This window comes from Tachysurus fulvidraco, chromosome 1 (assembly GCF_022655615.1).
Source record: "Tachysurus fulvidraco isolate hzauxx_2018 chromosome 1, HZAU_PFXX_2.0, whole genome shotgun sequence".
NCBI classification, from domain to species: domain Eukaryota; kingdom Metazoa; phylum Chordata; class Actinopteri; order Siluriformes; family Bagridae; genus Tachysurus; species Tachysurus fulvidraco.
In genome coordinates, this window is record NC_062518.1 from 12,997,136 (window position 1) to 13,069,224 (window position 72,089).

General features: G+C 39.2%; 1 protein-coding gene across 3 annotated transcripts; it reads right to left on the reverse strand.

Annotated features, from left to right (window-relative positions):
• Nucleotides 1–8,391: 8,391 nt before the first annotated feature.
• Nucleotides 8,392–57,521, reverse strand: hoga1 (4-hydroxy-2-oxoglutarate aldolase 1). Of its 3 annotated transcripts, none has more exons than XM_027168469.2 (7): nucleotides 57,250–57,511; nucleotides 56,925–57,053; nucleotides 53,731–53,858; nucleotides 19,352–19,486; nucleotides 14,209–14,305; nucleotides 13,959–14,092; nucleotides 8,392–9,245 (listed from the first exon to the last, which is right to left on the reverse strand). In XM_027168469.2, exons 1-7 carry the CDS (start codon nucleotides 57,449–57,451, stop codon nucleotides 9,096–9,098), a joined length of 975 nt encoding a protein of 324 aa, XP_027024270.1. In that variant the 5' UTR covers nucleotides 57,452–57,511; the 3' UTR covers nucleotides 8,392–9,095. The 3 variants fall into 3 exon arrangements, with proteins under 3 accessions (XP_027024270.1, XP_047674479.1, XP_047674485.1); XM_047818523.1 differs by lacking the exon at nucleotides 8,392–9,245 and adding an exon at nucleotides 9,434–10,319 and having other exon boundaries at nucleotides 14,209–14,254; nucleotides 57,250–57,520; XM_047818529.1 differs by lacking the exons at nucleotides 8,392–9,245; nucleotides 19,352–19,486 and adding an exon at nucleotides 9,434–10,319 and having other exon boundaries at nucleotides 57,250–57,521.
• Between the last annotated feature and the right edge of the window lie 14,568 nt (nucleotides 57,522–72,089).

Below are 72,089 nucleotides of genomic sequence, written 5' to 3' on the forward strand. Positions count from 1 at the left end.
GCAGCTTGAGTTACGAAAGGGAACGTCTCTAGGTTACGACCGTAACCCTAGTTCCCTGAGAAATGAGACGCTGCGTCTCCGTGCCACACTCCCTGCATCCCTGCAGCGCTTACCTTCTCTCGCAGGAGCTGGTGTCTTGTCCATCTCGCAGCCATTTGTAGCTTCCTGTTTACGTGACATCACCCGGCGATGACGTCACATCCCAACACCTATTGATAAGATTACACACATAGTTCAGAGCGCGGTCACACAGGGGCGTTCCCATAATGTTTCGACGCAGCGTCTCGTTCCTCGGGGAACTAGGGTTACGGTCGTAACCTAGAGGCGTTGTATATCCACTCAGCTGTGGTGGAGGTGGCATGGGAAACATCACCCTGAGCTCAGCAGATGGCGGCATATTTGCAGCGAGCATGTTGCTGTAGTAAGTTGAAAAGCTATCCCTTAGTCGGCTAGTGCTGGATCGGATGTTGCGAAGACGTCTTCCTGAGGGAGCAGAGAGAGCGTTCTGTGGGACGGGTGGCTGGAGTCATGATGATCCTCCAGGTTTTCCTTATACGCCGCCTGGTGAAGATGTCCTGGAGGGAGGGAAGCTAACATCCGACGATGTGGCTGGCAGTTCGCGCAACCCTTCCAGAGCTTTACGGTTGCCAGCGTGCTGTTTCAGAACCAGGCAGTGGTGCGGCCCGTCAGGATGCTCTTTATAGTGCAGGTGTAGAATGTTCTGGGGATGCTAGGGCTCGTTCCTATCTTCCTCGGCTGTCTTGGGAAGAAGAGGCATTGAGTGCCTTCTTCGGCGCTGCGTCAGTGTGTAGGTCCAGATGAGATCCTCGCTGACATTAACACAAGGATCTAAAGCTGCTCTCTCGCTCTGCAGGTGTCTTGTCAATGGTGGTAGGTTTGTGTTCTTTGCTCTGTCTCCTGAAGCTCCTTCTGCGATGTCAGCTTTGCCCAACCATGCCGTTTTTTTAATGAGCTGGGTAGCATATCAACCGAAGCATAAAACGAAAATTGGGGAGAGGAATGACATAACCTGGCATAACATAGCCTAACATGACGTAGCATAACATAGCCTAGCAAGGCGTAGCATGACCTAGCGTGACATAACATGGCCTAGCAAGGCATAGCAAAACCTGGCGTAACATGGCATATCGAGGCATAGCATTACCTAACAAAATGTAACATAGCATAGCAAGCATTGCATAGCATGGCATGAAATGCATGGCAAAACATAGCTTAACATGGCAAAGCATAACATGGTATGACGTAGCTTAACACCACAAGGCATACCATAGCCTAGCATGACATAGCGTAGCCTAGCCCGACATAGGCAAGGCAAGGCAAGTTTATTTGTATAGCACATTTCATACACAGAGGTCATTCAAAGTGCTTTACATAGAAATTAGAAAACAGTTTATAAAAGAGAAAAAGAAATATATATGAAAAATAAGAAACACGATAAAATCATAACAAAAACAAATAACAATTAAAGAAAATAAATGTGATTTTAATAAAAACAGTTTAAAATATGTTAAAAAGAATAAAACAGGAGTAAATGTGATTTGGATAAAAAGTGCAGTCAGTGTGAAGCAGCACAGCACTCATTCAGTAAATGCAGAGTTAAACAGATGTGTTTTTAATCTTGATTTAAAAGTGTCTACTGTTGAAGTACATCTGATCTCTTCTGGAAGCTGATTCCAGCTATAGGTGGCATAATAACTAAATGCTGATGCACCTTGTTTTGAGTGAACCCTTGGTATCTCTAACTGACCTGATCCTAATGATCTGAGTAGTCTGCTTGGTTTATATTCAATTAGCATATCTGTAATGTATTTCGGTCCTAAGCCATGAAGTGATTTATAAACCAGTAACAATACTTTAAAATCTATTCTAAATGTAACTGGAAGCCAGTGTAAGGACCTGAGGACTGGAGTGATGTGCTCAGATTTTTTGGTTCTGGTCAGAATTCTGGCAGCAGCGTTCTGTATGAGCTGCAGCTGTCTAATGGTCTTTTTGGGGATCCCAGTAAGGAGTCCATTGCAATAATCCACCCTGCTGGTGATGAAAGCATGAACAAGTCCTGTCTTGAGACAAAACATCTAATTCTGGCTATATTTCTGAGATGGTAGTAAGCTGATTTGCTTATCGCTTTCACATGACTACTGAAATTAAGGTCAGACTCTAAAATTACACCAAGATTTCTGACTTTATTTTGTGTCTTTAGACCCCTAGAGTCAAGGTGTGTGTTAACCTTGAGAGTTTCATCTTTATTTCCGAATACAATGACTTCGGTTTTGTCTTTGTTTAACTGGAGGAAGTTTTGACGCATCCAACTGTTAATTTCATCAATGCACTTACATAGAGAGTCAATGGGGCTGTAGTCATTAGGAGACAGGGCTAAGTATATCTGGGTGTCATCTGCATAGCTGTGGTAAGCAATTTGGTTCTTTTTCATTATTTGACCAATTGGGAGCATATACAAATTAAAGAGAAGCGGTGCAAGAATTGAGCCCTGTGGGACTCCACATGTCATTGATGTCCACTCAGATTTATGGTTACCTATGTTCACATAGTAACCTCTCCCTTTTAGGTATGATTTAAACCATTTGAGGACCATCCCAGAAAGCCCTACCCAGTTTTCCAGTCTATGTAAGAGTATGGTGTGATCTACCGTGTCAAAGGCAGCACTAAGATCTAGTAGCACCAGCACTGATATTTTACCCGAATCAGAGTTTAAGCGAATATCATTTATTATCTTTATGAGCACTGTCTCTGTGCTATGATGCTGGCGGAAACCAGATTGAAAATTGTCCAGGTAGCCATTTGAGTTTAAGAATTTGTTCAGCTGATTGAAAGCAACCTTTTCAATGATCTTGCCTATAAATACATAGCGTAACGTAACGTAGCGCAACATAAAATGACGTAGCCTAGCATGCATAACATAGCGTAACATAGCAAAGCGTAGCATGACCTGGCGTGGCATAACAGACTGGACAACACGCCAGCCTTAAGGTCACTTGCGGCTCAACAAATGCGCCATTAAACGTGAACAGGCACGCCGTATCGATTAACTATAAGTTTAAAGCATATTCAAACTTTCCTTTCGGCTCAGGTATCTGGTAGTAATCACGACCGTTTATAGTTCCATATCGCAAACACGAAGGGAGACAGCTTGTGGTTTAAACTCTGAATAGCCACCGAGTTTAGGTCGTGGCAGCAGCAAAGCACTAGAACGGCTCTATGAATGGGAATTTAAATGGTCGGGTGATATGGATGTCATAACCGGATTGGCCCGTGTTGTGGACAGCTGATTAACAGCTGATGCACGCTTGACGACTTGGCCTGCCAGAACTAATGCGATGCCTGATTTGGGTCAATCTATATTCTGAATCGGATCTCTTACAAAAGAATCTGATCTCTAATACTTTTCCGATATCTAACTTTTTGAAAAAATGCTGGTGGGGAAAGAGTTAATAGCATTACACTTTAATGTCTTTAAAGTAAGCACACTCAGCCTGACCCCTTTCAAACATGTCACAGGCTACACTAAACAAACATGTCACATTCTCTACAGCAAGCCGACTGATTCACCTTGTATTCCAGTTAAATGAACACAATGTGTTAATTCAAATTACAGTTTTTAATGTAATGATAAACTATGTAATGAATAAATGAATAAATTAAATTTGCCTAAATCATGTTTGTTTTTCTTCCTTCTGTTTAGATATGAAGAAAACCTCCACACCAAGGCCACATTTGAACCAGATCAGTGTCCAATTACCCAATTCATTGAATCAAGGATACCACACTACAGCAGCAACCATCCCCAGCAGAGAGCCATTACAAACTCAATACTGTCAGACCTAATTATAAACTGCAACATGCCTTTATCCATCATTGAGCATGAAAGTTTTCTTCACCTTTTATCAGTAATGGACAACAAATGTCCCCTGTTAGTCGAAGAACTATTACTTCAAAGCTAGATGATCTAGTGGCAGAAAGACAGTTGAAGTTGAAAAATGATCTAACAAAGGCAGATAATGTATCAGTAGATATACTGTATGGTCAGATTGTAGAATGAGAACCTTTCTAGGAGTCACAGCACACTGGCTCAGTACAGAAGATTATACTCTGTTAAAATCACAGTTGCTTGAATGTAACCGCTTCAAAGGTTCTCATACTGAGTACCAGATCAGGAGAAAGGTTGAACACATAATCTGTGATAATGCTGCAAACATGAAAAAGGCATTTGGCACGTGTTTCCCAGCACAGGGAGATATACTGTAAAATATGACCTTGAAGATTCTGACATTTGGAATGACCTCGCAGTTGAGGAGCAAGAGATGGGTGAAAAATCTTTTAGCACCAAATCCCAGACACGGCTATAGTGTTTTGCAGAATATTCACAGCTAGAGAGTGGAATCAGATGCAGGAACTTGAACAAGTTCTGCAACAGTTTGCAGAAGCCACAGATCTTATACAAGGTGAAAAACATGTGACCATAAGTGCTGTGGTTCCCTGTGTCCTTTCTTTTAATCACCACCTGGAAAATAAAAAGAAGAGCATGTGCTACTTGGGCAGTTTGATCTGTAGCCTGCAAACATCTCTCAAAAGAAGATTCAGAGGGATATTTGTTAATGTGAAGATGGCAGATGAAGAGAGTGATGGGCCATTATTGCCATTCTCTGGTTGGTCATTGTTTATGTGGAAATAATTGGTATAATTGGTCTTCATTGTTGGGCTTTGAGTGAAAAGCGTATGGATCATTTATGGGGATGCACATATATATAAAAAACCTCATGATGTTACAAACCTGTATACATTTTTGTTTGTTTTGATGAACACGGAGGAAGATATAATGTTTGTAACCAAACCATTTATGAGCCCCATTCACTTCCATAGTATTCTTTGTTCCCACTATGGAAGTGAATGGGGCTCATGAATGGTTTGGTTACAAACATTCCTCAAAATATCTACGCGTGTTCGTCAAAACAAAGAAATGTATACAGGTTTGTAACATCATGAGGGTGAGAAAATTATGAAAGAATTTTCATTATTGGGTAACCTATCGCTTTAAATTGAATGTGTGTGTGTGCATGCGAGACAAGAATATGGCTGTGCTTGCAACTCTGAGGTTTTTTATTTTTATATTTCTTTTTTTTATACATATATGTGCATTGTGTGATTCAATAATTTAAGTTTTTTTGACGTGATTGTTGTTGATATTCTGTTGTTAAAAAGGAAGGATCTAATTTAAAGATGTGTTCATGTCCCATTAAAAAGGAATGCCTGTTCAAAAAATGCAATTTGGTTCCATAAAAACCATTGTACTTTTTTATATATACTGTAATTTTCTATGGTCTTCTGCCATGTTTGAGGCATATTGAAACTTTTCATGCTTTTATGTTGGCCTTATTTCAGTTACATTTACATCTTAGGCTTTGTATTTTTGATTTTTATTCATTTTTCGATTTTTATTGTATTTACAACTTACCTGTGTGTGGACACCTTTTAAAAGTAAATGCATATAATCATTTTTGTTGCAAACAAATAGTCCATAAATACTGTAGATTTAACTTTGTTTAATATATACATTTAGTTAAATCATTAAACATCTGTATGACTTGCCAGGGACTTGCTTGACTCAAGCTATGACTTGACTTGAATTTCTTGACATAAAGCAGTGACTTGACTCTCTCAAAAATTGACTCGGACTTGCTTGAGACTTGAAGGTTAAGACTTGAGACTTACTTGTGACTTGCACATGTGTGACTTACTCCCACCGCTGATGATCAACAATATTATGCAGAAATACTGGAATGAACACAGTGTTATAGCAGCATTAGGTCTACGCAAGGCTTGCATTCAGTTTTGGGATGTTTTTTAAGTAATTTAAAAATAATTATGTTTAGTTTTTTAATTTTGTGTATTAACTGAATATGAATTTTCTGATTCATATTTTTGAAGATGGGGTGGCTTAGTGGTTAGCATGTTTGCTTCACACCTCCAGGGTTGGGAGTTCGATTCCCGCCTCCGCCTTGTGTGTGTGGAGTTTGCATGTTCTCCCCGTGCCACGGGGATTTCCTCCGGGTACTCCGGTTTTCTCCCCCGGTCCAAAGACATGCATGGTAGGTTGATTGGCATCTCTGGATAGGCACAGGCTCCCCATGACCCGAGAAGTTCGGATAAGCGGTAGAAAATGAATGAATGAATATTTCTGAAGATAATGTTTTATATATTTCTGGATAAGTGTTACCATTGTAAAGATAACTGTTCTGGGGGGCATTATACTACCCCCTAATTCTTTCTTTCTTTCTTAGCTACTATAAATATTTACATCAAATTAAATGCTTTAATTAATTGTTGCCATTCCTTAACATAAAAAGTTTTTTGTCTCTGATTAGATTTTCAACAGATTGAAAGTGTGTATTTGTTTGAAAATAACAATAACTACAGTACATGCTACCATTTGACTGTGTTGGTGAGAACAGAGAGTGCCCCCACAGGCCAAAATTTTTAAAATCTGCAAGCTGTTGACCTACATGTGAAGGTAAAATGTTTCTATTATATTCTAAAGAAAAAACATTTTTTAATTGCATTTGGTACTTTGGAATGAAGTTCCCCTAGGGGTCCCAACAGCTGAGTCACTGGCTATCTTCAAACGATGGTTGAAGACAGCTGCAGTTCGACTATAGCTTGATGGTATGACGATCAATCCGGTTAACTGCGTCCCTATACTGCATAGGCCCAGTCTAGTGTTTAAACCATGAGGAGGGATATGATAAATGCACATTTAGTGTTTTCATCCTGTTGTATGTGTATGGCTGATGGGAAAATAAAATAAAAGTCTCAACATAATTCATTGGCACCATCATACATTTCATTTATAACCATACAAATTGGCGTCATGAAGTGGGAGTGTGTGTTCTTGGAGGAACCAGACCAGGCACTCAAGGAGCTGTATGGGAATATAAGTGAGCAGGAAACCGAGTACCCAGATGCAGCGTTTATTGTTAAGAGGGACTTAACAAAGACAACTTCAGAACAATAGCTCCAATATATTTCCAACACATCACCATCAACACGCGTGGTGACCGTGTACTGGACCACTGCTACTCTCCCTTCCAGGATAAAAACAAAGTTGAAGAACAACTCAACACCAACAATGCAAGAAGCATGTGGCAGGGCATCAACAACATCATGGACTTTAAAGGGAACAAACCAGCTATTGTGAACAATGCCGCCTCTCTACCGGATGAGTTAAATAACTTTTATGCTCGTTTCGAGGCTCACAACCCCGATCACACAAAGAGCGCTCCCGCGGCGGCTACTGCAGAAGATTTGAGTGCACTCTCCGTCTCTGTCGCGGATGTAACCCGATCCTTCCTACGGGTAAAGAGGCTGTGGGTCCTGATGGCATCCTAGGCTGTGTGCTCCAAGCATGCGCATCCCAACTAGCCGGTGTCTTCACAGACATTTTCTCCCTTTGTCTGTCTGTGGTTCCATTGTGTTTAAAAAAAATCCACCATTGTGACCATACCAAAGAAAAATAAAATCACATGCCTAAATGACTGGAGGCCATTTGCTCTCACACTCATCTTCAACAAGTGCTTTGAGAGACTCATCAGAGATTACATCTGCTCTGTGCTGCCTGCCTCACTGGACCTGCTGCAATTTGCATATCATAGCAACCGTTCCACAGACGATGCTATCGCTTTCACTCTACACACTGCTCTCTCCCACCTGGAAAATAAAAACACCTATGTGAGAATGCTGTTTGTGGACTACAGCTCAGCATTTAACACTATAGTGCCTGCCACACTTGTTGCGAAGCTCCAGACTCTGGGACTATACAGATATCTGTGTAGCTGGATTCTGGACTTCCTGTCAGGCAGAAGTCAGGTGGTAAGAATGGGCAGCATCACTTCCTCCCTACAAACCCTCAACACTGGTGCTCCTTGGGGCTGTGTCCTCAGCCCACTCCTGTACTCCCTGTACACATACGACTGTGCAGCCACACACAGCTCCAACGTCATCGTCAAATTCACTGACGACAAAACAGTGATAGGCCTGATCACCGACAATGATGAGACGGCCTACAGAGAAGAGGTGAGCACACTGACTACAAAAGTAAAAAATAGTTCTAGGAATGGTTTGAGGAGCACAACAATGATCTGTTGATGTGTATATATATATCCATGTTGGTGTGTCTCAAGCATTTAATTTATAGCATTTCGTTTTTTTTTTTTTTTTTCATTTTTTTTTTCTTTTTTTTTTTCTTCATTTTTTTCATTTATTTGTGCACTTTAAAAAGTACTAGCTAAAACCATTAAGGTAGGCATGTATGGTAAAGGTGTATGTGAAGAGTACATGCACAGAAGAAACTAGCAACAATAAACATATTAAATTAGATTTAATGCAGTTACATTTCATTTCAGTTTATTTATTCATCGTCTGCATATTTTATCTTTAAGATTGTTGAAGACATTGGTACTTTTGGACTATTATGAAACAGTTTGATTAAGTCCTAATCTATCATGAGTCTACACTATCATGTGTCTTAGCAAGTATTTCAAATTATTGCAATCTTAAGTAAGTAATGCAAGTGTTATGCTTATACCTCATTTGTATTGTTGGATATCTTAGAATAATGTTGTTGATAAATGACAGCAGTTGTGACTTCAGCAGGATTCCGAGTAGTATTTTGCTGCTTTATTTACACAAGCATGCTCAGCCTACTAACAAGAGAAAAACTCATTAATATAACATTGTCGATATTTATCAGATGTACCTATTTAATCTGCTACTCCTGTGTGCCACTCTCCTTCTGTGAGCCTGAGCAACAGAAATTTGATTGTTCCAAACCTGCTTTCTACATTATTCCAATAGTGTCAGATATAATTTAAAACTATATTAATTAATTAAACTTTCAGCATTACAATTTATTGTCTGGGACCAGCAATGCAGTTGAGGGAGTGTGTTGCATTTGCAATTTCTTTTCTTTCTCTGTTTTGCTGAACATTACATGTTACAATAATCTGGATGATCTCACAATTAATACAAATTATGTATAATTGGTGTACACTAATCTAGTTCATCTACAGCCACCCATTTATGGCGAAGTCAGCTTGAAGATTTTCTAACTCCACCTTGGATAAAGGCTGCAGAGGGGAGCGGCATACACCACCCTGGTATCCAAACCACTCCATTGCTTGCTTTAGAGCAGGTATGCCAAACTTCCTTGTGACCTATCAAAATGCAGACAATAGTGTTTAAAAATGAAATGTTAACTATGAGGTAATTAATTTTGTCTTATTATAATGTTATATGACATAATAAGCATGGAAATCTGACAATGATGCAATTCATCTGTCTATTGTTTGAAAATTGTTTATAAATGGATACAATATAGTAAGGCTACTCATAGAGTGACAGCTAAAGGCTTAAAGAAATTTAATAATAAAAAAAAAATAAATAAAAAATAAAAAGGCGAAACTACTTAACATCTCTGTTCATGAATCTACCAAATGGAAAACATTAAACAGGCATGGTGTCCATGGTAGGTCAGATAACATGAAGCTAACATAACTCAGGTCTGTGAATGCAATGGCTGAGTCAGTATTGTGACCAGCTGGTTGTGGAGTTTCATCAACAATATGCCCAGAATGACTGGGTGCTTAGAAGAGGTGGTAGCCTGCAGCTGGAGCTATCGTCCCCCTTTTGATGGCCTAAATAGTCAACAGTTGAGGCAGTGTGTCAGTGGAGATGTTGAATTGGTGAATGCTTTCCCTGTTAAGGAGTGTAACTCTGGGATCAATTATGTATGTATCTATATAGAGTAGTGTATGCTATATATTTTTCCAATTTAAAGGATTTGCAACAATGGCCTTGCCATGCAGTAGCATTGCTGATATTCAACTTTGACTGCAGTCGTTCTCCATCTAGTCTCTCTCTCTCTCTCTCTCTCTCTCTCTCTCTCTCTCTCTCTCTCTCTCTCTCTCTCTCTCTCTCTCTCTCTTTCACTCAGCTGCATCAAGCTGAACCCGCCTGAGCTGGTCTGTTTCAAGGAAGTCACCTGTTGAAAAACAGGTGATTTAGGTGGATGGTTAGGTCAAACAGAGAAATTAAGTTGCTCATGGCAGCATGTGAGCATGGTGAGCATACTCAGGCTTCAACATCATATGTTCCAGCCAATCCCTGCTGTCTGAGCTTGAGTGCATAGTCAACCATTCTGCATTCTCCCTGGGACAGTGTGAGGAGCTGCTTGCCAGATTTTTTGGGGTAGAGGCATGGCCCACCTGAGCACCACTGGAGATTTCCCACTATATCAGATGCGAGACAAAACACTCTGGCACACCTTTGACCAAGTGAAATAATTCATGCTGAGCAAATACAACAATATGCACTCTCTTTAATATATTTTTTAAGAGTCATCATAAATAGTTTTTTTAAGACAGCTCATAATAACTTGATGACATAGCATTTAGCACAGGATTAAACATTGAAAAATTTTAATTAGTTTCAATTAGCTAGGCATTCACAGCGGAAAATGTCAGCTGGTGAATCCGCTGGTCACCTCAAAAACACCACTGCACTCATTACAGAAAGAGGTCTATCCACTTTATAAGAATTGGGATATACCTTGTTGGGCAATCAGAACAGGCTGCATAAGGGCATCACTTTGTTTAAGTTTTAGTGGCTAAGGCTAGACCGAGAAGCAATGCCTTTACACTACATCTTAGGGCTTGCATGGTGGAGGTACTTTTTTTTTTATCTCTGGTGTGTTATCTCTCACTTATTACTGGAGAATTTTCTACAGCTACAAGAACATCAATACTGGCTGTATAATGGGGTGCTTGGCTATGATAATTTACTTTGGAGATAAAGTACTCATTTTGCTACTGCTGTCAAGCTCTATATTACTCTAGTGGCAAGGCTCTTTTGAAGTCACATGGCCCCATTCCAGAGAGGTTCCCCATTGAAGAAGAAGTGTCTGGTCCTTACCCTCTGATACTATTTGCTGGGACAAAACTTCACTATCTATTCAGGCCATACACCATTCCAGAGGCAATGTTTACTTTTGTTTATTTATTTTGTCACGTGCCTTCTTGTTTCCTGTCCTGGCTTTGTCCATGTCATGTCATTTCGTTTATTCATAACATTACCTAGCCTAGTTTATCATATTTTTGAGGCCTGTGTTTTGCCCAACTTTGTTATGTCTGAAACTTTTGTTTGTATTAGACAAGCCATAGTCATGTACTTAGCCACATTTAGTATAATGAGCTTATTCTGTTTGTGACCTTTCACCATGTTTTGTACTTTCTTTGTCAATAAAGAAGAACCCCTGCATTTGCATACTTTTTGACATCCTGAAGCACTTCTGAATTAAATGAAATAAAATTGGTGCATAGAAGTCATTATAATCTTTATAATATAAAGAAGACTTTTCATTTTGAGAATGAAACTTATATTCATTTTCACAAAGTCTGCTGGCTCAGTTTTTATGATGGTAAATTGCATATTTTCCAGAACGTAATGAAGAGTAATCAGATGAATTGCAATTAATTGAAAAGTGCCTCTTTGCCATGAAAATGAACTTAATCCCCCCCCCCCCCCAAACAAAAACAAAACAAAAAAAAACATTTCAAATGCATTTAAGTCTTGGGGACCAGCTGATACTATGTCACAAAAGGACCAGCTGATACTATGTCAGTGATTCTCATTAACACAGGTGAGAGTGTTGACTAGGACAAGGCTGGAGATCACTGTGTCATGCTGATTAAGTTAAAATAACAAGATCAAAAGGAGGGTGGTGCTTGAACATTTTTACCTGCAAGGAAGCATGTGCAGTCATCAATGCTTTGCACAAAAAGGGATTCACAGACAAGGTTATTGCTGTTAGTATGGTTGCACCTACCATTTATTGTATTATAAAGAACTTCCAGTGCAGAGCTTGCTCAGGAATAGCAGCAGGCTAATGTGAGTGCATCTGCATGCATAGTGAGGTGAAGTCTTTTGAAGCAAAAAAGCCTCTTCTCTCCAGGAAAAATATCAGGGACAGACTGATATTTTGCAAAAGGTACCGGGATTGGACTGCTGAGAACTGGGGAAAAATTAAGATAGTTGAAAACCTGTGTCAGGGAGCTCCCTGATTCATCTCCTGTGCGTGCCCCGCCCGCAAGGAGCTGCTCGCCGGCTTACTAATGCCACACACCTGACTCTTGTTACACACTCATCACCCAACCATATATATACCTCTCTCTCACCCTCACTCATCGTCTGTTATTATCTATGGTTCTGCTGTGCATTCCTCGACACTCCCATGTGCATGTTCAGCTTCTCCCAAGCGCTCACCAGGATTTTACACAGACTGCTCTTCATTTCAACTCAGGATTTTGTGGGCCGCGCTTCCTCCTCGGACCACAGGATTACTCATTAGTTCCTGCGAGTTACGTGTTTTTTCTGAATAAACTCTGTTTACTTTCACTCTGGCTTCCACTTCTGTCTCTCGCATAACACTATGTATGTGTGTGTATATATATATATATATATATATATATATATATATATATATATATATATAATCTTTGAACAGTGTTTTAGATTCATGGTATCTTAAGTATGTAACCCAGTGAACTAAAGTTAATGTATCCAATGGTGGAGACTTTTGTAAGTCGCTCTGGATAAGGGCGTCTGCCAAATGATGTAAATGTCATTTTCTCTGATGAATCCCCTTTACGATTGTTTGAGGCATCTGGAAAAAAGCTTGTCTAGAGAAGAAAGGGTACCCTACTATCGGTATTGTGTCATGCCAACAGTAATGCATCCTGAGACTATTCATGTGTGGGGATTCTCATGCAAGGGAGTGGGCTCACTCACAATTTTGCCGTATGGTACGAAAATATCCTCCAAGAGCAATTTCTCCCAACCATCCAAGAACAGTTTGGTGATGATGCCTCTTCCAGTCTGATGGACACCTTGCCATAAAGCAAAAAATATAACTAAGTGGCTCAGGGAAGAAACTGTGTCTATGGCCAGGAAACCTTAAGACCTTAGACCTTAATCCCATTGAGAATTTGTGGTCAATTCTCAAAAGGTAGGTGAACAAACAAAAACCCCCAAATTTTAACAAACTATATGCATTGATTATGCAATAATGGGCTGCCATCAGTCAGGGTGTTGCCCAGAAGTGGATTAACAGCATGCCAGGGTTAATTGCAGAGGTCTTGAAAAAGAATGGTCAACACTGCAAATATTGTTTATTTTCACAAACGTAAAGTAATTGTCAATAAAAGCCTCTGACACTTGCATTGCAATTACAATGCTTGAAATTATACTTCAGTATACAATATTAACATCTGCAAAAAGACCTAAAAACACTGAAGCAGCAGCCTTTGTGAAAATTAATATTTGTGTCATTGTCAAAACTTTTGGTCATGGCTGTACATTACAGCACAGTGGACTTCTTTTCTTCACATATCCTAATTATATAAGTTAGGGTCAGATTGCAGAGGCAGCTGTGGTACAGTGCCCCTGGAGCAGGGAGGGTTAACCACTCGAGCCACCACTGACCCGGTAGGTTGCACTATATAAGAGAATCTGCTAAATGCTTTAAATGTATTGAAAAAATAAGCAATTTAAACATGACCATAAATTCTATACACCGTCTTTAAGGTGATCTTTCAAAATTTAAAGTCAAAATTTTGAAAGATCACTTTAAAGATGGTGTCTTTAAAAAGGTGTCAGGGAATATAATGAAATTTGATGAACCCTAGTTTGTGTAATGTATATGTACTCTTTGAATTAATAAGAGAACTACATTGACCTATTTTAACATTCTTGCCACATGTAACAATTTTAATTATAGTGGATACAAGCTGTCAGCCAAATAAGACCCAAGTTCCTTGCATAATTTTTAAAACTATTTGCACCATCAAGTAAAATGATTATTTGAACCTCACCGCTGTGTTTGGTTCAATGAGACGGTATTGGAGTTCCCTGGCTTTGTCCCATTGTCCTGATGTACACAACTGTGCTAGCTCACACACCTGCTGACCCAAAACATTTGCTAAGGCACACACACCCCCGACAGCACCTTCAAATTAAAGAAAGAATGAACAGTTACAGTAAGGTAAATATAAATGTGTGTGTGTGTTTGTGTGTGTATTAAGATAAGGGTACTATAATTTTTGTATATATATATAGCCTTACCTACTGAATATGCAGCCATGAGGAACCCAGCTGATCCTGCCAACACCTGGAAATCATGTGATCTGGTTTTGTATACAATCAGACTTATTCTTGTAATCTATCACAATGTGGAAAAAAGAAAGAAAATTTAATGGACTAAATTGTTTTACCCATATATACAGTATTTACCTGAATACATTTAATAAATTCACAAAATTTAAACTGATTAACAATAATATGAGGGCAGTGCAGGCTAGTTGCATCAGAGGCAAGCTATAGACAAATCACAGTGTTAGTCATGCTGAGCCCATGTGAGCATCAGAACAAGACCATGGAGCATTGGAGAAAGGTGGCCTGGTCTGATAAACTACCTTTTTTTAGATCATGTATATGCCCAGGTTTGCGTGTCACTTACTTGGGTAGAAATATAAAAAGGATTTGAAAAAGACAAGTTCGCGGAGGCAGTGAATTATGCAATGCTTTGCTTGGAAACCTTGGGTCCTGGCATTCGTGCGGATGATACATGTACCATCCACCTCAACATGGTTGCAGACCAAATACACCTCTTTATGGCAACCTGCAGTGGCCTCTTTTAGTCTGAAAAGTAGGAATAATGTTGCAGAAGGGATATGCCATGTTGCTACTATGTTTAGGTAATTAAGCGGAACCTCTTCCTCAGATAAGCAATGCACATGCATGGCTATGCACATAATGTACGGGAAAATGTGATTCATCAGACCAAATTCTTCCACTGTTCCTTCTGTCCACTTTTGGTGGTGGTGGAGCAGTCACAATAGGCACTCTGATAAGTTTGCGGCAATACATTCACATAATGAAACAATCAAGGCTAGGTAACATAGGTATGGAGCTGCATTGCTGCAGACTATGCCAGACCAATACCATTTTTATCAATGCTGGCATGATTTTGTTCAGTAATGTGTGGTACAGAACCGTTGGGTGGGATAGGACCAAACAGTCTAGCTTTCACTCTATGCACACATCATGATCTTGGTGTGGGTCCATCAGTGGCCTTTCCTTTGATATTTTTTTGTTCACTGCATACCAGGAACTTCCAACAGACCTGTCACTTTGGGGGTGGTCAGTCCTAGATTAGCCATCACAATTACTTTTTTCTTTTTTCATTAGATCATCTTTGAAAACTGAGACAATCAATTCCCCTTGAAAGGAGCCACTGAAATTCAATTTAGTTCAATTTAGTTGTATAGCAATTTTAACATTTGGCATTGTCTCAAAACAGCTTTACAGAAGCATAGAAATAGAATAAAAATTAAAAGTATAAATTAAGTTATAAAAATGATAATTAATGTATCTCATGTCACTAGTACAGTTATGGCTGATCAGTGTGTTTATAGTCACTTGCAAAAGTAATGGAGTAGAAAAAAAATATTTTCCATTTTGCTATTCATTAGGAGGCATTTGGGTTAATCAAAAGATGATTATGAGGTGACAAATTTCACTGTATTTCCTGACATCTACATGTGTTGAACAACATTAACATGGCCAAAGGTTATTTTAATGTTCATGTTTGTACGTTATGATTAGATCTTCTAGATTCTAATCTTGATACATAACATTTGTAGATCTGTATTATCTTTTAAATTCCAATATTGCCTTTTCTTCAGAAAATAATTTAATTTAATAATTGCAGTACATATGGTTTAGATTGTTAAAAGTACTGTTTGCTACTGCATTAATACTTTAAGGTTTCTTGTTCATTCATTTTTCTTCCAGTAATGGGCATTTTTGTATTTCTTTGTCAGACACAAATAAATCGTAATTACTAAGCGAGTTGTATACATTCTTTAGTTTTAAAGGTAGAAAAGAACGCAGATATCGGATCGGTATCGGCCGATACCGGCAAACGCTGGTATTGGATCGGAAGAGAAAAAGTGGTATCGGTACATTCCTAATTGTGATACCTTCAAACCTGCCCTGTGGATGTTAGTAATGTCACTAAAAAATTGTCCAACTACTGTGGATGTCCATTTAGCATGAACAACAAAACCTTACTCCACAAAAACTAATTGATCGTGCTATTTGATCCTGAACAATGTGTCAGCAGGCACTCCAGATGCTGTTGCAGCCCAGCACATCTGCAGTTATGTTCTCCTCTCACCAAGATGGCATCCAGCATGTGGTGGTGTTGGCATTGGCATTCCCATAGCTATGGCCATGATGCAGTGTCAAGTTCCCATCAAAGAGAACTACATTAGATTACATACGAAACCCAGTTCCCTGTGAAGGAAATGAGATGATGCATCACTTTCCATGCTCCAGGCATCCACTTCCACCCTTCAGACATGTACAAGCTAGAGTAATGGCATAGATGCCATTTTATTGTATAGCTCGCACACTCTGCTTCATCACATTACCTACCGAGCTGATAAATCAGTGTGATTTATACACAGAATTTCAGACAAAGAGGCGCTCCCATAGTGTCAGCCATGATGCAGCATCATAGGGAATCATCACCTAAATAGGGAACCATGTTACATACATTACCTGGTATAGTATTCCAGCATTAAAATGAGGCACAGCTTTAGACTGTTGATAGTCAACAGATAGATAGATAGATAGATAGATAGATAGATAGATAGATAGATAGATAGATAGATAGATAGATAGATAGATAGATAGATAGAACTTTGTCATTGCATTAAAGTGCAAAATGTAGCAGTTGTGCAAAAGTGCAGATAAATATCTAGCATATTTACAGCAAGTGGTATAATTGGGCAAAATGTACAGTAATGATATAAAGATACATATAGATAAAATAAATAGTGCATATATAATGAGGAGTAAAAAAGATAAACTATGTAATATGTACATGTATTGTACAGAGGTTATATACAGTGTTTTGTTTTGTGTTTGTTTTGTAGTGATCTAGCGGTGTAGTGTAGAGTTCAGTAGTGTGATGGTGGATGGAAAAAAGCTGTCCCTGAACCTGTATCTCCTTCCTGATGGAAGGAGGTTAAACAGTTTATGAGTGGGATGTGAAGAGTCCTTGATAATCTTGTGAGCTCTGCGCAGACATCCGCTGTGGTGAATGTGTTCAATGGCAGGTAGTTGGGTGCCAGTGATGCTTTGGGCGGTTTTGACCACCCTTTGCAGGGCTTTACATACACACAGTGGAGCCTCCATACCATATGGTGATGGAGTTGGTCAGAATGCTTTCGATGGTGCAGCGGTAGAAACTCGTTAAAATCCCCGGGGATTTCTTGAGACTTCTCAAGCAGTACAGGCGTTGTTGTGCTTTTTTAACCAGAACTGAAGTGTTCTGCTGACAGGACAGATCCTCAGAGATGTGAACTCTCAGGAACTTAAAGCTGGAGAATTGCTCTACCTCAGTTCCGTTGATGTTCACTGGTACTGTAGATGTCTCCTGCTGTTGGATTTCCGAAAGTCCACAATGAGCTCTTTGGTCTTGGTGGCGTTGAGGGTCAGGTTGTTGGCACACCATGCTGACAGATTTCGGACCTCTTCCCTGTAGGCCGATTTGTCGTTGTTGTCGATCGGGCCGACTATGGTGGTGTCATCTGCATACCTGATGAAGATGTTGGAGTTATACACAGGAGCACAATTGTGGGTGAACAGGGAGTAGAGTAATGAGCTCAGGACACAGCCCTGCGGGATGCCAGTGTTCAGAATGAGGGTTGAGGGGACCTGGTTTCCCAACCTAACAGATTGAGGTCTGTTGGTGAGAAAGTCCAGAATCCATCTGCAAGTAGAGGTGCAAATACCCAGGTCACTGAGCTTAGTGATCAGTACAGTGGGGAGGACTGTATTGAATGCAGAGCTACAGTCAATGAACAGCATTCTGATGTATCTAGCCCAATTTGTGCTAACCCAGCTCTACTATTAAATTCCCTGTGTCCCTGTGGACTGTTGCGAAAACCAGGTTACATATGTAACATGGTGTAGTTCCCTTTCGAAGGAACTCAATGCTGCATTAAGGCTGACTCTATGGGAAACTAAATACCCATGCCACCACACACTGTTCAATGACTGTGCCAGAGGCCGTGAGAGAGCAGGAGTGGACTGGTAACAGAACATCAATAGGACACTCTTGGCAATTTATGTGCCAAGAGAGATAAGGGCCCTCCCAGAGACCCTGTGAGAAAGTGAGACATTTGTTGAAAGACTCTCCGAAATGCAAGACAGATGTGCCTGCATCAAGGTGGAATCCCAGACTACCCCAGAAAGGTGGTTGTCTGAGAAGGAGAAAGCACACACTTCTCTGGGTTCAACCTGTGGCCTAGAAACCTCATATGGGCAAGCACAGCATCTCAATGACTGTCTGCGACAGCCTTTAATTGGGCCAGAATGAGCCAGTCATTGAGGTAATTCAGTACACAGATGCCCTGGAGACAAGCAGTGCCAAGGCAGTTTCCATGCACTTCATAAATGTGTGTGGTGATATTGCGAGACCAAACAGATTAACACAATTCTGTTAAGCTTTGCAGCCGAAAGCAAACCTGATGAACTTCCTGTGCTCTGGCAGAGTGCCTATATAAAAATAGGCGCTATTGTGCTCTATTGTCACAAACCAGTCCTAAGACCTGATCTATGATAAGTAATAAACTTGATCATGAGCATCATAAACTTGTAAGTCTTCAGAGTACAGTTCAGTGCCTGAAGGTCCAAAATTGGACACAATAAAATACCAGAGTTCCAATCTGTTAGGCAAACATGTTCTATGGCCAGAAGCTACAGTATATAGGACCCACTGAGACACAACGGGGAGAATTTCCCATACTGCCAAATTGTCTGAAAGAGGTGTCAACCCAAAGAAAGCATGCTGGCAAGTGCTGACCAAGATCTGTGCAAGTAAAGGTGTGTGGCGGTAGACCCCACTGACCCTCGAAATGACAGATGCGTAAGTAGGCAAACTGCCCTGGGAAGGATGGTCCTAGGAACTTCAGACAGGATTATTTCTTAGACCACCTGGCAGAGATGATAGACCCAAGGTCACACTGATCAGCCTCCCTAGTCTTTGACAGGGGCACTTGGGCCGCAACACTTACCCATTTCTCCACTCTGAGTGAGCCAATTAATACAATTTTAGATAATAACATTATTTCTCATGGATAATAAGCAGATTATTGGAGTGTTTCTATGAATGATTAATGACAGTCACTCTTACATCTCCACCACTATCTTTGATGCCAACTATATTTGGATGCTGAGATAACTTCACCACTGCATCCACAGGCAGGTCCAGAAAGGTGTTCGCTGGCACACTATACAGAACAATGGGTACCGGACTGGAATCTGCTACCTGTGTGATAAAGAGTAGAGTATTACCATCAATAAAAACTTACACATCACCACCACCCCCACCCTAAATTATGGAAATAAGGAAATATGCAAGTGAACTAACAATGGACATTCAACTATAGGAATTAATGCATTATGGTTGTAATCATATTTGTTGAAATCTATTTTTTGTCTCAGCAATTGAAATAATTTCATGTTATTGAAGTCATGTCTAATCTAAAACTCCTTTTGCAGAATTTCAGTGAAATTATCAATTTGAGTAAAATTTATGAGCAGCAGTAATTCATGACCATTGGACTGCACTACATTCTGCAACACATGGACTGCCCAGGGACATATGCCCGGAGTCTGTTTGTTGTGTTTAGTTCAGCTTTTAATACTATAATTCCGGAAATTCTCCACTCCAAACTCCTAAGGCTCACTGTACCCCCTTCCATCTGTCAGTGGATCACCAGCTTCCAGACAGACAGGAAACTACAGGTGAGACTGGAAGGTGTCACCTCCAGCATTCAGAGAATCAGCACTGGCGCTCCACAGGGATGTGTCCTATCCCCACTGCTATTCTCCCTATACACTAATGACTGCATTTGAAGTGACCAAACTGTTAAACTCCTGAAATTTGCAGATGATACTATGCTCATCAGTGTCATCCAAGATGGCGAGGAGTCTGCATACCGGCAGGAGGTGAAGCAGCTGGTGCTATGGTGCAGTCAGAACAGTCTGGAGCTAAACACCCTCAAAACTGTGGAGATGATTGTGGACTTTAGGAAGGACCCCTCAACACTACATTTACAGCATTTACATTTACAGCATTTGGCAGATGCCCTTATACATTTATGCATTAATAACTCCCCCTCACAATATCCAACGGCCCAGTGTTATCTGCGGAGGCCTTCAAGTTTCTGGGCACTACCATTTCCCAAGACCTGAAATGGGAGTGCAGCATAAATGCCATCATCAAAAAGGCCCAGCAGAGGATGTATTTTCTACACCAATTAAGGAAGTATGGTCTGCCACAGGAGCTGTTAATGCTGTTCTACACTGCAGTCATTGAATCAGTCCTGTGCTCATCCATCACTATCTGGTTTGGTGCAGCAACAAAACAGGACAGAAACAGACTGCAACGCACAGTAAAAACAGCAGAAAAAATAATTGGCGCCCCCCGGCCCACTTTCCATGACTTGTATGACTCAGGCAATCACCCTGATCAACAACTCACCATAATTATATTCACTGCTTCTTATCATAAGTACTGCATTATTAGAACTTTCAATCATCAAATCCTCTGTATATTACACACTACTGCTGCTGTATATTGTACAAAAGCATAATATTGCACAATATTGCTATTTGCACTCCCACACTATGTACATAACTGATCACTCATATTCTATATTCAAATTTTATATATTTTAATCATTCTATATTCATATCTTATACTCATCCTGTTTATATTGTATCTCATCGTCTGCATTGTTTTCTTGTTTAGTTTGTATAGTATAGTGTTATTTATGTCTGTACTTTTGAGAGTCACAAACTGCTGGAACCAAATTCCTTGTGTGTGTCAACACACTTGGCCAATAAATCTGATTCTGATTCGAACAATTATCGCACATGACTTAGGCAATAAGCTACTATCTAGTCATTTTTAGAGTCACCCTGTAATTGGCAGTTGAATGTCATCAACATTCACTCATACAGAATACAACAAATTTTGAGTGAATTTAGACATGCCTTTTCCACAGATGTGATTTCATGTACAAGACAAAGACAGTACAGGTTAAACAAGTTGCCAGATTTCAGCAAAATTTCATAATAGGCTAAAACTAGCCAGAAAATAGAAAAATACTTTTTTTCATTGTTTTTGCAAGGAAACCATGGTCACTGTATTGTACACATATCATATATATCATTTATGTATTATATATCTATCCAACTATCTATCTATCTATCTGTCTATTATATATATATATATATATATATATATATATATATATATATATATATATATATATATATATATAGAGAGAGAGAGAGAGAGAGAGATAGACAGATAGATATAATAAAATATCTTTTAGTATTATTAGCATTATTAGCTCACTTTTTCTTGCTTACTCATTGAGATCTTGTATCTCATCATTTGATTCTGTAAATCACACTGTTTATTCAAATCCAAATGTTTTATTAAAAAAAGTTTGTGGCTGCAAAATATTAAGTAACCACTGATATAGTTTGCGTAGTTCTAACTAGCAATCAACGTTCCAATTAATTCCAATGGTGTTCAGTGGAGCTCAGCTCAACGCAGACCACTGAGGGTATTTTTGTCAAACACATAAAACCTTATGTTTAAGATATAATATATTTCGTTTATTTTTTCCACAATGGGGGAATTTCTATGTTACAGCAGCAAAAAATATATAAAAAGAATAACGACAATGTAATATACAGTATATACAAAAACAAAAATGTATATGTAACCCCTTTTTCACCCGTGATCATCACCTGAAACATGGGCAACAACGGCCCATAGCTAATACCACCTGACTAGCTAGATATTTAGGGTTAAACTACAATATACATAACAATGGCCCAGCAGGAGGATTCTCAGCGGTGGAATGGTGAACTGGCTGATCTCCCTGTACTTACATAGAATTACAATAAAACCCGGAAATAGTACTTGAGGTGGCTAACGAAGAAATTCCATTAATATCCAGTAGCGCAGTGCCTTCACTGGTGATTACTACACTTACTGGTAGGGAGCAGTGCGTAATGTATATCACCAGAACATGAAAATACAGTAGCTGTACTATGTTCTAAACTTGGTGTGTGTGTGTGTGTGCGTGCGTGTGTGGGTATGCATGCGGGTGTGTATGTGTGTTCGTACGGGTGTATGTGTATGTGTGTGAATGAGTTGCCACTACACCCAGTTACAACAACATAGAAACAAATAAGAGTTTATTATTTATTTCCTGCAATAATCAGACTGCAGCTTCAAGGCCAATTTCCAGAAATATAACACCTGAACATCAAACTTATCCTTCATAAGGCCTTCAAATGAAATAAAAGACAACAAATGTAATAGTTCTCAAATCGCTTGTCTTTGGGCCCGTTGGTGCACGTTATACAACTCGCCAAGCTGAAGAGTTCAATAGCTATTATTTAGCTTCTCACTCACTACTTTCCGGTCCTCTGCTTCACAAAATGTCTGTCCTCATGGCCGAAGTGATGTTTCGTGGTATCCTTTTGCCCGCAAAACTCCAGCTCAACAAATGTGGCTCACAATCCATGTTTAGCGTGATGCTCAAGCTCGTGTAACTAGCTTGTGTAGCTAAGCGTTGTTAGCATAAGCTGCAAGGTACGTGAAACATCCGCTGTTCGCCGGTGAGACCGCAATGTTCGCGACCAGCTCCACTCAGTTTATAGAGTCCAGAAAAATGTTAGAACTTAAAATAGTTAGAACTCCTTTTCATTATCAAACAATTCCTTTTTCTTTATATTTCTCCAGCTCGCCCATCATGCGCACTTCTTCAAGACTCCCTCCGCTCGCGTGCTTCCTCGTACTCTCGGCCCCACCCCCCTGCATTCATTGGCACGGATGCTTCCAATTCACTCGTGAAACAAATAAACTTGATTGGATGATGTACACATACTGTAGTCCCACATCATATCAGATGCTCAAAAATGCAAAGCATTCATGTACATTAAAGCAAATGCAGCAAATAAACATACAGAGCAACAAAATTGACACAGTTCAATACTGTGCCTAATGAAATGTGTAGAGGGCCAAGAAATAAAGGTAAAGAAAAATAGACACCCGACAAAATAAAATTGTAGAGACATACAGTTTTTGACATATACCTGATATTGTTCTGCGTATTGGACTCATTAATATAATGTTGGGTGTACCTTTAATTGGTCATTATCCTTGCCTCCTGTAGAGGGCGTCTAGTGTTTCTGAGATACAGAGGTTGCAGAGCTCAGGTCAGAGTTTATTAAACATTGAAAGAGCTCACAGCACAAACGTGTCTCTGTTATTTCTCTGCAGGTGAGCAAAAATATGGTTTGTCAATCACTTAAAAATGACATTAAATGAGTTATGATGTTGTTATGCATGATAGTACCGAGAAATGCAATTACTTTGGTTTAAAAAAGTTATTTTGTTAGTTTTGTTAAATTCACGATTAAATTGTTAAATCCATGAACATATGTACAAAGAAACAGCAAAAGAAAAGCTAAAATGGACACAAAAGGAGTTCATTAATGCGGTTCAGAGCCAAAATGGCGATGTGTGTGTGTTTGAGCTAGAGCCAAAATGGCGGCGGCCGTGTGATAAATAGCGTGAAACAAAATGGCGTGTTTAAAGCCTGTTTAAACTCTTACGGCCGAAGTCAAAGTGACCACTAGGGGATGACCCAGAAACAAGCTTAATTTCATCTTTAAAGCATCAAATCCTCTAAAAACACGAAAAAACCTATTTACCTAGTAAAGTTTTTACTCTCAATATTTTTAAGCCCACACACAAAGCATAATATGATTCACAGCCTTCATACTATTAGAAAAAAATTTGACAAAACTGACCTAGGTGGCGCTAGACCGGTTTTTCCCTTACCTTTAGACGCGTCTCTTTCTTCACTGGGGTAATATATTCCAAAACAAATAATCCACAAAAATCCACACAGGTCCAAGGAATTGAAATCTGTAAGCCTTTTAATCCAAAACGCTGTGGTCGCGCCGCAAATATTCCGTTAGTGTTCTGAAAACTGGAAACAGTAGTGCGCCATCATCTCGTTTTGCCGCTCTAACTTCTCATTGGGATATTCAAAAATTTTAAGTCTACATCATATTTATAGCCCAGGGCCTAACAAATCAAACAAGCCCTCATTTGAGCCAATCGGTGCTTGTATGGCAGAGATAGACGGCTGGGAAGCCAATGATGTCATGACATCATTTTTGGGAACCCGCCTTTGACTGACAATTACTCCTTCCAATAGCAATGAAATAGGCCGGGACCTATACAGCTCTTTAGCCAATAAGCAGACGATTCCAACGATATGCAACATGCCGTGTGTTCTCTGGCAGTGTCTGCGTGAAAAAGCTGCGCAGAAGAATTCTTGCGTAATCCTTGACCTTTTGTCACTCTCACAGCTCAGGGTGTCAAGTTACAGGCCTATTTACACAGCAGACTTGTAGACAGAGAGGCCCTGTATGTTTTAGGCCTTTTAAACTGAGCATGCAGCCTTTTAATTCAAAGTTATACAGTAAACAAGTACACAAAAACGCTGGACCAGACGACCATGTCTGTAGAAAAATATTTTTATTGAAGCCATTTTTGGGTCTATCGACTTGAATTTTTTTTTGGTGAAAGCCAAGACATGTGGCTATGACCCTCAGTTGTTATTTGGTCCCTAACATGTTCCAGAAAAATAAGATTAATCAGTTTATCAGGTAAACAACCCAGGCGGAAATGAAAACCTTCCATTCTAGCCTCTGTAACTTTGTGCTAGTAAGGCCTAGAATCAATCTGTCAATGAGTTTCTGAAACTAGAGAATCTCTTCTTTCCAATGAGACCAGGCTAACCCCTGTGTTAATATTACTATCTACTTTAAGTCAAAGGTACATAATCATTAAGTGTGGCAAACTTTAGGCTTGTCCAGTGTGTGAGGTGGATGTTAATAATTCTTCCTCCATCATGAGCCTTAATTTTTCTTGTGATAAGAGAATTTTAGTTAGCTCTCTGATAGAAGATTTCAGCTTTAGGGGTGGGCATTATAGATACTATAGAGGATTAGTGATAGCAATAGGTTCTGTAGGAGAAAATCTGGATGCCTGAGTCAGACCCTCCAACTCCGGCATTAGTGCCCTCAAAGCAGGAAGAATCGGTGAAAAATTGGCGGCATATTTGCAAAACCAAAGCTAACTCTAAGGTTTGCCTACGGGAGCACGACTCTTCTCCTCTTCACATGTCTAACAAGTTTGCTCTTCTCAGTAAAGCACCCGCTGAGAAACCTGAAATATGAGATCTCTTGCTTCTAATCCTCTGAGAACAGCAGTTGTTTCCATCTTAGATTTGGTAAGGGTTAACCTGAATGTAATATGAGCCGCTCATAATGAAGGTCACACTCTTGATCTTGTTCTAACCCTTGGATTAAATATAGAAAGTCATTCAATTAATAAAACTAGCACCCTGGTACAATGACAACACACAAACTCTAAAACAATCAGCTAGGAAATTAGAAGGTAAATGGTGTCAAGGTAAATTTTAGCCTTGGCTACAAAAAAAATCTCTTAGTGCTGCTAAATCAGTGTATTTCTCCAGCCTAATTGAAGATAATAATATATAACTGCTTCCCTGTCTCTCGAACAAACAAAACAGCTATACAAATTTGAGGGAGGGATCAACTGTAGATACTTCATACACTACTTAGCTACATCAATAGAGGTTTTATTTAACCTATTGTTGGATTAAGGTCTTTTGGCCATGCAAACAACAAATATACAAAATCCATGTTTATCAAGGACTCAATTCTTCAGAATTCCATTTAGATCATACAGGAGTACAAACATTGAACATTGATCAAACAAACAAACAAAGATAATAGTAATTAACAAAAATTAAGAAATCACAGCAATGGAAAGAATACTTGTACTTATGGTAAAGTCCAGACAAAATCCTTAATTGAGCAGCAAACAATTAAGTTTCTCAACCAGGATTGTCTCTCAGGGCAGAGAAGGAACACAAGGCACACCATGCTGTCCTCTCTCTTACCCTACTGCTTTCTCACCTTTTATCACACCCAGGGAGCACCTAGAACCCCCTGGTGATCAGGATGAAAAACTACAAACCTTGAAACCTTGTACAGTTCATGACACTGTTACAAATAATCCTACATTTTTATTTAATACTGTAGCAAAATTAGAAATAAAAAGTCTGTCGAAAAGCACACATAATTTATTTATAGAATAGGGTGACCAGACATCCTCTTTTGCCCGGACACGTCTTCTTTTTGAAACCTAAAAATGTGTCCAGGCGGAATAATCCAAATCGTCCGGGATTTTGTTATTCTAGCCTCAAACGTGTTTACGGCGAATTTGCATTGCTCTCTCTTTCATTCACATACTAGTCATGCCCTCCCCCTACAGTTCGCTTTGCATTGAGTGGAAGTGTAGGGTGTAGAGCTACCGTCATTGGTCGATAGTATTCTCTGTACACATTTAATTGGTCAGTCACCTCAAGCGCGAACTTCCTTGTTTACCACTGGCAAAGCGCATGGCTACCCGGCATCATCAGCCATGCCGAAACGCAAGTGTAAGTTCACTGACGAATTAACACAAAAATTTCCTTGTTTTCGTGTCGGTCGAGATCAACATGAAGCTGAGTGCCTGACCTGCAAAGCAGGCACTTATGTGTCGGTCGCAAATAAAGGTGCCAACGACATAGAGGCACACATCAGCAAAGCATTGAAAGGCAGTGAGGGGCGAGAGCTTATCAGTTAAGTCTTTCATAAGTAAAAACGAAAGTGCAGCTGTCACTGCTGCTGAGGCTGCCTATGCTTTCCACACGGTTAAGCACCACGAAAGCTACAGGTCAATGGACTGCACATCTGGCTTGTTAAAAAAGGTTCACACAGATTCTAAAACAGCTCAAAAATTCCCAAGCGCTCGAACAAAGACAGAGGCAATTGTAAATACTGTGATAGCCCCACATTCTGTTGAAGTTGCGCTAGAAGCACTTCAAGATATCCCCTACTGTGGCGTGTCTACTGATGGCAGCAATCATGGAGCAGTAAAGATATTCCCTCTGCCCATTCAGTATTTTGATTGGAAAAACAGCAGTGTGCAAAGTAAATTACTTGAAATTAAAAACACCCCAAATTAATCAGCTGAAACTATTTCACAGTACATAAAAGACACACTGGAAAAGAAAGGGATATTTTCTAAATGCATTGCATTTACTGGTGACAACTGCAACACAAATTTTTGAGGAATCCAGCGTAATGAGGATAGGAAGAATGTTTTTGCAAATTTAAAAAAGTCCCTGCAAAACACAGCTCTTATTGGTGTAGGCTGCCAAGCACATATTCTGAACAATTGTGTTCACCAAGGAGCAGACACACTGGATGTTGACATTGAGCACATCATTTTCAAAATTTATTAGCACTTCCACATCTACACTGTGCGTACATTCTGAAGGAGTACTGTGAGTTTGCTGATGTTGAATTTAGGGCTCTCCTCTCTCACAGCAAGGCACGATGGCTGTCATTATTCCCAGGAATTGAGAGATTGCTACAGATGTATCCAGCTGTGAAAGCATTATTTTTGTCACAGGAAAAACCACCAATGCACATCAGGAAGTTTTTTGAAGATGAGTTCATTGAGATTTACCTCTGGCAAATGCATTCACTCGTGTGTATTTCAGTCGAAAATTCAAAAGATGGAGAGAGAGAGAGAGAACAATTTAGTTGTGGAAGTAAAGAGGATTCTATACAGTGTCCATAGCATGCTTCATGAACGCAAGATGAACAACCTCATGCCTCTTAAAGTCAAAAGTATGCTGGCACAAAATCAGAAGGATGGGTATAGTCAAAGGGCAAAGTACAGGGCCTGTACAGTATGTTTGGACTATCTAGAGAGATAGTGGATGGCACCCATGGAGGAGTTTTCCACTTTTATGTGGATGGATCTGAGTGAGATTCCTGACTGGAATGACATAGAGGGCTGTATCAGGCACCTAGCTGGGAAAGGGGTGGACATTGATGATTCAAAGTGCTTTGATCAGGTCACCAATCTAAAGAATTTCATTGAGAGAAGTAACAGTGATGCAGACTTCAGTGATCTACAAGCACACCAGAGGTGGACCCCCTGCCGTCAACCCTTCAGTCAATGAAAGAAAAAACTCACAATGGTCACAGATAAAACTTTAATCTGACAAAAGTAATAATAAATAAAAATTCTATGAATGTTAACCAATGAAAGTCAGAAATTGCTTTCCAACCATGCTTCAATGGAATTATTAAAAAAAAAAAAAAAAAAAAAAAAAAAAAAAGTATAAACTTACAGAACAGGCCTAGACAAAAATAATGATACCCCTAACTTAATATTTTGTTGCACAACCTTTTGAGGCAATCACTGCAATCAGACGATTCCTCTAACTGTCAATGAGACTTCTGCACCTCTCTTTTTGGGCCACTCCTCATGAGCAAACTGCTCCAGTTGTTTCCGGTTCGAAGGGTGTATTTTCCAGATGGCATGTTTCGGTTTCTTCCAAAGATGCTCAATAGGATTGAGGTCAGGGCTCATAGAAGGCCACTTTAGAATAGTCCAGTGTTTTTAGCTGTTTTTTTAATTAGGATTATCCGTCTCTTTGATTTGTCATAAATTTTCCTCCTGCGGCCACGTCCAGGGAGGTTGTCTACAGTCCCATGGATCTTACATTTCTGAATAATATGTGCAACTGTAGTCACAGGAACATGTAACTGCTTGGAGATGATCTTATAGCCTTTACCTTTATCATGCTTGCCTATAATTTTCTTTCTAATCTCCTGAGATAACTCTTTCCTTCGCTTCCTATGGTCCATGTTGAGTGTGATACACGCCATTTCACCAGAAAACACAGTGACTACCTGGAGCCCTGTATATAGGCCCACTGACTGATTACAAGATTGTAGACACCTGTGATGCTAATTAGTGGACACACCTTGAATTAACATGTCCCTTTGTTCCCATTATTTTCAGTCTTTTCTAGGGGTACCATCATTTTTGTCCAGGCCTGTTACATGAGTTTATATTTTTAAATAATTCTGTTGAAGCATGGTTGAAAAGCAAAGTCTGACTTTCATTGTTTAACATTCATAGAATTTTTATTTATTATTACTTTTGTCAGATTAAAGTTTTATCTGTGACCATTGTGAGTTTTTCTTTCATTGCCCGAAGGGTACCAACAATTTTATCCACATGTGTATGTCATAGGGAATTTTACACCTGGTCACTTCATGTGTTTTCTATGATCCGATAGCTATCTAATTTGTTAAAACTGTTCCATTTACATTAGGCCACATAAATGCGTTTTGGCAAATCGGATATTAATCTGATCTTTCTACTCCCGCCCAAAATGCAAATATATTTTACCTCATTTCCGGGGTAATTGAAATGGAACACGTTTTGGTGTATGCGGTTTTCAGAATGCAATCAAAAAGAAGACGAAAAACTTGTTATGATGGTTATGCTACAAAAAACAGCATTTACATGTATTTGTTTCTGGTGGGATGCATGACTCGTGAGTCACTTGCAAGTGACGTACTTCCGTTTGTTAGGAGTATAGCACTGACCAGTGTTGTATAAAGTACTAGAAAGCAATACTTGAGTAAAAGTACAAGTATCGTACTAGAAAAAGACTTTGGTAGAAGTGAAAGTTGCCTTTTAGAATATTACTCAATTAAAAGTCTTAAAGTATCTGATATATACTGTACTTAAGTATCAAAAGTAATTTTCTGATATTTTTATTGTATTTGAAGTAAAAGTAAAAATTAAAATTTCAGTGATTTTCGGCAGGCACTTCAGCCGGTAGGAAGAATCTTTCATTCCAATGTACAGAAACATTTCTTGCAAATACGGCCACGAGTGTATAACGTTATCTTCTTCACCCTGTTCACCACTCTCGTCGGGGTGGTCTTCTATGACAGGGGCGGCCAACCCGCGCATGTGGCTCTTTGCCCGGTTTCATGCGGCTCTTACGTTCATATCGAAGTTTGTATTTGTGTCTTTTTAATATGTGTGTTCGCTTCGTTTGAGTTCAATACGGTATTTTCGTCAAATGCGCATGTTAGTGGGATGAAAATACCTCAAAGTTTCCAAGTAGGAGCAAGATCATTTGAGTAAACAATTTGTGTCAAGTTCCCTCTCAAAATGGCAGGGAAAAAAGGCGATGATCCTGTGTGCCCATGTGTATGATGTGGCTCTTTGTGGTAACACAGTAAAAAATGGGGCTCTTGGTCTCTGACTGGTTGGCCACCCCTAGTCTATCATAACAGGAGGTCCTCCAGTAGGTGTTTCCATGGCGGTTTCTGCCTCCTTTTGGCAACATTACGCTGAAATAGAGCATGCAGAGCTGCGTAATGCAATCTAGGAGCAGTGATTCGCCAAACCTCCCTTATTGCAGTCGCACACATTTCTTCTGATTTTATTTTGTAGTAACGAGTAATGAAGATGCTTAGTGTAAATATAGCGGAGTAAAAGTATACATTTTATCGAGGAAATGTAGTGGAGTAAAAGTGAAAATTGACAAATTTAAATAGCGAAGTAAAGTATAGATACGTGAAATTTCTACTTAAGTACAGTTACAGTAAGTATTTTTACTCTGTTACATTACAACACTGGTGCTAAAGTATGTGGCTTGAACAACCACATTCATTTACACCTGTCCAGTTTCATCTGAAATGCGTCCCAGACCACCTCCTGAAGTGGTTTGAGCAATCGGATTTATATCCGTCTCGGAAACGTTTCGGAGGACATTTAGACCTGGTCTTTTTACAATCGGATATCTATACGATCACAGATAACGCATGAAGTGACCAGGTGTAAAAACTCTCATAGTCATAAAGATCAAGCAGTTGTACTGAAGACTTTTGTAATAATAGCTCTTCAGAGTTACAACATCAAAATAATTGTGCCAACAGGTACTTTTTAATCCACTTTTTAATGTCTGTAATTCATTATAAAATTATAATTATACTAATTAATTTTGATCCATAATAAAATGCTCGATTAATCCTTTTGTCAGTTTGAATTTTCCATTTTATAATTTATTCAGCCTTGATGCCCGATGACGCCTGAGATAGGCACAGGCTCCCCGTTACCCAAGAAGTTCAGATAAGTGGTAGAAAATGAATGAATAAATGAATAATTTATTCAAATTATACCCACTGGCTAAATTATACTGAAATCCACAGGAAAATTTGTTTATCTTTATTGTGAGCATAAAGTGGGTCATTATAAATTAATCTGAGTTGGTTTGATAGACTAACAATTTGACATATGCATTTTATTATGGAATAAATAATGCCTCCTGGCACAATTATTTAGACAAATGCAGTGACTTGATGATGAATTCTTAAAAGATTCCACAGTAAATTCGGCTAATGTTTATTCTGAGAATAGGGTATGTCATGCTGGGGTGCTGGGCTGTTTAATCAACTAACAGTTTTAAATATTTATTTTATAATGTATTCTCTTTCACCCGAGGCCTATCTCTGAGCCTCTTGCTTGAACACGACATGCTAAAGTTAAAATGTCTCACCATTAACTGTTTCAAGTTTGATTTATCTATTGTGTATCAGAAGTATATAGACATGTATTTTGGAATCTCCCCACCACTACATACAGTTACAGTTACATTAAAGCACTTCCAGGTTGAAGTAAGCTAAGAGAGCAACCCAGCACTTACAGGAATAAGCACAGTGATAACTTTGAACCGAATAAATATTAAACTAAATTCTGTAGATAATTGTGTCATTGGATTTGCAGGTCCAAGACATTTAACTGGGATTTAAATTATTATTATTATTTTTTTTTTTCCAAACAGCGTTTGCTCGAGATACCTTGGCTGACTTGGAAGCTTGAAGTTGCTCTGAAATGTTTCAGCTAATAGAATTGAAGCAAAATCCAATAGTAAAGCAGAACATTTTGTGTCAGGGGTGTTGGCCAATCACCTTTTTTGTATTGTAAGCCTCTCCTGGACACGGAAAGGGTTATAGGCAATGAACAATAGGATTTTTTGTGACAGAGACGTGGGATAACAAGAAACAAGTGGAGTTTTGTATTGAAATATGATTTATAATCACAAAACACCAATCTTCTTCTTCTTTCCCTTCAGGGGTCGCCACAGCGAGTCATCTCTCTCCACCTATCCCTATCTTCTGCATCCTTAACACTTGCACCCACTAGCTTCATATCCTCATTAATTACATCCATATACCTCCTCTTTGGCCTTCCTCTTTGCCTCCTGCCTAGCAGCTCCATGTCCAACATTCTCCTACCAATATACTCACTTTCCCTCCTCTGATCATGTCCAAACCATCTTAATCTGGCCTCCCTAACTTTGTCTCCCAAACATCCAACATGAGCTGTCCCTCTGATGTACTCGTTCCTAATCCTGTCCAATCTGGTCACTCCCTAATGCCTCTTTTCCACCAAAAAGAACCGGGTGCTGGTTCAGAGCTAGCACTGGTGCTGGTTCAAAGTTGGTTCCACTGGCGAACCTTCTAAGAACCGGTTTGCCTTTCCACCGGCTAGAGAGCCATCACAGCGCTGAGTGTGACGTCACTGAATACGTGTCACATGTCCCAGCAACTTTAGCGCAGCAGCGGCAAACACAACAACAATGGAGGATGTTGCTTTACCGTTAATGCTCATGGCTTTGTGAACCTACATTGGCATCCAAACGTGGCGAATAAAACGTGTACATACATCTCCATGTAATATGTATAAATGGGGGTTGTAATCGATAAAGTACATAACGTTATTTTATCGTTAACACAGAAAAAAAGTTAGCCTTAGCATGTAGCTACCTACTATGTTTGCTGATAATGTATCATATCGCGGTAAAGTAAAAATTTATTAAAAAATAGTATACTTAAGGTACATTATCAAATGCGCTAACTGTAGCCCCGCCCACAGCAATGGACACAAGCAGTTCTTAAGTCTAGACCAGCAACATTTTGGTGCTACTAAAGAACCACTTTTCCTGGTTCAGAGCCGGTGCTTTGGCGGTCGAAACAGAAATTTTCCTATCACACAGAACTCCTGACACTACCTTCCTCAACCTGGCTTCCACTTCTCTTTCACACAGCTTCATTGTATGGCTCATAAACTTTATCCCCCAATAGTTGCTGCAATTCTGCACGTCACCCTTATTCTTAAAGATCGACACTAACACACTTCTTCTCCATTCCTCAGGCATCCTCTCACTGTCTAAAACCCTGTTGAACAAAATAGTTAAAAATTCCACTGCTGCCTCTTCCAGAACTCTACCGGGATGTCATCAGGACCAACTGCCGTTCCACTTTTCATCCTCTTCAAAGCCTTCCTGACTTCATCCTTTCCAATCTTATCTACTTTCTGTTCCATAGAGTTCACCCTTTTTACTATTTTTTCCCTCTTATTTTCCATATTCATCAGCTCCTCAAAGTATCCCTTCCATCTCCTCTGTACACTCTCCTCACTTGTGAGCACCCTTCCATCTCTATCATTAATAATTCTAACTTGCTGCACATCCTTCCCATCTCAATCCCTCTGCTAGCTAACGTGTACAAGTCCTTCTCTCCTTCTCTAGTGTCTAACCTGTTGTACAACTCATCATTTGCCTTCTGCTTGGCCTTAGACACCTCCCTCTTCACTCTGCGCTGTAACTCCTTGTATTCCTGTCTATTCTCTTCAGTCCTGTCCATGTCCCACTTCTTCTTGGCTAATCTCTTCCTCTGGATACTATCCTGAACACCCAGCACCTTTCTCCCTGTCTCCCTGATCACTTCTGCTGTAGATTCCCATTCATCCGGCAGAACTACCTTACCACCCAGAGCCTGCCTCAACTTCTGTCTAAATTCCTCACAACATTCCTCCTTTTTCAGCTTCCACCACTTGGTTTTCTTCTCTATCTTTGACCTCTTTGTCTTACAGACCATCAGTCATCCTACACACCACCATCCTATGCTGTCTGGCTACACTCTCTCCCACTACCACTTTACAGTCACTAATCTCTTTCAGATTGCCTCTTCTACATAGGATGTAGTCTACCTGTGTTCTCTTACCTCCACTCTTGTAAGTCACTCTATGTTCCTCCCTCTTCTGAAGTGTTATCCACAGTCATGTCCATCCTCTTAGCAAAGTTCACTACTATTGGTCCTTCAAGGTTCCTTTCCTGCCCATCACCTTCTCATCACCTGTGTTCCCCTCACCAACATGTCCATTAAAATCCGCTCCTGGACTTCCGGTCGGAACACCGTTAAGATGGTCGCGTAGCGAGAGAGCTCCCGGTAGAACCAGAGAAAGTAAGTAAATTCCCCCATACAAGTTGAGTAAATAATTTAATAAAAAGCATAGAAAAGGGAGTAAGAGCCATAATTCCACTCAGAGCAATTAAAAACCGTCATAAGACAAGGAGTGAGAAAGACTGGGCACAGCAACATAGCAATAATAGCAGCTAACAGGTCTAAGCTAGCGGAGAAATGTCTGACCTGGAGTTGATTCTGCGAGAACTAAGAGTTTCGCCAAGAAAATAAGGAACAATTAGAGACAATAAAAGAAGAAATTGTAAAGGTGAATGCCAGACTGGACGAGGCAGAAGGGCGAATTAAGAAAGCAGAGGAGAAGATCCAAAACACAGAGGAAATTATCATGGCTATGCTACAGCTGCACACTAAAATGGAGGATAAGCTGCTGGATCTGGAAAGTCGTGATAACATAAGGATTTACGGGGTGCCGGAGGATCCCGAGAAGGATTCAACAACGATGGTTTCGTTTGTGGAAAATTTACTACATGGGGGCCTCGAGTTAGCAGAGGACATGCCCGACCTGCAGATTGAGAGAGCTCACTGGTCAGTGGGACCGAAACCGCCGGCAGAGGCACCGCCACGCTCCATCATAATTAAGTTTTTGAGTTTCAAAACAAAAGAGACAATACTCTGCAAAGCATGGCAGAGGAAGGGGTTTACCTGGCAAGAAAACCACTTAAATCTGGACCACGACTATCCACCTCAAATACTCAAAAAACGAAAAGAATATTCTGAGATCCGCAGAGTGCTGAAAGAAATAAAGTTCCATTCCAGACCCTCTTCCCAGCCAGGCTGTGCATGAGGCACGATGACGGAACCAAAACCTACAATAATATAGAGGAGGCATCAGAGGACCTGCGGAGAAGAGGTTACACTGTGACAATCACTAGGCCTCCGGAGACGCTCTTGGAGCAGGTGCAGCGGTTATCATGGACAAGAGTGGACAGACGAGCGAGGATGGACTCACTCAAAGCCGGGCGGGAAACATGCTACAGGGAGAAGCTCCGAACCTTCAGAAGGCCATCATCAGCCCCCTCCGGGACCTAAAAGATTTAACCCAAAGTTTGAGGAAGACGGAGTTAATAGTGGAATCTCTAGAACTGTACTGTAATTAAGGGTGGAATTACATGACAGGATTGACTGGTTCGTTCGGGATTTTTCACCTTTGACACCCCCCCCCTCTTTTTTTCTTGTTTTTTTTTTTCTTTCTCTCTTTTCTTTTTTCATTAGTGTTCCACTATGCAGCTGTTGCAGGTAAGGGCCTCTCCCTCTTGATTGAAGAGGGGGATTTTTCCCTTTGAGACACTTTGGGAAGCTCAAAAGGGTCAGGTTAACAGACCTGATTCAGATAGCTTTTTGCAAGAATCACATCTTAATGACTCTGAACATGCCAAATTGAATAAATCAGGATTTAAACATGTCTACTTTTCTTCCCATAGATCAGGAAAGAGGAGAGGAGTGGCGACTCTGATATCCGGTGCTGTAAATTATGAACACATATTAGAACTTAAGGACAGTGAAGGCAGATTTGTGATGGTTACAGCCAAAATAGAAGGAATAGTGATGAGTCTCTTTAACGTGTATGTCCCTCCGGGTAGTGACTGGTCCTTTTATAAATATATAATTGATCTAATGACAACAAAAAGTCAAGGGGTTTTAATATGTGGAGGAGATTTTAATATCCGATTAGACCCGAAAATTGATTCATCAAACGGGAGATCTGGTGCCAAAAGCATTTGTAGAAGATTAAATACGTGGTTGAGTGAAGTGGGGATCGTGGACGTGTGGCGAGAGATAAACCCGACGAGCAGAGATTACTCGCACTACTCATCCGCTCATAATGTTTACTCGCGTATAGATTACTTTTTTATGCTTAAAGGAGATCTTGCAAGGGTAGATGATTGTGAAATAAAAGCTAGTACAATTTCAGACCATAGTCCCATTTATATGTCAGTCCATATGAATATTAAGAAGAAATCCACTCTTTGAAGACTGAACTCAAACATTCTGAATAACCCAGCTACTAAGGATAAATTGAAAAGAGAAATCCGACTGTACTTAGATAATAATGATAATGAAGAAGTGACCCCACCTATTCTCTGGGATGGATTAAAAGCGGTGATTAGGGGCAAAATAATAGCCATATCCTCATATGAGAAGAAAATGAAAGGGATAAAACTCCAAAAATTGGAAGAAGAATTAAAGAGACTACAGGAAGAACATGCAAAGTCCTTCAAGGATGACAACAAACATAAGATTAAAAACTTAAATAAACACGCAGGAAATTCAAAAAAAGCTCCTCTTCACAAAGCAACAATATTATGAGGTGGGTGGAAAATCACTCAAACTTTTATCATATAAATTGAGAAAACAACAAGCAGATAGAACTATACACAAAATAAGAAACTCTGCAACAAATGAAATAGAAACCAGTCAAGAAAAAAATCCAGGAATGCTTCATAAAATATTTTAAAACATTATATTCTCAGCCACAGGAAAGCAATGACAATCAGATCGATGCTTTTTTGGCCCAGATTAATCTCCCACAGATCACTGATGAACAAAACAGAAAATTAATATCTCCGATAACAAAAGAAGAAATTCAATCAGTAATCAGGAAAATGAAAGCGGGTAAGTCTCCAGGCACCGACGGATTTCCCACAGAATGGTACAAAGCAATGCAAGATCAATTAATTCCAACATTATTAAAAACATTTAATTGGGTTTTGGAAAATAAAAATACCCCCCACCCCCACCCCATTCCATATGACTATAATTGATGCATTTGCAGCTTTATACAATAAACCAACGGCTAGAATCAAAATCAACGGAGATCTAACCAATTCATTTATTCTGGAGAGAGGAACGAGACAAGGGTGTTGTGCGTCACCGCTCCTCTTTGCCCTGTTTATAGAACCCATGAGTCAACTGATTAGGCAGAGGTCGGATATAAAGGGGGTAACAATGGAATCTGGGGAGCAAAAACTGGCCTTATTTGTTGGTGATTTGTTGATAAGCATCACACAACCCACTCAGACACTTCCAAAATTGATGAAATTACTAGAAGAATTTGGTTTCATTTCGGATTATAAAATTAATATCAACAAAACCCAAATATTAAAATTCAACTATGAACCACCAGCTTCGATTAAGACCATGTACAATTGGAATTGGAACGCTAAGTCTATAAAATGGGTGTTTCTTTACCTAGGGACTTGTCAAGACTATATGACATTAATTACGGCCCACTAAATTTAAAGATAAAATCATATATTCATAGATGGAATGTTATTCCCTTTCTGAGTTTAAGTTCCCGCATAGAATCGATAAGGATGAATATTCTTCCGCGGATGCTATACCTTTTTCAATGTCTACCAACCAAAATACCTACTAAACAATTCTTAGAATGGGACAGATTAATAGCAAGGTATTTGTGGCAAGGGAAAAGAGCCAGAATTAAATTTAAGACACTGCAATTAAGAAAAGAGAAAGGTGGAATGGGCCTTCCTTGCCTACAAGAATATTACCATGCAGCCCAACTAAGGCCCTTAGTCTGCCTATGTTCACCAACATATACTGCAACATGGAAAGACATAGAAGGCACGAAGTTAAACGGAACACCAATAACAGCTCTACTAAGTGATATCAAATTACGAGAAGAACATGCCATCCCAGATGATTCTATAACAGGCAGCTATCTGAAGTCCTGGCAGGTAATAGTCAAAATGTGCAGATTAGGAGAAGCATCTAAAATTATGGGATGGTGTGCCTATGATTCAGACTTTGCTCCAAACAGAATCGATGGCAGATTTAAGACATGGACCTCAAAAGGTTTAACTACTTACCATTCATTTATTTACAAAGGGGCATTCCAGAGTTTTGAAACCCTACAGAAAGATTATGGACTGGGAAAAGATGATTTTTTAGAGGTACCTGGAAGTAAGACAATACTTTAAAAAAATATATTAAAGGGGTGTTATGAACTACTGAGTCAGGGTTCATGGAAGTATTCTTATCACTAACTAAACCCAGATCATGCAACAAGGTTATCTCCAAACTATATAATGCTATACAATTATCTAAACAAGAAAATACGGAATATATAAAGAAGAAATGGGAAAGGGAAGTAAATGTGAAGATCACACAGGAGAGCTGGGGGAGAATATGTCAGTCACAATAGTTATCAACCGGGTCAAATACATGGCGTGAGTTTTGCTGGAAGAATATTGCACGATTTTTTGTTACACCCATTCAGAAAAGATACCAAGGCAGCGGAGATGCCTGTTGGAGACATTGTGGATCTAACGAAGCCAATCACTTCCATATTTTTTGGGACTGCCAGACAATAAGACCTTACTGGAAAGAGATCCATGAACACAAACAATGTATTCAATGTAAACATTCCATTTAAATGTGAAACTGTATATTTGGGTAATCTAGGGTTGGAAACATGGAATGTTAACGATAAAAAAATGCTTATGATACTATTGGTGGCCAGTAAGAAATCTGTTACGAGGAAATGGTTAAAAGTAGATCCACCCACTATTAATGAATGGATTGAAATTATCTATGAGATTTATGTTATGGAAAAGATATCCTTTTCCCTCAAAGTTGAAAAAGAAAAATTCTATAATATTTGGACTAAATGGACTGAGTATGTAAAACCAATTAGACCTGATTTCATTTAACTGTATTTGTGCTCAATATAGATCTGCCCTCTTTTTATATGATGTTTTACTTAATTGAGGTGGTGCGCACCCCGGTTCTGTTTTGCTTTGTTTTGCTTTGTTTTGGTTCTTAACAAAGCAAAACAAAGCAAAACAGATGTGATGTGAATCTGCCTTTCTGAATAAAAAGATAATTTCAAAAAAAATAAAATCTGCTCCTATCACCACTCTCTCACCTGTGGGTGAAAGAGCATCACTTCATCTGCATCACTTCATCTAATTCACTCCAGAATCTTTCTTTCTCCTCTAACTCACAACCTACCTGTTGGGCAGAACCACTAACAATATACATCATCACCCCTTCAATCTCTAACTTCAGACTCATCACCCTGTCTGACACTCTCTTCACCTCCAGAACATTAAACACAAACTCCTCCTTCAGGACCACCTTCACATCTACCCCATTTATCTTACTATCCACAACATTATAAAAAGCTTGAATCTTGCTCCTATACTACAAGCCTTGCTACCCTTCCACCTGGTCTCCTGTACACACTATATATCCACCTTCCTTCTCTCCATCATATCAGCCAGCTCTCTACCTTTCCCTGTCATAGTACCAACATTGAGTTCCTATTCTCAGTCCTACACTTTTACCTTTCCTCTTCTCTCTCTGTCTGTGCACTCTCCGCCCTCCTCTACTTCTTCGACTAATCACAAAATACCAATGCTAAGAGCAAATTTAATGTTATGGCTGTATGAAAGACTAGTGTTTTTTTTTTTGCTTCTACTTCTGTATATTTTGGTCAAAGTGCTGATCCTTATATCATTGAAATCTGTAGAATACTAAACCATGCTTTATTTGTATCGTGTAATTGCCAATATCTTGGGTCAGTTTTGTTGTGTATGCAATGTTTACATATTTTTCTGTCTGTTCATTTAGCTGCTTGGTGTTGAAATTGTGATTTGTTTCAGTGGAAACGGTGTTTGTAGTTGTATAGCAGTTTATTCACATATTTCTGGATAGATACATTCAGGCTTTGTTTGCTTTTGAATATAAATTATAATTTTAGCCTGCCCTGTAAGAGTGCCCCCTTGCTCAGTGATAGATGTGATGACTTTGAAGAGGAACTGCTTTTGAAAAATCCACAGTAAAATTGATTGATCTTTATTTTGAGCCTAGAGCAGTTCACTTTGAAGTGATATTGGGTAGTTTTATCAACTAACATCTTGAAATGTTCAATTTACAATGGATTCAAAAGTGCTTTCTAAAATAATTATATTGTCAGATATGGTGAGTTTGAAAAGGATCTTTATTATTTTTTGTAATTCACTGTTTAGATTTTTTTGTAATTCACTATTTTGATAGAACACACAAAATACATCACAACAGAAGGAGAGAAAACCTTTTTAAACTAGTGCCCTCCCAAAACCACATTCCATCCCACCCCTATCCCCTTGCACCCCAGGACCCATGTAAATACAAAAGTAAACAATATAAGCTCAAATAAGTATATATAAAGAGATGCTAACAGAATAGGTAGTAAAATTAACAACAGAATGACATCTTTATACTAAATAATCAAAATCTTCGAGGTTATGGAAATCCAGTTCTGCCACATAGATAGAGTAGCAGGCTTTGCGTGGTTATACTGTGCAGAAGACAGTTCCAGGTATAGTATTTCCAACAAGGAGTGAATCCAGTGCTTAGCAGAAAGGTCATGAATGGGTTTCCAGCATTGAATTAGTAATTTCTTTGCCGCAGTCAAAGCTGCTAGCCAAAATTTCTGATCTTTCACATTTACAGAAAGTTGAGAATTATCATTCAACAATAAAATAACAGGATCCTTAGGAAAAAGAATATTGATAACCATGTATATACCATCAAGCACAATGTCCCAAAATTTTTGTACACCTGGACAGTCCCATAACATATGTCTGAAAGTGTCAAGGCAATCTGGTTTGCAAAATATGCAATATGGATGGGGTGAAATACCCATAGCATAACCAATATGTGTAGTTAAATCGCTCTGTGAATAATTTTAAAGTGAATGAATTTGTGATTAGAGTTTGAGGATGCATAGAATGTATTAACCCACACTGTGTCCCAATCAATGCTTCTATTACAGGGAGTCAAATCTGATAACCACACTCTAGCTTTAGGGAAATCATCAGAGTTGAGGTTTGAGAAGCAAGAGTAAAATAAGAGACAATTCCTATGTTTGGCGCATTTTGAATCCATTGCATTACTGGGTGAAGTTGAAGATTATTGCCCCAAGGAACCTTTAGATATTTTAATGCAGAACAAAGTTGGAAATATAGAAATAAAGTGTTACGGGAAATGTTAAATCTTTCTATTAAGTCTTGAAAATTTAGAATTGATTTCTCTCCATTTATATCTTTTAATGATATGTGTTACCTTTTGTAGCCCAAGTTGGCTGTACAAATGGTTGACCACCAGAAAGCAGATTCCGATTGTGCCATAAGGGGGCATGGGTATGCCATATAGTTTTAGAAGGAAAAAGTGATTCAATCTTTTTATATATTTGGAGAGTGTAGGAAAGTATAGGTCCATAATGTAATGAGCACTTCCTATATGTAAGACCAGAAAATAAAAAGTCTTGCAATCAAATTGGTGAAATAATCTGTTGCTCGATTACTTTCCACAAGGACTGTGAACAGGGATCAAACCATTTCTTGACCGAGAGCAGAACAAAGGAAAAATGATACAATTTATAATTTGGGCAGCCCCATCCACCTTTCATTTTATGTCTTTGAAGTGCAGACCACTTAATGCGGGGCCGTTTTCCATTCCAGATATATTTTCTTAGTAAAGAATCTATTTTCTTCCAATTATTTGTAGGTGGGGGAGAGGAATCATGGAACTAATAAAATTAATGTGAGGCACATCTTTATCACTGACATTTGGGCTGAAGGTGATGAGGGTAGATACATCCAACGCTGAGTATCTGACTCAATTTTCTCATAAATTGACAGTTTATTTTTGAGATTAGGCGTAAAGTAGGTCTGAGTTTGATCCCTAAATATTTAACTTGTGTTGATATTAAGATATTGTTTGGAATAGAAAAATTTAGACCATCAATGACCCAGAAACAAGCTTCAATTCAACTTTAAAGCATCAAATCCTCCAAAAACACGAAAAAACCTATTTACCTAGTAAAGTTTATACTCTCAATAATTTTTTAAGCCCACACACAAAGCACAATATGATTCACAGCCTTCATACAATTAGAAAAAAATTTTGGACAAAACTGACCTAGGTGGCGCTAGACCGGTTTTTCCCTTACCTTTAGACACGTCTCTTTCTTCACTGGGGTAATATATTCCAACACAAATAATCCACAAAAATCCACACAGGTCCAAGGAATTGAAATATGTAAGCATTTTAATCCAAAACGCTCTGGTCACGCCGCAAATATTCCGTTAGTGTTCTGTACTAACTCCTAATTGGGATATTCAAAAATTCAAAGTCTACGTCATATTTATAGCCCAGGTCCTAACGAATCAAATAAGCCCTCATTTGAGCCAATCGGTGCTTGTATGGCAGAGATAGACGGCTGGGAAGCCAATGGTGGCATGACCTCATTTTTGGGAACCCGCATTTGACTGACAATTACTCCTTCCAATAGCAATGAAATGGGCTGGGACCTATACAGCTGTTTAGCCAATAAGCAGACGATTCCAACACTATGCGGCATGCCGTATGTTCTTTGACTGTGTCTGCGTGAACTGGATGCGCAAAGGAATTCTTGCGTAATCCCTGACCTTTTGTCCCTCTCACAGCTCAGGGTGTCAAGTTACAGGCCTGTTTTCACACCAGAGTGATAGAGAGAGAGTCTATGCTTGTTTATGGCCTTTCAGACTGAGCATGCAGCCTTTTATTTCAAAGTTATATAGTAAACAAGTACACAAAAACGCTGCACCCGACGACCAGGGCCGTAGAAAAATATTCATATAAAATCCATTTTTGGGTCTTTTGACTTGAATTTTTTTTTGGTGAAAGCCAAGACATGTGGCTATGACTCTGTTGTTTTGTCCCTAGCATGTTCCAGAAAAATAAGATTAATCAGTTTATCAGAAAAACAACCCAGGCGGACAGGAAAACCTGCATTCAAACCCATGTAACTTTGTGCCAGTAAGGCCTAGAATCAATCTGACAAACTAGTTTCTGAAACTAGAGAATCTCTTCTTTCAAATGAGATCAGGCTCATCCCTGTGTGTCAACGTATGTGGGAGCTGTACCACTTTTTGTTGGGCAAGTCATATAGGCGGAGGTCCTTAAGAGCTTAATTTTAAATCCTGACAGTATGCCAAATTTGTCTGTAATTTTGAGGGCATTAGGAAGTAACTGTTGCAAGTCAGATAGAAATAATAAAGTGTCATCTGCATATAAGGAAATAGAGTGGCTTGATGCGCCTAACGGAAGTGGTATAATGAGACTGCACTGTCTGACATAATGTGCCATGGGTTCTATTGATAAGTTGAACAAAGGGGGGAAAGTGGACAGCCCTGCCTTGTACCTCTATGAATATTAAACCTGTCTGAGATGAGTCCACCAGTAGATACCCTGGCCATGAGATTAGTGTATAAAGTTTGTATCATTCTAATGAACCGGTCACCAAAATTGAACTTCTTTAAAGTATACCACAGATAACCCCATTCAAGCCGATCAAAGGCTTTTTCGGCATCAATAAATAGAAGGCCACTAGGTGTTTTTAATTTCCCTCATTCCGCGATGACATGTAACACTCGGCGGACGTTGTCAGAAGCCAGGCGACCAGGGATAAAACCCGAATGATCTGGATCAATTAGCTTATGTATTACCACTTGTATATGTCTGGCGATTACTTTAGCATACATTTTGACATCCTCATTTATCAAGGAAATGGGCCTATAATTAAAACAGTCTGAGTGATCTTTACCGGGTTTAGGTAGAACAGAGATTAAAGCTGTGTTGAGGTCTCGGTGAAAATGGCCTTTTGGATATGGCCTCATTTATAGTACGTAGCCAAATATGACCTTATAAATTCATTGGCACCAGGTATAACTCTGTTGGAAGGCCATCAATTCCTGGAAACTTTCCTTTACTTGAACAAATTATTGCATTATGTAGTTGTAGCGTCTTGTACCAGTCATTTTAGATTTCATGTCCCAGGCACCCTAAATTTCAACATATACTCCACAATTAACCGATGAGCAACCCAGTTTTACACACACACCTGGCTCCAGAATGACTGGAGCCTACACAAAGACCAGATAACCCCATGCGGCTTCTCTGATTAGGGGCTCTCAACACACACACACACACACACACACACACACACACACACACACACACACACACACACACACACACAACACAATGAGACATTCCTTTTACTAATAAAACCCGAAGATAAGGTACTCTAAGGTTCTCATTCTTATAACCCTTTTTGTAATGTGTTCTTCTTTTAAGGCTTGCCTGACTTAAAATTATTTGCTCCTTAATTTCCTGACAAGGGTGTATTTTATTCATGTGTCAGAAAACAACATTGTATTTTAAAATAAGTTATACTTTGATTAATGATCTATGTATGTAATGTACCGCTGCCTTCATACCGTCATTACCCTTCATGTTTAGTATCCAAATGACCACAAAATTATCGGTTACTCATTTTTCAAGCACTGGTGTATTTTATTTGAGCATGAAAGGCACCATACCGTCTTAATACACCCTGGATCAAACTTTAAAGTCATCTAAAAGTTTGATAGCTAAACCACGCCCACAGACACCTGAAACAAAGGGAGTTTTTCCCTCCAAAACCTTGACCGAAGTATTGGTCATCTCCCCAAAGATGGGTGGAGGTCGCGACCTTTAAATTGTCACAAACACCACTAATCCGTGGTCAGACTTCAGGAACAGCTTCAAGACGACTCCATCTTCCTTCAAAGAAGTTCCAGCAAGCTTCACTTCCAAGAACGACAACTGCTCTGATCTTCAGGAGAACTTGGAAGAACGTCTGACCCCACCCTAACTGACTTTTCAGAGATTTCTCTGTTGCATCCGGACTCTTGTTCAGTAAGCCAATGCAAGTAACCGTTTCCTTTACCAACCAATTTAGATGCGTAATTTTAAGTAGGAATCTTTCATTGAATCTTAAGGTGAATTTAAGTTTCTGTGATGATTTCCCAGTTAGGGTGTGATTAATTTTTGAGTCTAAGCTTGCCATTCCTTTCCTTCCTATCTCTAGTTTCTTCTTTCCAGTCTCTTCCTCCCTTTCCCCAACTTTTGTTTGTTTGTGTAGTTAGTTTTATGTTGTGTTTGTCTCATTCATTAAATGTCATAATTTTGAGCCACTTGTGATTTGTCTCTGAGTATCGCTCACAAATTAAGGTACCTGCAATATCTGGTCTGAACTACATGCTCTATTGAGTTAATTTAATTTAAATTACGGTATACAGTAAAAGGAAAGCGAATCTTGGCCGGGAAGATACCGCCTTCATAGAATTAATAAAGGTTACACGGCCTGTTCGGCAGACTAACAGACCAAATAAGCGTAACGTTAATTCCAGTACCGTTAATTTCAACTTAGGTTAAAATATTTAGAAGTCACTATACCTTGCTTCGCTACATAGTTCAAGGTTGTCCATTTCCTCTTTTGAAAGTTTATTTAAATTCAGTTGGTCAAAAAATCTCTTTAATTGTCCAGAACTGGGTTGTGTATAAATATCTATATACATATCTGAAGTATATGATTTTTCAAAGAATGATGTGAATATTTTGTTAATATCTTTGGGATGTGAATTGAGAACATTTTTTAAATTTTTAATCGCCTGTATATTAAAACGTTGTTCATGTTTTTTCAGAGCAAGTGTAAGGAGTCGGCTTGGTCTGCTTCCGTCTATATAGTATTTCTGTTTTGTAATACTGTATGCATCAAATATTCTGCTCTTCCACGAAGCAAATCATTGAGTGCAGCCCTTTCATCATTTAAGTTTAATACTGGAAAAGTTGTATCCTAATTCCTTTTCTAAGTCCCCACATCTTTTTTCTAATACTGAAATTTGTTCAAAATATTTCTTTTTACTGTAAGTCTAGCAGAAAAGGAAATGGCTTTGTTCCTTAAAAAGCCTTTGATAGATGCCCATAGCATATCATTTTTGGAGTTGGGAGTTTTGATTCAATCTAATAAACTCAGTCAGTTCTGGTCTCAGTTGAGATAGGAAGTCCTCGTTTTGTAGAAGTAGAGTGTTAAATCTCCATTGGGATGGTTTACAGGATGTCTTGATCTGGAGATGTGCTAATACAGCGTTATGGTCAGAAACACATTAGATCCGAAAGTAGCGTAGATGAAAGTAAAATCTAATCAATTCTTGAAAATGATTTGTGACTTGGGGAAAAATAGGTGTATTCCTTAGCTGTTGGATTATGAAGACACCAAGCATCACATAAGTCTAGGTCTTTAACAATCTCAGTGCTGCAGAAGATTGAGACCGTGTTACTGAAACTGAAGGATTAGAGCGATCCAACATCGTTGTCAAGTGTTTTGAGGCGTTTGCTGCTCGTAGCAGACATTTGGGGAGAAGTCAATTTTTTGCCAGTAGCCATTCTTGTAATAAAATTGACCAGTTGTCTGTATTGACCAATATTGCCTCTGTATGAAATGAATATCCAGAAATAAGAGGTTAATATTCGGGAGCCTAGTGTTGTGCAGCCATCTTGCAGATCTTGCAGGGCATGCCACCACATATATATATATATATATATATATATATATATATATATATATATATATATATATATATATATATAATATAAATTTTAAATCTTTATTAGGACCATAGAGTTTGTTATCCTGAAATGATCTGAATTGGGACTGTATTTGTGAGAATAGTAAAAAACAAATATAGCATAAAACAATCTTTTCTGGTAATGTTATAGACTGCCTGTAAAGAGCACATTGTTCTTTGTCTCTCTCTCTCACACATACACACGCACACACACACAGACATACTCCCCCCCCCCCCACACACACACAAACAGACACAGACATACTCTTGTCCCTACCATTTTAGCCTTACCACAGATGGCCCTGCCATAATCATTCTTTATGTTACCAACCATGGGAACTAAGGGAAATATAGGCTCACATCCCTATAAGATCTGACTTCCTTGGGGTAACTGAGAGGTCACTTAAACACAGATCCACACACAAATACCACACACACACTCACTACACCCTCCCTCTTCTTGGACGACTATATATTCCTGCTTTTCCTAATAAACTTTGGAACTTCTCTTTGAAAGACTGACACGTGTGTGTTTCATTGAGACTTCCCCAAGGCCTTGTGGAGAACAGAAAACGAGCAGAGGAACGAGAGGCTGAATTTTAGGTTCCCTGCCCAGGCATCAGATGAAAAGAGGGTTACCCTGTCCAAGTGACGGATGAGAATTCCTTACAGTATTTTATAACAATTGCAAATTTTTCTTATTCCATTTTATTTTTTCTTTACCCCATTTTTACGTACCCCATTTTTAATATGTATGTAAGGAGCCCTGAGGCGGCAGGCACTTATTTCCAGGGATTTCAGAACAGCGTAACAGATATTGCGTCATCAGGTAGGCATGGCCTATTTGATAATCTAACCCTAACCATAACATAGTTTTTGGTTGTTTATTTGTTTTCTACAATAAATCTACCTGTATGACTGTTTTGTCCTTCATATTATGCTGTTTTTTTTTTTTTAAAAAAGTTTGTTTTTCCAAGACCTCCGAAAACACGCCCACTTTACATTGTGGTAACGAAACCCCTGGAATCTAGGGAATGCCGTCCTGAGGCAGAAATTGTGAAAACACTTCCTGAAACCTGGAAGACACCCTTGAACCTGAAATCCCTCAGTATTCTGACAATGGTTCCCTCTGGTGGTAAGGAGGAGGAATAGCTTTAGTTGTTACAATGTAATGGATTATTAAAACTTTAAGCCTGTATTATCATAAATTACCACCAAGTATTTAATAATAGTTTAACGGAGTGGAAGCTCAGCACCTCTGCATTAAATTCACTAAATCAAGACAGATATGGCTGCACTGTTATTAACCCTACCAGGACACAACACAAAGACACTCATGATCTGCACTGCACAGCTCACATACATATGGAACCGGTTTGACAAATGAAAAAAGCAGATGTCTTGTTGAATAATTGTACTCACATAATTAAAGAAGTACTGTAGAAGTGAGTCTTTCTAGAATTCATGAAAGGCCAGATAAGACACTCCTACTCGCTATAAAGAATTTATACCAACATGTGTGGTTACCAAAACATGAAAACTACAAGTGGAAAGACTTGGGAGACTGGACATGAGAAACTGGTGAGTGGAAACCCAGTTCAGATCCCACCGTGCTTTATAGTGAGAGAATAAAAGCCTATTGCATGCCCTTGAAATGGATGACCTTGGCTGTAAGGACATTTGAGATAAAGCCACAGAAAAAAGACCGATAGGTGAAAAAGATGTGGCAGTAACACACATTTCTGTGTTTGAGCCCTGTTTAAGCTCAGTTTCTAAGGAACTCTGAGCAACAGGATAACATGATGTGTGTCTAATTAGGAATTGTGCAGGTTGTAGCTGCATAGGATATGATGTAGTCACACAATGTGAAAGCTGAACCTTTACCTGGACACCTCGCTGCACAAACAGCAGAGTTAATTGCATGCTAATTAGCACAAGGCAAAAGTGTTACAAATATGCATTTTTATGATTTTAGCATGTTGTGATAACAGTGATTTCCTTACTCCTTTAGGAAAATCAATCACACACAATGGTCTGATTTCTGAGCTTCTGGATGCAATCCTATTACAAAAATTGCGATCCAAAAATTTTCTGTGTATAAAGAAACTTTATACTTTATGTGTATTTTGAAAATATGTACACCTTAAAGATCTTTAGGTGCAATCCATAGCAGAAGAAAAAGCAACATGGAGAAAAGCAGAATGTGTGTTAGAACTAGGGCTTGGTACAGACCCAGTGACAAACCCTGCTTACCAAAGAAATTGTTTCCTTACTATGCCAAGTTGAAGCATGAGCAAGACCACACATCAAAAGGAGGGATGTACAACAGTATACTGGTACACCATGGGCTTTACAAATCTCCAAAAGATTTTGAGAATATCAACACTGGACGAGGAGTTAAAGTCTCCCACAGTGCTCATCCTCCACCACAGTGACCCTTTGAACACCTACAGATGGATTTAATTGAACGGACACCCAGGAAGGGAAAAAATACTGCCTTGTTCAGTCAGGACCACTACGTAAATTAAGGTTGTGAGCATACAGTTAGTGTTGGCGGGATGGTTCTGTTCTGGGAGAATGTTCCCACGCGCCTGTCCGTGTGCATGCATGGACGGGGCGGGGAGGCAGCGCTGGGGAATGAATAGACCCCCAAAACAAAACCATATGCCAAAGGAGACACCCCAAAATAACTGATGCGTGGCGCGGTAGACCGCAAAACGCGATAGGGGTGTATTGGCCGAGCAAGCGGCATGCGATGTGCGAGGCTGGGTCGGAGCTAGCGTGGGTCGTGGGAAAAAGGAGGACAAGGTGCCCCGCCGCACGATAGACTACAGGAGTTGGGGTCCACTAGCTAGTGGAGATGCGTTGCCCTGGGCTGGCTTTGCAGCGTAATCGCGACAAGCTTGTTGCTAAAACACATACGCCCCTACCGCGCGATATGACAACGCATGTTGCATACCCACTAAGCTATAGTGGAGACGGCAGGGGAAGCGTCACCCAGGGCGAGCGCGGCACGCGGCGGTGAGCTTTGGCCGAGATCTTTATTCATTTATTTATTTATTTATTTATTTATTTATTGTGATCCCACGAATGGCAGCTTCGCACCGGAGGCTCCCCAGCCAAGCACACGCGTCGAACGTCTTTGTTTATGTAAGCCACCGTCTCCCCCGTTGGATCGCAGCAGCAGCGATGCGTAGGTGCGCTCGAAGGTGAGGATTTAAAGGAGGGAAATTACGGAAGTTGTGCTGGATTGGTGCGCCTTGTGGACAGCTGATTAGCAGCTGATGCAGCTTACTGCGTGGCCTGCCTGAACTAACGCGATGCTTGATTAATAGTAGATACATTTTCTAAATGGGTGGACGCTTTCCCCAATTCCAAACAAAATGCGAGTGCAGTAGCTATACCTCCCTGCATGTGGAGGAACAGTGAATTTACATTTACATTTATGGCATTTAGCAGACCTTATCCAGAGTGACTTACAACTGAGCAACTGGGGGTTAAGGGCCTTGCTCATGGGCCCAGCAGTGGCAGCTTGGTGGACCTGGGGTTCGAACCGATGACCTTCCAACCAGTAGCCCAGCACCTTAACCACTGAGCTACCACATCCCAGTGAAACATGAGAAATGAGCATTAAAGAATAAACAAGCCAAACGCTTTGATGAAACAGGCCTGTATTGGACAAAAGCCCTCCCCACTGTGTTATTGTACATGACAATAAAAACAAGGGGAGAGCAAACCTAAACCTGTTTGAGATACTGTTTGTCAGATGCCCAATACATTGGGCCTGGACACACATTGGTTACCAGCCAATGTGAAGATAAGCAACCAACTGCACAAATCATGTATTTTAAGAAGTGTTCATTGAAACCCTGTAAGGAGCAATGACATGCTGATGTGAGATTGTAGGTGATCAAGCTTTGACTTATGAATGTACTCATATTCTTGACTGATTGTGTTGTGTTATATAGCCTTTTAAATCATCAATCTTTTACATTTTTGATAATGATCAGTGATTAGTAAGATTTTTGTGTGTTGTCCCAAGGACAAAATAATTGGAATTTTGATATAAAATTTTACAAGGAAAAGTTAAAATGGACTACAACCTTGTGATATACCATACGATTGCCATATGATAGCTACCACATTACACTTAGCAACACACTGGTAACAAACTACACATAATAGCAACTCTTGGCAATCACCTGGGATCATAGCAACCACCTCACTACATCCCAACAAAAGTACGACATTCTAACCTTAGTAACCGATGCAGTCTCCCATGAAGCTACAGTATCTTTGAGGAATACTATTCATCTTTTTGCATTTAGGACATGCAGATCTCAGAAATATAATGAAACTTCTTTATATACACACGTGGACAAAATTGTTGGTACCCTTTGGTCAATGAAAGAAAAACTTTCAATGGTCACAGATAAAACTTTAATCTGACAAAAGTAATAATAAATAAAAATTCTATGAATGTTAACCAATGAAAGTCAGACATTGCTTTTCAACCATGCTTCAACAGAATTATTTTAAAAACATAAACACATGGAACAGGCCTAGACAAAAATGATGGTACACCTAAAATAATATTTTGTTGCACAACCTTTTGAAGCAATCACTGCAATCAGAAGATTCCTGTAACTGTCAATGAGACTTTTGCACCTCTCAGCAGGTATTTTTGCCCACTCCTCATGAGCAAACTGCTTCAGTTGTTTCCGGTTTGAAGAGTGTCTTTTCCAGATGGCATGTTTCAGCTCCTTCCAAAGATGCTCAATAGGGTTGAGGTCAGGGCTCATAGAATGCCACTTTAGAATAGTCCAATGTTTTCCTCTTAGCCATTCTTGTGTGTTTTTACCTGTTTTGGGTTATTGTCCTGTTGCAAGACCCATGACCTGCGACTGAGACCAAGCTTTCTGACACTGGCCAGCACATTTCTCTCTAGAATCCTTTGATAGTCTTCAGATTTCATTGTACCCTGCACAGATTCAAGACACCCTGTGCCAGATGAAGCAAAGCAGCCCCAGAACATAACAGAGCTTCCTCCATGTTTCACAGTAGGAACAGTGTTCTTTTCTTGATATGCTTCATTTTTCCGTCTGTGAACATAGAGCTGATGTGCCTTGGCAAAAAGTTCCATTTTTGTCTCATCTGTCCATAGGACATTCTCCCAGAAGCTTGGAGGCTTGTCAACATGTAGTTTGGCATATTCCAGTCTAGCTTTTTTATGATTTGTGTCCTCCTTGATCGTCTCCCATTGTAGTCCATTTTGGCTCAAACAAAGATGGATGGTGCGATCTGACACTGATGTTCCTTGAGCATGAAGTTCACCTTGGATCTCTTTAAAAGTCTTTCTGGGCTCTTTTGTTACCATTCCTATTATCCGTCTCTTTGATTTGTCATCAATTTTCCTCTTGCGGCCACATCCAGGTAGGTTGGCTACAGTCCCATGGATCTTAAATTTCTGAATAATATGTGCAACTGTAGTCACAGGACCATGTAGCTGCTTGGAGAGGTCTTATAGCCTTTACCTTATTCATGCTTGTCTATAATCTTCTTTCTAGCTCTTTCCTGTCACCAGACAACACAGTGACTACCTGGAGCCCTATATATAGGCCCACTGACTGATTACAAGATTGTAGACACCTGTGATGCTTTTTCTGTGACCATTGTGAGTTTTTCTTTCATTGACCGAAGGGTACCAAAAATTTTGTCCACATGTGCAGCATATGTCTTCTTTTTTCCCCTGTTCAAATTTGATCTCTGGACCATCTCAGCCACTGAAATGTATGCTAATATGTAAAACTTACTTTTGAGAATTAATCCTTCATTTTTGCCATATTTTCACATTTTTGGTGTGACATTACTTAGTACACTTCAAATTTTATATAATTCCAAATTTTAAATTGAAATTTAAAACAGGTCATTTTGCAAATAATGGTTTAATAGTCCAGAACACACTTCCATACAGAGCATTTTTACAAAATAGCTGGCAAAATTAAATAGCTTATTAGTAAAAGTAGGGAATTAAAAAGGTGAACATGCTGACTGGACTCATGTTTTTACTAAATCTTGTGGGGATTCCCAATTACTAAGCAGGAAAATGACAGTCATTTAGTCTGCTAAAATGTAATAATAAGTGATACAATCAGAATATTATGCAATAACTGGCCTTTGTACAAATTTTGCTCAGTACTACTGTATGTCCATCTATTTTACATGTTTACACACTTTAAATATTATCATGCGAATGGCAGAATGAATAGAATGTCACTTTTTTTTTACTTGTACGATACAAGGATTAATATTAATAATGAATTTAAAAACAATCCAGATTTTAATTAAATCTATTTTAATTTTCAAGAAGAAGAAGATGCCTTTATTTTTTAGCTTATGTCTTCTCACTTTATCATAACCAACTGTTATTTAAAACTTCTTTAATGCTATTTAATTAAGGGCAAATTTTATAGGACAGCTCAAAGTGACACGTCCAAATTGTTTAGATAATGAACTGCATTATTGGCAAGAAATCTGAGTAGCATATAAACAGTGTATTCCAGATTAATGGATGCATTCAATCGCTAGCTACATCAATCACTGGTCATCTAATCATTTAATTTAAGTCAGCTACCAAGCACACTTGTTAATAAACACATGTTTTTCAACATATTAATGTGCAGCAATTTTAAAATGACAAGAACCACACCATTACTTACTTTACATTAGTTACTTAACTCACCTGTGTATAGTGGTGAATGAGAGCACTGCTATTCATTCTTCCAAGATAAAAACAAGGTGTCACTACCAACACACAGTCAGCACCTGCACTAGCCATTCTCTCACTCATATGGATTGTAGCTCTTGTAGCTAGAAAAAAAATACAGGAAAAGTTGCATTTATAATTTGAAACGTGGATTAAAGTGTCAAATTTTGCCATTTAAACCTTTATGTTATCTATTGTGAATAAAACATTGGCTCATGTGATTTGAAAGTATTTTAGTTGTCATTTTTTATTTATTACATTTCTATTCATTTTATTGTATTCAAATTTAAAAAACATACCAACTTTTTCAGATTTTGGGTTGTATTTTATCCATAATGAGCAAGACAGAGGTGATGGTGGCAAGGAAAAATTCTCTGAGATGAAATTAGGAGGAAACATTGAGAGAAACTAGGAAATTTATAGTTTTAACAAGAATGTCTTGCTGAACTTATCAGCTGATCTTTGTAGAATTTGTGTTGATGGACTCTAAGTGGTATTATCTACAGCAATCTCATATATTTTTATGTTGTCATTTTGGGGCTATCCACAGCAGCAATCAGCCTCCACAACTGATGAGAAATCACATCAAAGTAGGGCATCAGAGTGGATCAGGTATGTCCAGAGTTTCACTAGCAATTATGCCACGGTCAAAATCACTGAGAACACATTTTTCTCTATTCTAATAGTTAATGTAAATTACCCGAAGCGGCTGCTCAATATCAGCATGCTTATATGAATTCCACTGCTGACACACAATTGAATGATTACAGAATTGCATAAATGAGTAGGTGTTCATGTGTTCCTAATACACTGCATATACATTCAGTGAAAAAAATCCTTGAAACCAAAAGCATCCTAGGAATTTGGGACAGTAAATTTTAAAGAATGCATCTCATTTACAACACTTCAAAATACCTCATCACTTCAAAGTTGGACTATACAGATGACCACAAAGAGTTATTCCTTTGTATTTTTATTAATATTTTAATTATTATTAGAAGAATTAATTATGAATTTCTTAGTGTGTCTTTGTGACTACAGACAATGACCTCAAACATAGCATGAGGCCAGATAGCATGAGGAGGATGTAAACTGGGTGAAAGCATCAACAGAGTATATTTCACATCTGTCTGTCTTTCATAGCTTATTTAGGGGAACTAATTTATAAACTATTATGAAGTACTGAATTTGAGATTAATTCATATTTAACTAACTTATTTATAATTTGCTTATTTATTAATCACTAGATCTCAACCCAATTGAGATTGGCACAGAGTGCATCAAACCAATGAGCTTTTCTTGTCAGATCACCTGGTTGAAATTGACCACCTTCAGAAAGTTGCTCGCTGTAGTTGATTGTAAACAGAGGTTCATTTGGAATGTAGCAAATCTTTGTACTGTTGCTATATTAATAGCAACAGTACAAAGATTTGCTACATTCCAAATGAACTAATTATAGTGGATAAATGGCCAAAATGTGTCAATTCTGTAGCTACATTAAATAGGTATTAAAGTAATTAAAGATAGGAAAACACATAACGTTTTTTTACTAATTGTACATCGGCCAGTAATGGTAATGAAATCTGAGAAATAATTTATATTAGTACTGCCAAAATTAAGCTGTAACATGCATTTAATAATAAAATGCGTAACACATTTAACACATATGTAAGAGCTAATTAGAATCACAGAGGTAGCAAATGTGTGTCTGTTTGGCCTTTCAGTACTTTAAAAGCTCACTAAAGTCAATAAAGATAGATCTACCCAACATTTTTGTAGAACCCAGCTAATTGCTCACAGCACTCAAACACTCATAAGGTTATGAAAGAAAAATTGTGCACAATGCTCAAATTGTTTGGTGCCAGTAAAGTTGGCCACCACTTTAGATCCCAAGATGCCCTCATGTCTGTATCACCTTCTGGCTCTCCTTTTTAGCTATACTGTCATATATAGTCTTGCCAGAGTCATATAATCTATAAATGTCTATAATAAATAAATTAAAATACATAAATAAAGGCTTCTTCTAGGTAATTCAGAAAATACACTGATTTATAAGTTGCTCAGAAACTCAGTGTGACACAACTTGACTTGATAATATACAGGTGTAGAAGAGACATCACACGCTCTTGAGTCACCCAGATGATGACAGGTTTTAAGTCTGCTTAATCTAAAGGTTTCTTCCTCATAACATTTTAGAAGGTTTTTCCTTTCCGGATGCCTGAGGTTTGCTCCTTAGCCATACATATAAATTAACCTTGTAATCTTTATTTTTAGTCTGACTTTTTTATACTAATATTTTATATTTAATTTTTTTTATATTTCTTTGAATCTGCTTTGAGACATTGTCCAATGTTAAAAGCACTATATAAATTCAATGCAATTAAATATCAATTTATCAATATCGAGTAACTGTATTCTGAAAAATATTCCAAAGGATATTTTTAGTTATCTCTGTATACATTATTTTCCAAACAATGCCCTTTGTAATATTTTTTGGGAATACAGTTACTGTGATCCCATTCCATGATATTGTTTAAATAGAAGTTGGATAGCATTACACTGTCGGTGCTAAATTAAACTGTTGGCATAGACACTAGCAACTACTTTACATCATTAGGGAAAAAAAGGCCAATTTAATATTCATAAGCTCTCTAATAATAATTTATTAAATAGTAAATCAGTTTGCAAGTATGCATGGAGATTTATTTCATGGTCACAATGTACTGAGTCATTTCAGTAGCTGACAATTTTATTTAGAATATGCATTTACTTGTAAATTTTATTATACATAGAAATATTTTGTCTATCAATATAATTTTTGGCCTCATTTTAATAGTTAAATTAAATAATACATGAATAAAGGTTGAATGTTAAATCTTCATGTTTAATTGTCATATTGATTATGATATTTTGCATTTACATTATAAGTAATCAAATATAGAAGATGGGTTGGTTTAAAGTCTCCCACAGGATTTTATCTGGGTTAGGATCTTTCATGCTCATCAAATTATTCATTGGGCCACTTTACCCTGGATTGGGCATTCTTATTTTGGATGGGACTAATAGGACAGAACCGTTTTATTGAATTGCCATGACCATCCCTGTAAGGGATTAAGTGGATTCGAACCATGCCATCAAAATGCTTCATGCAAAAATCAAAAGCATATTACATTCACAGCCAGATCCAGCCATCACTAGCTTTGATGTAGGTAGAGATTTTCTAACTCTTCTTACAACATCTACACGCTCTTCGGTTGTCAGATATGGATACTCTCCATTAGAACCTTGCACCACAAGACCTGAAAAAATTTAAGAATTGGGGAGGGTATAAGTTTATTTTATGGGTAACTATAGAAAACAATCTCTTAAAAAATTAGATGACTTTTTTAAAATTATTAACTGAACAAATAAAATAAATCACAATTACAAATTTATAAGAAGGCCTAAATAGGTCCTACTGAATTAGCAAATTTCATTGGAAATAAAATTGCTTACCTCTAAAAGGCATACTGCCATACCTTTGTAGATTTTTGTCCAGACTTTGATAATCCACATTTCCTTTCTGTGTAAATGGAGTGGCAATAGGAGGATAAATCCCAGCAATATCAAGCCTTTTAGCAGCATGTTCACTTTCACTTCTCCATACAGAAGCAAATTCTCTTCTGTATACATGATTAAAAATCCTGAGCAACATCATTCTCTGATTTTTGGTGTGGAAATAGGGCAGACAGAGATGGATAGCCGATATGTGAACAGTTACTAGTTAATATGAACTTTGCTCTCTAAATATTGACAGTATAAGGGTGGAGGAAAATCATGACAAAAGTATGAATGAGGAAATTTAAATGATATATAACTTTATAAAGTTATATATCATTTAAATTTCCTCATTCATATTTTGTATAATTCAACATTATTATCATAATGTTCAACATTTGCATTAGAACGAAGGTGATCCTTTTTTGTATATCCTGAAAGTGTACTTTCACAGATAATGCAGCAAATGGAGCAAAAGCAATGGAGCCTGAAATGCAGCCTGTTAATGATTGAAAAGTAAGTTTGGACATTGGAATTGTTGTTTTAGGAGGGATAGGAGGGGTCTGATAAGTAAAGTGGTTCACTTTTCATATTTTTCCATATTAGCTAGTTGATAATTACATAATACACTGTTAGATTGTTCTAACATGTTTAGATCACATGTTTACAAACAGCACATGCAATTCTGATCATATTCTGATCAAACATACTTTTTTCCCCAATGGAATTATATTAATGAGTGGCTTGGAGCAAAATAATCTGGATTCTCTTTTTATTATCCTTGGAGACTTAAACGGAGCAAAACTTACACTTGAAAATACACTCCAAAATACAGACAGCATATAAATTGTCCCACAAGGGAGAAAAATACACTGGATCATTGCTACACAATTCTTAAGGACGCATATCACTCTTTACCCAGTGCAGCCTTGGGGAGCTTTGATCACTGCTTAGTTCATCTTATTCCAAAATTCATGCAGAAACTAAAATCTACTAAGCCTGTAAAAACAGTGAAAAGATGGAACAGAGGCAAATCAGGAACTACAAGATTGTTTTGACTGCACTGATTGGAGTATCTTTGAGGCTGGAACTGACAGCCTAGATGAACTGACTGACACTGTGACATTGTACATCAGTTTTTGCGAAGACATGTGTGTCAACCAGAACCTTCTGCATATACAGTAACATCGTCATTTTTCACAGCCAAACTGAAATAACTTTGACATGCCAAGGAAGATGCCTACAGAGGGTAGGACAAAACTCTGTATAAACCGGCCAGGAACCTACTGACAAAGGAAAAGCTGAAAAGCAGGATTTCAGATAACAACCCTGCATCAGTGTGGAAAGGCTTGCAAGACATCACGAACTACAAGAGTCACCCACACCCCCCACTGAAGCAAACAAAGACCTGGCTGATGACCTCAACACCTTCCACTGCAGGTTTGAAAACATTTTCACACCTCCCATCCAACGCAGCCCACTGACTGCCCCATCACACCTCTAGAAACCCCATTAACAACTCCTCCCAGCACTCAAGTTGCACTTACGATTTATGAAGAGGATGTGAATCCGCTCTTTCAGGGCAGAAGACAAGGAAAGCTCCTGGCCCAGATGGGATCTGTTGTGTATGTTGTTAAATGCTTTTTACTGCTTAACTTATATTTACAGCAATAAGTGGAAAGTTTTACATAATCAACAAATGGTTAATACAAATCACAAGCTTTTTCTTGCAGTTACTTTGTTTAAATGCGATTTACTGCATAACTTAAAGGGTATTTCAGATGAATGTTTATAACATAAAAAATGGGTCGATATTGCATAACTTAACCCTCCTGCAGACCTTGTCTGAATTCATATGCCAGTTAGGAGCGCCGAGACAACTTGACCTTGTCTGTTTTGACTCCTTATATTTCACCTTTTTTGTCTAATTTGTTTAAAACATAAGATATATTTTGAAAAAAAGTTGTAATATTTGGTATAATAAACCTCATTAATATGAAAAAATGCCTCATTTTCTAGTAAAAAAAAAAAAAAAAAGAAATTTTGAATTATTTTCACTCTAGAGGCACAAAAGTTAATGCACAATTACAGGCTGGTATATTTCAAAGCCAGGAGATTGTTTTGAAACCATCTTGACCATTTTTAATGTCAGTAAATAATAAATTTTACATACATCTGTAGTGATTTTGGCTCGCGAAGCAAGGTAAATATTTATAAGTAACTATAACGTGTTATAGTGACTTCTAAATATTTTAACTTAAGTTGAAATTAACGGTACTGGAATTAAGGTTACGCTTATTTGGTCTGTTCGTCCGGTACATTACATACATAGATCCGTAATCGAAGGGTAACTGATGTTAATACGCTATTGTGTTCTTATAAAGGCAAAGAAACAAAAATGAAATATAGAACAAGATGCACTTTCATTAGGAAAGTAAAAAGAAAATGATAGCTTCGTATACATTCTGACATCAGACCTTAAAGGGGCATAAGGCATTAGAACAGGTATACATTAACATGCCATGATCAGTAATTAGGGTATAACTGATTTTAAAATACAATGTTCTTTTCTGACACATGAATAAAATACACCCTTGTCAGTAAATTAAAGAGCAAATAATTTTAATTCAGGCAAGCCTTCCTTAAAAGAAGAAACCATTACAAAAAGGGTTATAAGAATGAGAACCTTAGAGTACCTTATCTTCGGGTTTTATTAGTAAAGGAATGTCTCATTGTGTTGTGTGTGTGTGTGTGTGTGTGTGTGTGTGTGTTTGTGTTTGTGTGTGTGTTTGTTGAGGGCCCCTAATCAGAGAAGCCGCATGGGGTTATCTGGTCTTTGTGTAGGCTCCAGAGCCAGGTGTGTGTAGCCCTCAATAAAATCGTTTCTGGAGCCAGGTGTGTGTAGCCCTCAATAAAATCGTAAAACTGAGTGGTCATCGGTTAATTGAGGAGTAGATGTTGAAATTTAGGGTGCCTGCGACATGAAATCTAAAATGACCGGTACCAGACTATATATATATATATATATATATATATATATATATATATATATATATATATATATATATATATATTTCCCTTATGAGAAAAAATGAACACAATCTATATTACGGCTAAATGTATTTTTATAATAATAATAATAATAATAATAATAATAATAATAATAATAATAATAATAACAACAAATTGAATAACATGGCTTTTTAAGTACAAATTTACAGAACATCGATCAATACAGAACACAGCAGTGTCTTAATGAAATTAAAATTAGCCAGTATTTGTGCACCTGTAAATGTACAAAATGAATGCAATACAGAAGGTAATGCAAATAAATGATTTTAGAGATATTTCTATAAATATCTCTAAAATGAATGATTAAAGTAACTTAATAAAATCTCTTAATGTCATGATGTTATGTTATGCCTAACTTGAACTGTGATTTCATTTATATTTTACATTGCTATTATTTGAGTAAATGTAGGCAACATATAATAATAATAATAATAATAATAATAATAATAATAATAATAATAATAATAATAATAATAAAAAGAAGAACAAATGTTAATTTAAAAAATCCCATAGCCAACGGTGTTTCATACGCCTTTATAATTATATTTTATTGTGGATGTTTTCTCACAATTCTGATGTAATGTGAACTAAAATAAAAAAGCTAAAATTTTTAAATGTAAATTAATAATATGAACATATTATTAAGCTAAAATTTTTAAATGTAAATTAATAATATGAACATATCATACTATCTTAAAAAAACTTTGAGTGTTTAAAAGAAACAGGGTTCTTATGCTCCAACTGGTGGATATTCTGTGAAGCGAAACACATTAAGGTGATTGCTAAGATAGAGCATATCGCAATATAGATTGAGCATATCGCAATATAGAAGTTGTTCTTATGTAGTTATGTACTAATTTAGCATTTTTTTGTCTGATGATTTGCCATTGAGGCAAATCACAATAGAGAGATTAACAACCTGTGCGGCGCAGATCAATTGACACATGAGATCAATGTAACGCGAGAGTGATAAGCTTTTGAATGGCTCTCGTGGAACTTTGATGTCATAGACTAATTTGTCTGCGCAGTGCTGCATGCAGTCTAATACATTTAAACAATACGCCGTTTCATTACGTTCAGGCCGAATACAGATGCCCCTACACCAGAGGCCCGACTTTCTCAGGGTGGCTTCAGCCCCCCTGTGTGTGATCTCAGCCACCCTAAAACTATAAGGATAATTTTTACTTTAATAAATGAACAATAAAAATTACGTTAAAATGCAGGACATGTCCTCAGTTTGATCCAAGAGCGATTTTTTTTTTTTACTTTGCTTTTACGCGCGTGCGTTGTAGTCTTTCAAAAGTGCGTCTCCAGCTGTCTGTTTTATTTGAACGGAGAAGCACAGGTAACGCGCAGCATGCACGCGTAATCAGAGCTGGAGGCGTTTATCTATAACGTTAATCGGCAGAAAGACGAAAAGACAGCAACCAGAAGCAGTGAAATTTCACTATTCTTATTACCAGAGTTGTCATATAATATATAATATATAATATAAAACGTCTTGTTTTAAATTCTCACTGAGGGCTAAGCCCCCCTAAAGATGAAATCCTAGAGCCGCCCCTGCCCTACACTCGTAATATATTAATTTATTAATTTAAAAAAACGGCGTAACCCTCATGTCCATGTGTACATGTACCAGACTTCAAATGACACCTCTCGGACACCCAGACACACACACGGACACACCAGGTTGCAGATTTATCTCAAACTGCATTTATTTCTTTAACAGAGTAGAGTAGGGCATAATTAGTCACACACACCCGGAAACACACTCTCTCATCCCGCTTCCTTGCTCACTCGCGGTGCCTCTAAGCACGCGCTAAATATGAGCAGCATGCTTCCCAGTGTGTCACACCAAAAATGACCCCACCTACAACAATGGTAGGAACCCCAAATAATGCAAATAAAATATAACGGCAAGTTTTGCTGAAGTTAACACAAAAATTAGTAAATAATACTATAACAGAACTTTGTTGACATTTTAAATTTAACTTGTTACATACTCCCCTCTTAACTTCACAAAACTTGTGCTCACTCACCCTTGGCACAATTAACAGAGTAATTAAGGCATGGCACTTATCATGACCACTTCAATACATCACACAACATTCACGTTCCCCTTTGTTCTGGGAAAAAGAACAAAGGAGAGTTGATCAGGCTCTCGGATATTCTTTTGCATATAGGGTGCCTTATACACCTCCCAATTTGATACAAATGCCTATTTACCCGTTATCTCAAAATTCTATAATTGGACCACATGTCTAAACTTCCTAAAGGGGAAGGGGCATGGTGAAATCTCTGACTGTTTCATGGGCAGCTTTCTGAGTCATGTTGTGAATCAGTCTATTCACTGGTTTGATTAACCTGCCGACATGAGTTCGCACCCGAGTCACTAATTCGGGCACTCTAGGGGGCATACTGGAAATGGACAACATACTAGTTGACTTTGACCGTGCTCTAGCCCTGAACACGGAATCATCTTCATGCCTTTTGTATTGAGCATCTGCTGATTTGGAAGAATCAACACTAGGTTTAACCTGAGAGTTATCATTATCTGGCCCTAGGCTTGGATTGTTCACAGTACTGTCAGGTTTCTCAAAGTTCTTTATGCTCTCTTCTCTTTCTGTATCAGGCGTCTCTTCCAGCAGATCATCAGTGTCAGATAAGGATGCCACCCACTCTGCAGTGCGTTCTGGTTCAAGATGATCATTCTCAGTTCCATCTTACTGTCCTTGGCTAGTTAAAGATCCATCACAAAGAGACTCGGTTTCTTTTCCCTCAAGGGGCAGAAAGTTAGCTAGCAACATAAGGTTACGGTGTACCACCTTTTCTTGGCCAGTAATGGTATGCTTGATTCGGTAAGTGTGGCACCTAGGGTCTTTAGAGATTACCTCGTAGGGCACAGATTCCCACCTATCCGCTAATTTCCTTCGGCCTCTTTCGCCTTTGTTAGCAAGCAGGACTCTGTCTCCTTCATCAATGTCACGTCCTTTAACTCTCCTGTCGTAAAACTCTGCCTGACGTTGCTGACTTGCACTGGCATTCACTTGTGCTAGGTTAAGAGCCTCCTTGAGATGATCTCTCATCTTTGTAACATAGCTGCTATAATCTGTGATATCATCTCTTCCAACTGTGTGGAACATTGCATCTATGGGCAGACGGAGGATCCTTCCATACATTAGATAGAATGGTGCGTAACCAGTAGATTCCTGAGCAGTACAGTTGTAGGCAAATGTTAGAGTCTGTAACATCTGAGGCCACTTTTGCTTATCTCTCGGGGGTAAAGCTCGTAACATGCTACCCAACGTGCGGTTGAACCGCTCGGTATGACCATTCCCCATTGGGTGGTAAGCCATGGTCCTCGACTTCTTGACTCCCGCAATCTGCAGCAGCTCTTGAATGAGATGACTCTCAAAGTTCGCACCTTGATCCGAATGGATCCTCTCTGGAAAGCCATAAATGCAAAAGTACCTGTCCCACAACTGGCGGGCTACAGACGAGCTCCAAAGGTCTTGTTGTCTTCACGCTTTCTAGGGGTGCTCTTGCTTCTGGCTCCGGCGTCTTGCTTACAACACAGCGTCTACAGCACTTTACATATCTCCTGACGTCCCGCTCCATGCCTACCCAGAAGAATCTTTCTCTTGCCAAATGGAGTGTCCTGGCTTGGCCCTGATGACCCGCGTCGTCATGTACTCCCTGCAAGATCTGTTCAGTCAGCGACACAGGTACAACATACTGCCAACGTTTCTTTCCTGTAAGCTGATCTTTAGACACTCGATACAGAATCCCATCTAGCATTTTTAACTTTTCCCACTGTTTAAGAGTCTTCAGGGTCTTCAGTGTCTCTTTTGTCCTCTCTCGTCTTGATGGTTTTGTGCCACGAGCGACATATGAAAGAACTCGAGCTAAGACAGGGTCTTCCGACTGTTTATCCTGAAGCTCTCCCAGTGTAAATACTGGCAGCACACTTTGAGCAGCTGGGACTAGGTTATGTACATCCTGAGCCAGGCAACTATATATTTCCTCCTTTGGCCCTGCAGTCCACTCTAGCTGATTCATTAGAATAGCTGACACATTGTCTGATGAAAGGGAAAACTCGTTCTGCTCTTGCCCCAGGGATCGTGACTGGACATTTTGACACTTGGCACTTAGTCGAAAAGCATGCTGTACTGTGTCTTCCTGAAAATGGTTGGCCTCTTTCAGCAGAGTCTCGTAGGGTTCAGTCACTAACCTCTGACTTGCACGTCCCTGGACAAAGGGCTGTCTGCTCATTGCGTCTGCTACTACGTTCTTGTTCCCGGGGATGTATTGGATATTAAAGTTGTATGGCACAAGCTTGGCGACCCACCTCTGCTCACACGCATCAAGCTTCGGCTTTGTTAAGATGTAAGTCAGGGGGTTGTTATCTGTCCAGACAGTAAATGGATGCCCTTTCAGCCAATGGCTGAACTTGTCACAGACAGACCACTTCAATGCCAGAAATTCTAAACGGTGAGCAGGGTAGTTCCTCTGAGCTCGGGTGAGGGTCTTACTTGCGAAAGCAACAGGGCGAGCTCTAGTTTCACCTTCGGGGACATGCGATAATACTGCGCCCAATGCTTCCAACGAAGCATCGGTCGTCAGAACGAATGGGCGGTTGAAATCTGGGTGAGCAAGCACTACGGACTTCAAGAGAGCAGACTTCAGCTGGTTGAAGGAGTCACGCTGTTCTCTTCCCCAGTCGCTTGGACTTAGCTTCCTAAAGGTATGCGACTTTGTCTCTTTATTTCGCTGGCATTTTGATGCAGCAGTCAGCGTAAATAGTGGCTTTGCTATGCTAGAGCAGTTCTGTATGAATCGCTGGTAAAACATGACCATGCGAAGGAAGGATTTTATCTTTTTCTGAGAAGGCGTAACCCCATCTTCCATCATAAGGTCTTGCTCAGTTATGGCTGTGATAGCTTGGACTTTGTCAGGATCTACTGTTACTCCATTCTCATCAATCACGTGACCAAGGAAATGAACACTCCGCCATAACAAATGACACTTTTTGGGGGCAAGTTTTAATCCATGATCTTTCAGACGTTGAATATCATCTCAAGCCTCTCCAATGCCAAACTCTCATTTGGTGCAAAGACCAAGAGGTCATCTAGGTAACAGAGTATTGTCAGGAAGTTCTGGTCCCCGAATATACCCATCATGAGACGCATAAAACTTGCGGGACTGCTACACAATCCTTGAGGGAGCCTGTTGAACTCGTATAACCCCATGGGCGTTGTAAATGCAGTAAGCTTCTTATCTTCCTCGGCCATTGCTATGTTGTAAAATCCTGAGGTGAGATCCATTGTACTAAATATGACATTGCCCCCGAGCGCAGCTAAACAGTCTGCCTGATGTGGCAAGGGGTGCGCGTCCTTACTGGTGCGGGCATTCAGCCAACGATAGTCAACACATATGCGTAGGTCTCCGCTTTTCTTCCAGACGAGCACCAACGGTGAAGCCCACTCACTAGAGGATTTGCGGATAATCTCACGCTCTTCCATTTCTGAAAGGACCTGTCTGAGCTTGTGATAGTGCGCTGGTGGTACGCGTCTGTAGGGAAGCCTGAAGGGTCGACTATCTGCAAGATGTATCTTGTGGACGAAATCCTTTGCTTTGCCACAGTCTAGTTTATTCCTTGAGAACACATCCTCATATTTGCATACTAGCTTTATAAGCTGTTCCTTCCAGTGTCACGACACCTCACAAGACTCGACATCGAGATCGCTTAGTCCCAAGTCAGCCAATTTACTGCAAAGACTTGTATCGTGGGGCGTATTGTCAACTACTGAGCCATGTGTCGTTTGGTTCATTACTTTCAACTCATGGTTGGTTGGACGTTGGGGACCGATGTCCAAATCCTCTAAGGCTACGCAAGGGAATACATCTGCCAAATTTGTGTTCCTCCGCAATGTTATGGGTTTGTCAGTCACATTCAACACCTTGATTGGCACCCATCTATCATCATTCATGGATGCTACAACACGTCCAATAACAACACTCTTGTGTGACTTTGCCGATTCAACAAGGACAGCACTTCCCACCGAGACAGGCACACTAGCGGGTAGCTTACCCCAGATGAGGTATTCCTGCTGGGGGCATATCACTACAGATTGGGTTAGTTTGGCTGTTCCGATCTTATTGGGCATCTCAGTACCCTTCCAACGGTGTAGGCCAGACAACATGTCCAGGAAATCCACAATATCATCATTTCCTGAGCTTTCGGGATGACTCAAGACACGCCAATATCCCTGTGTATTCTTCATTTGACTGATAACGTACTTAATAACATTTGTGCCTAGAATCATTTCATCTCGTTGACCAGGAACAACTAGAGTTGGGACACTAACTGGAAATCCATACACCTCCATCTCAAGCTGGTGGATATTCTTGGGATTAATACTGACACCACCGCAACCAATGAGAACAACATCTGGATGCATTTCACTGGGTGTCAGCGTGACTCCTGCGCTCTGCAGTTTGCATTCAGCTTCCTCGTTTATGGTACAGGCTGTGGACCCACTATCAAGTAGTGCATGTAGAGTGACCGGGGCCCCGGCAATGACAACGTCAGTGTAAAACAAACTGTCGGCTCTTCCTAGCTTCATCACATTTTGGTATAGAATGCCTTTATCAGGGATTGCCTTGCAACTTTCTTCATACAACAAAAGATTATCTTCACTGCTGAGGGTTTCACTTCTCCAGCTCATATCGTCCCCTCCCCGATGCAAGCAAGCTAGTTTTCCTGAGAGTGTGATGCAGCATTCGGCTGGGAGGGAGAATTGACAACATTCGGACATTCTCTTCGCTGATGTCCTATTCTCATGCAGGTAAGGCACCGTTTTTCTCGCATGCAGTGTGAACGAGTGGAGTGGGTAGCATCTCCGCAGACACAACAAGACAGATTACGGGCTCCATGTGTTTGAAAAGGCCCCGTGGGGATTGGTGTTGCCTGACTGGTTCGTTCTAGCACTCTCTCTAACATGCTAAGGACACGCTCTAATGCATCAGAATTGGGTGGAGTTAAAGCAGATGTCTTAGGAAGGTTAACTGGAACACACGCAGCAACACTGACAGCAGAGGTCTCACTTTCTGTAACTGCGACATTTGAAACTGTGGTAGCTGCTGATACTTGTAGGGTACGGGGTCCAACTGTACTGGAAAGCCTGCGAGACTGACTTTCCTTCTGATGTTCATCAATAGCTTCTTGTATCTCCTCCACAGACCACTTGCTCATCGGTTTACACTTAAACACGCTAGACAGCTCAGGGTCAGGGCAGTTTCGTATGAACATCATGGCTACTTCTACAGTCATGTTCTCCATGCTACCGCAACTAAGTCCTAAGTGGTTATTAGCTCGTTCAGCTGCAGAGTTCAGTCTTACCCAATAATCCACAGGGCTTTCTTTAGGTTTAGGCTGCGTTGTGTAGAAATCTGCCAAAGGCAGAAGAGACACTGGGTGATCACTGAAATAACGCCTCAAATTGTCATAAATCTTTTCAACCTTAGCGTTACCAGAAGAGGCCGTGCTCTTTAGACCCACTTTAATTATACTTTTAGCTCGGCCCAGGAGATGACTCATGACGGTGTCAGCTTTTTCTGCTTCAGGGCAACGGCTTTTCTGGAAATGCAGTTCCATAACATCATAACATCCACTCCTGGACTGTATGTTTGTCACTCTCATCTCCCTTGAACAGAGGTGGTTCTTTGATATCAGACCTCACTATGACGTTTACCTTGGAGGATTCAGAGGAATCAGTCTTTGCTCGCCTCCAACCTACATTGGCCCAGGCTAGCTCCTGCAATCTGACTATAAGTTTAAACAATAATTCTAAGTTAAAATTCAAAGAAGAAATGATCAGCCAAAGACTGGATTCAGTTGAGGTAAGTTTTTTGACAGTCATATAGACAGCAATCAACCAGCTGGTACCAGGGATATGTCGGAAATTTTGGAGAGCCCCCCTCCAAGTGGACATATGCCAGGGGTGAATTACAGCCAAATTAATAGTCAATAATAGTTTTTCATACTTAATGCTAATATAATTAAACTTAATGCTAATTAATTCATACAATAAAATATTTAATTACTAATACTTAATAATACTTCTTAATATTTTAATACCAATTAATTAATCACACTTTAATACTACTTAATACTATTTGAATTTGAATAATAAGAAAACTTTCCAGACCTGGATGAGAATGAGCAAAACTCTTTATTGGTGCTGATCAGCCACTGCTTCCATTGAGCTCAAGGAGGAAAAACTTCTAAGTTGAAAGTATCAAAGAAAAACCCAAACCGCGCATCCCCATGCCACCCAAAAAAGTTCCCCCACAAAAAAGCAAGCAAGCAGGAGCAAGAGCGCCCCCTCCAAAGGAATCTCCTCAATATATACCCTGGCACCTCTGGATGCGTCTATACCTTCTTACGTCAATCCACCTAACCTGTCTGACTTTTCTCCTGACACTACAGAATTGCCTGTGGCCCCCCTGCCTCGTTTCCCCGAAAAACAAGTCTGCCTTTTACCGAAAATTAAGTCAGGCCTGGTGTTGTTGTTCCCGCTGACTTTCTGAACTTCTGCATTACTAAAAATATGCTGCGTTGACAAAACTATTGTCTAGGATGAGCCCCCAAGAACATCTTGTCCTATTCCCTGTCACGTATCACTCAGACGACACGCACGTCTCGAGGACCAATCTCACCAATCTCCCTAATCAATCACCAATTCTCCTGTTGCAATGGGTGAGTTTTTCTCTATCTTTTTCTGTTTTGTCTGTATATGATTTCCACTGATCATACGCCTATATACGTATACACATACATACACATGAATACGACAACCGTGACATACACAAAAACCTATGTATGAGATATCCACCTATATTAATATCTACATTAATCACATCTCTACATATAAAATGAAAAATGATCAATGATGATACTCTATCCCTCAATCACCTACCATCACCTATGATATAGGAGTTCTGATTTAGGATATGATTATGACATATACGACGTTTTATGATCATATGTTAGGATATGGGTTTTTTTTTGGTTACAATAACATCTGGTTCAGAATCAACTGAATCAACTGGTTCAGAATCAACTAATTATATATCAGTGGTATTCGACTTATGATTACGTTTTTTATCTGATTAGTAGAAGTACTGCACTATGATTTAAGCTAAGCTTTTGCATTTTATAATGTTGTTTTGCATATATGTGGAGATCTGTTTATGCTGACTCATTAAATTTGCTAGACAATGATCTCAATCTGTTTGTACAGACTGGGCATGCACGTGCATTTTATTTTTAAGCCTAAGTTCCTCTGTTCTCGCCTAAAGGACAGGTTCCCTTTTTCTTGTTTTTCTCAGATTCTCAGAGTCAGCAAGTTCGTCTTGCTGGCCGACCTATTCGGCCTTCTCGACATTATATGAGACCTTATATGATGCCGTATGCGAGATGGCCAGATACCGCCGCTTCCAGCTAGCCCATATAACCCATGAGCTTGTCACGTTCATGGAACAACTCAGTTCTCCCGACCTCCCTGAGCATCCCTTCACACCGTCCTTCATTGTGAAGAAGCCTCAGGCCTGCACTTCCTCTACCCAGACCGATGGCTGTCCTCATGCTGATCCTGAGCGTTGCTGCTCTTCCCCTGTCTCTCCTCCCTCTCCTTCAACATCCTCCTCCTCCTCCCCTGGATCTCCCGACTACTCTCCTACGTCTCCTGTGTCTGGGCCTAGCTCTGCCTATTGAGTTCTATAACTTCAATAAACCAACTACACCCCCTTATCTCTGTCTCACGCGTCATCTATTCATATATCTCTACATATATATATATATATATATATATATATATATATATATTTATATATATATATATATATATAATTATTATAATTATAGTCCATATAGCTCTTATACTCCCTATAACTCATATATGACCTAATGGCGATATACAATATTATAGCTCAACATTACAACATCTGGCCTACCCTCTAGTTCATAGAATAAGAGCACATATCCAAATTTTCCCACAGATACAAGTTTGTCTAGTAGACGATACTTGCACCGAAGCACTGCTGATTTTGGCAAGCTTATATACAGCTCTGACATGCCTCCCTTTTCGCCATACCCTCCTCGCTATCCAATCATAATATCGCTCACGTACACATTTTCCGCATGCTCAGGAAATTACCATTATCTCCAAAATGGACCCTTTTTGCCCATATACTGTACTGGGTCAATATTTGCCTATGCATTAGGCCATCTAAATTCCCAATATCTTCAACCAGAGAGGTCCCATTTCCATAGTACTTGGGCCTACGTCATCAGGCCATAGAGCTTAGAAGTTGGGTTTATGTGTTTTTTAGACCTATTCTCTTTCCTGAGGTTCTTCTTTAACACAACTCAACACAACACACCTATACATGGGTATGTATTGGATCTTCTTGTGTTCTTGTCTACCAACATTTTCTCTTCTGTATGACTTAAACCTGTTCTTCTACTGTTCTGTCTCTTTGGATATGGTGTGCAGTAGCCATTGGTTTACTTATTAACCCGGTGGCCAGAGTATGTATATGCTTACTGAGGCTCTATTTGTGGTGTGCTTTTAGCTTCCATTTCTGCCTGGGTTGCACATCTTTTGGATGAGACTGACCTTTCTACACCATCACCTACCGCTGATCTTCTCACTGAGGTCATTACACATTATCTCCAGGACATTTAGAGGCGTGGTCGGCCCAGTGACACATCTGCTGTTAAGAGGGTTGATGTCTCAACACAGACTGCTACCGCTGCTACTAAGTCCACCCAAACTCCATCAGCCACATCCACAAGCACACAAGCTACTCAAGCTACATGGCGTGTTAACAAAAAGACTCAATATCCTCCTCGTTATGCTGTCAAACCATTTTATATTATGAAGTGACTTTTTCCTTTTGATTTTGCATGTCCTTATTAAAAACTTTATGCTCAGTTTTGGGCCTTGATCGTGTGTGCGCACGTGTCCTTTTCTGCCTTACTGTGTGTGTGTAGGTTTCTGTGTGTTTTTAGCATATGGGGTGGTTGATCATTTACTACCATTAATGGTCTATGCCTATGATCTGCTCGCTTCTAATGGCCCTAATGGCCTGTGCACCTGTTCGCTCTGAATGCACCTGATAACATTTGACCCTCGATGTATGCTTCTTCTCCCCCCTTTCACCTTTCCCCTAGTCATGTTATAATTTGCATTTATTATTAATTATAATATTATAATTTCCCACATTATCTAACACATTAAGCTGCAAACCCAATGGACTTAGGAGTGAGTGGCGAAGGGAAGCATGTCTCATTTTATGCTAGCACAGTAAACATTCATCATTCATTTTTAGAACCTTGGTCCAGATGTGAGCGAATAAACCCTCTTATACTTGCCATCGACAGGGGCAAAATTCTCACCTTGCCAGCGTTTTGTGCTCGACAGTGTATTCATCACCTGGACTCTATGTACAGATATATACATCCTGACATGTTATATGCATTACATGTTACATTGATTATAGATCACTGATATGTTACATTCATTGCAGATTACTGATTAATGATATGTTACATTCATTACTGATTACTTTACACCTTATATATGTTATAGTGAAGGTTATCTATCACTCTTTGTGCGTAGGTTCGACCCATTTTCCTCTGTTGCCCCTTGTGGCTTTGC

Bases quoted from the DNA above. Each gene is read 5' to 3' on its own strand.
- hoga1 (XM_027168469.2), bottom strand. From the start codon at position 57,451: ATGATGTTGCTCAGGATTTTTAATCATGTATACAGAAGAGAATTTGCT. The intron at 53,859-56,924 runs GTAATATGCTTT...TTTTTTTTCTAG, and splicing joins GGCTGGATCTGGCTGTGAAT to CTACAAGAGCTACAATCCAT. The intron at 14,306-19,351 runs GTAAGAGTGACT...ACATTGTGATAG, and splicing joins TCAAAGATAGTGGTGGAGAT to ATTACAAGAATAAGTCTGAT.